At 44.0% G+C, this 71,872-nt stretch overlaps 2 protein-coding genes and 2 long non-coding RNA genes across 4 annotated transcripts; 1 reads left to right on the plus strand and 3 right to left on the minus strand.

Annotated features, from left to right (window-relative positions):
- Window positions 1-26,931: 26,931 nt before the first annotated feature.
- Window positions 26,932-29,258, plus strand: TCL1A (T cell leukemia/lymphoma 1A). The gene is made up of 3 exons (XM_032287499.1): window positions 26,932-27,095; window positions 28,628-28,795; window positions 29,211-29,258. Exons 1-3 carry the CDS (start codon window positions 26,967-26,969, stop codon window positions 29,256-29,258), a joined length of 345 nt encoding a protein of 114 aa, XP_032143390.1. The 5' UTR covers window positions 26,932-26,966.
- LOC116557803 lies at window positions 28,365-44,239 on the minus strand. Its single transcript, XR_004271705.1, has 3 exons — window positions 44,090-44,239; window positions 33,861-33,865; window positions 28,365-28,375 (listed from the first exon to the last, which is right to left on the minus strand). It is a non-coding gene; the product is annotated as an uncharacterized LOC116557803 (long non-coding RNA).
- Window positions 44,240-47,950: 3,711 nt separating this feature from the next.
- On the minus strand, window positions 47,951-49,350 carry LOC116557682. Its single transcript, XR_004271649.1, has 2 exons — window positions 49,279-49,350; window positions 47,951-48,652 (listed from the first exon to the last, which is right to left on the minus strand). It is a non-coding gene; the product is annotated as an uncharacterized LOC116557682 (long non-coding RNA).
- A 204-nt stretch (window positions 49,351-49,554) lies between these two features.
- Window positions 49,555-54,103, minus strand: TCL1B (T cell leukemia/lymphoma 1B). The gene is made up of 2 exons (XM_032287944.1): window positions 53,924-54,103; window positions 49,555-49,851 (listed from the first exon to the last, which is right to left on the minus strand). The coding sequence occupies exons 1-2, from the start codon at window positions 54,101-54,103 to the stop codon at window positions 49,555-49,557; spliced, it is 477 nt and encodes a 158-aa protein (XP_032143835.1).
- Between the last annotated feature and the right edge of the window lie 17,769 nt (window positions 54,104-71,872).

Consider the following 71,872-nt stretch of genomic DNA (forward strand, 5'->3'; position numbering starts at 1 on the left):
GCACATTAGCACCAGTTTTGTCAGAGATATTTGAACCAGAGAGACTCCATCTTGAATAGGGGCTGGGTAAAATAAGGCTGAGACCTACTGGGCTACATTCCCAGGAGGTTACCCATTCTTAGTCACAAAATAAGATAGGAGGTTGGCATAGTTATAGGTCATAAAGACCTGGCTGATAAAACAGTTTGTGATAAAGAAGCCGGCCCAAACCCACCAAAACCAAGATGGCAATGAAAGTGACCTCTGATTGTCTTCATTGCTCATTATGCACGAATTATAATACATTAGCCTGCTAAAAGACACTCCCACCAGTGCCATGATAGTTTACAAATGCCATGGCAACATCAGGAACTTATCCTATGTGGTCTAAAGCGGGGAGGAACACTCAGTTCCAAGAATTACCCACCCCTTCCCCAGAAAATTCATGAATAATCCACCCCTTGTTTAGCATATAATCAAGAAATAACTAAGTATCCTTAGTCCGGCAGCATAAGCTACTGCTCTGCCTATGGAGTAGCCATCTTTTATTCTTTTTTTTTTTTTTGCTGACTTGTTTGCTTACTAAAAGTGTAAAATTTTGGACCATTCACACTACCTGACCCAGTATTTTTTTAAAATTTATTTTCTGATTAAAAGCATAATGCATGTCCACATGTTCAATGAAGAAAATTTGAAAAATGAAAAATATATAAACATAAAAACTACATTACTCAAAATTTTACCATCAGAGGCAATATAGCATTTTGGTTGTTTTTCCCCATGCCCGTTTTGCTTTATTTAGTCTATGCATGTATACATACACTTAAAGAAATTGAGAACTTTGAGACAGCTGAGATTTTATGGTCTTATTTTTTATTTCAATAACAATAATCTTAAAATAACAGATACAATTTGAGAAATACCAACAAGGTACTATGAAATTTATACTTGTTAATAATAATATAAATGATATTAATTGACTATTTTTATTTTAAATATTGGTTTCACCTTACTCTATGGACTCGCCCTGAATTCTTTCTTGCATGAGATCCAAGAACCCTCTCTTGGGGTCTGGATTGGGATCCCTTTCTGGTAACAGTTTTGGGCAAAATGCCCCTTTGGTATCTTGTTATTTTTCTCCATCCTCCATCTGCCATCCATTATCCCAATTTGGTCGATGTTATGGAGTATCCAACCTAGTGCTTATGCATCCTTCCAATATTCATTTGGATGTATAACTTTTAAAAAAATAATTTGAGGGGTTTTGTTTGAAAAATTATATGAATGGGATTTCTTCAACAAATCTAATTCCATTTTCACTTGCTTCCTTTGACAGGTGCTTTTGCAGTCTATCCAGGTGGATCCAGTTAAATACATTTTACTACATGTAACTACTATGGTATCCTCTTCCCTCATAGAAACATACCACATTTTACTTATCCACGCCCACAGGTGCAGATTGCTTACTTTCTGTTCTCTTTGCTACATTCATTCATTTCCTGATTCACAAACATCTGTTGAGTACTTTTATCCTTCATGCAGTAATCTAGGTATTGGGGTTAAAGCAGTGGTTAAATGATACTAAATTAAACACCCTTATAGCAACTATTACTCTGGGGGATTACATCTTTGAGTGGGATTTCTGGGTCAAAGAAGGTACATATACTTAATTTCAGAGTCCTGCCAGATGGACTGGATCTCCAGAAGGGCTACATCCTTTACCGTCCTACCACCTATGCCTGCAGGTTTTTATTCTGTGCAGACTCCCCAGAATTCAGCATTAGATGACTTTTTGTTTTTCAGTGTGATGGTTTTGACATGGTATTATGTTGCTTTAATTTGCCTTTCTTTCACTAGTGTTATGTTGAACACCTCTTTTCCAAGCAATGGGGTTTCCCCATCTGAATATTCTGTATAGACTTTGTTCATTTCCTTTAGATTTTTTGTCTTTATATTGCTGGTATAAAAAAGCTCTTGGAATGCTCTGGCTGTTAATTCCTCATAGGTTTTTGGTTTTTTGAGACAGTTTTTCTCTCTATTGCCCAGGCTGGAGCGCAATGGTGTGATCTCAGCTCACTGCAAACTACACCTCTTGGTTCAAGCAATTCTCCTGCCTCAGCCTCCCAGAGAAATTTTGTACTTTTAGTAGAGATGGGGTTTCATTATGTTGACCAGGCTGGTCTTGAACTCCTGACCTCAAATGACCATCCACCTCAGTCTTCCAAAGTGCTGGGATTACAGGCATGAGCCACCGTGCCCGGCCACCTCATAGGTTCATAGGTTTTAGATACTGCAAATACATTTTCCTGTCCTGGTACTTGCCTGTCATTTTTGTTGATAGCTTTCTTCATTGAATTTAAGTATATACTTTTGGTATACTTAAGTCCATTTTTTTTTCCTATATGCTTTGTTTGTTAAGGTTTTGTTAAGGAGCTTCTTCTGTACTCCTGAGTTACAAGTATATTACATATTGTTTTACCTCTCATTTGTGCCTCTTTAAACCATTTAGAATTTTTGTTTGGGGTTTTTGTTTTGTTCTCCTCTTAAAATATTTTGAAGGATAGGAACCTAGCTTTCTTCATATAGTAAGGCAGTTTCTAAAATACTGTTTATTAAAAGGCTCATGCTTTCCTCATTAGATGATACCTTGATCTTATACCTAATCTTCATATATACTGCTATTCCTTTGATTAATTTGTCTGTTGTTGGAAAAATAGTACCCCATTTTATCATTATGGCTGTCAGAATATTTTTTTTTTTTTTTGAGACGGAGTTTCACTCTTGTTACCCAGGCTGGAGTGCAATGGCGTGATCTCGGCTCACTGCAACCTCCGCCCCCTGGGTTCAGGCAATTCTCCTGCCTCAACCTCCTCAGTAGCTGGGATTACAGGCACGCGCCACCATGCCCAGCTAATGTTTTTTTTGTATTTTTAGTAGAGACGGGGTTTCACCATGTTGACCAGGATGGTCTCGATCTCCTGACCTCGTGATCCACCCGCCTCGGCCTCCCAAAGTGCTGGGATTACAGGCTTGAGCCACCGCGCCCGGCCTGGCTGTCAGAATATTTTTAAAATGCATAAGGGACACCCTCTTTGCTCTAACTTTGCTGTTAGAAAAACTCTATTCTTCCATGAACATTTAGAATATGTCGAGTTTTTATTGTGATTGGAATCACATTGAATTTGTCAACCACTTTGGAGGAAAACTGACATCTTTACAATACCAAGTCATCACATCCATCCAGGTGAAGCACTCTCATTACCCAAGGCATCACTTGAAGGTCTTTGTTTCACAACAAGAAAATTAAGGAGCTTGAACACCAAGGGTGAGGTTGGAGCAAATGTTTAATAAGCAAAAGAAGAAAGTGTAAGAGTTAAAGAAAGAGGAAAGAAACACAAAACAGGGCTGGCAGTTAAAGATGGGTTTTCTTTAGATAAAACCTGAGGGGGGCTCCTGGCCAATTTTGGTCAGGAGTGCTTTCTCTTATAAAGAGTATATATTGGTTTTAGGGTGAGGGGGCTTATCACAGCTTGGAATGTTTATGTGTGTGGAGAAGTTTACGGTGGGGTTGGAATCTCTCTAGGAGGAGGGGGGTTTATCTTGAGGCAGACATCTTTCCAGCCTGGAGGGGGTTATCTCGGGGCTAGCATCTGTGAATGTGCCTGGTTCAGTGTATCTTATCTGTGCAGCTGAAGACATGTTTTAGGCAAAAACTCCTGTACAAGTTCCCTTATCTGACTATGCCCCCCAAAAAGTAAGGGGTGTGCTCACTGAAGCCCTCCATGTATATGTGAAACTTGCTGGTTACTCAAAAAGCATTTTTTTTGTGTGAGACCTCACTTCTTTATCTATGCTTGTAGCTTGATCTTCCCAGCTGCTCTTTTTGTTAGAAAAGAATTCTTCTGAGGCCTTGTCCTAACTATCTGTCTAACTTACTCCTTTCCTCTCTCCTCTCTTACAGGCATATGGTGGTGTCTCTCCATTTACTTGGGATTCCTCTTACATCATATCACAGATGGACTCTCACTTTGGTCACCCAGGCTGGAGTGCAGTGGTGAGATCTCAGCTCACTTCAACTTCTGCCTCCCAGGTTCAAGTGATTCTCCTGTCTTAGCCTCTCCAGTAGCTGGGATTATAAGCACGTGCCACCACACCCAGCTAATGTTTGTATTTTTAGTAGACATGGGGTTTCTCCATGTTGGCCAGGCTGCTCTTGGCCTCAAGTGATCCACCCACCTCAGCCTCCCAAAGTGCTGGGATTACAGGTGTGAGCCACCACACTTGGCCAGATCTTATACATTTTTTAACAGATTAATTCCTTGATAGTTACTAGATTTGTCTTCATTATAAATGGTATTTTATTTTCTATTACTTTTTCCTTGTTGGTTATTGCTAAGATAAACAAATACGACTGATTTTTGAATGTTGATCTTATACCTGGCAACACTTATTTCATTGCTTCCAACCCTAAATTTCTAAGACACAAATTTAGAAATAATGTGTCTCAAAGTTCCCATTAAGTACAATATCTGCTGTAAACAGACTTTAGATGGATGTTATCAATTAAAATAAATTCCTGTGTATTTCTAGTTATACTGTCATATATATCATCTCTCTCTCAGAAGATCTGTAATTTACAAAATACATTTTCTGTGTCTATAGAAAGGTTCATTGGACTTTCCTTAGTTTCTTAATCTACTATCGTTATTGTGATAAATTTTGTTGATACATTTTCCATTTAAAATTTTTGCTTTCCTTTTCATTTTTTAAACTTCTTATTGAGGTATAACTTCACATACTAACATGCACAAATCTTAAGAATACAGTTCAGTAAATTTTTACATATTCATATGCTCTTGTAACCATCACTAAGCCCAAGAGAGAAAACATTTCTAGTACTCAACCAAGCACTCTTATTTCTTCTGCCAGTAGATACCACTTCCCCCCAAATGCTTGCCGTTTTGAATTTCATATACATAAAATCACATAATATTTATTATTGTGTGTTTGGTGTCTTTAACTGAACTTTTTTTTTTTTTTTTTTTTTTTTGAGACGGAGTCTCGCTCCATCACTAGGCTGGAGTGCAATGGTACAATCTTGGCTCACTGCAACCTCCACCTTCCAAGTTCAAGCAATTCTCCTGCCTCAGCCTCCCAAGTAGTGGGGACTACATGTATGCACCACCACGCCCAGCTAATTTTTGTATTTTTAGTAGAGATGGGGTTTCACCATGTTGGCCAGGATAGTCTCAGTCTCTTGACCTCGTGATCTTCCCAACTTAGCCTCCCATAGGGCTGGGATTACAGGCATGAGCCACTGTGCCTAGCTAGCTACTGAACATTTTATCTGTGAGGATTGCTCATATTGTTGAGTGAAGCAGAATTGCTCATTTTTGTTGTTCTGTAGAATTTCATTGTACAAATAAATGACCTTTTATTCATTCTGCTGTCAACCAAATATTTGAGCTTTTCCAATTGGAGGTCATTATGAATGATGATGATGTGAACATTCTGGTATCTATCTTTTGGTGGATGGAGATATGAATTTCTGCTACATGTACATCCAGAAGTGGAATTGCTGGCTGACATGTCTTGCTTTATTAGATTCTCAAAATAGTTTTCCAAAGAGGTCGTGCTAATTAGGGCAACCTCTTTGGAAAACCACTTGGAGAATCTAATAAAGCAAGACATATCAGCCAGCAATTCCACTGCTGGATATACATGTAGCAGAAACACATTTCAGTTGTTCTATATCATTCACTTCTTTAAATTGTGGCACTGGGTGTGGTGGCTCAAACCTGTAAACCCAGCACTTTGGGAGGCTAAGGCAAGGGATTGCTGGAGCCCAGAAGTTCAAGGCCAGCCTGGGCAACACAGGGAGACTCCATCTCTATGAAAAATAAAAAAATTAGCTGGGTGTGCCGTCACACACCTGTGGTCCTAGCTACTTAGGAAGCTGAGGTGGGAGGATTGCTTGAGTCTAGAAGGTTGAAGCTGCATGAGCCATGATCACACCACTGCATTCCAGCCTAGGCAACAGAGCAAGACCATGTGTCAAAAAATATAAACAATTGTGGCTATTCTAGTGGGGGGTATGAAGAGTGGTATCTTTTGGGGTTATAATTTGCATTTTACCTAATGAATAACGATGTGAAGCATCTTTTAATAGGTGCTATGACGTTCTGTTTGTCTTCTCAAAATTCATATTGTTAAAAACCTAATCACCAACATAACAATATGAGGAGGTGGGGACTTTGGGAGGTGATTCTTCTGTGGGGTTTTACTTTATTTAATGAAAAAAAGTTTTTAATCTCAGGAAATCCAATTTACCAATGTTATTAGGGAAGAATTTAAGGTAGAGTTTAGTGACTCCTTGTGCTACCCTCCACCCCACTCTGGGCGGTCCAATGAGCTTCTGCCATTTCCCAGTATATGGTTTTTTTCTGGACATTAGTTCATCCATTCAAGTATTTCTTAAGTACCTCCTGTGTGACAAGGTCTCTCCTGGCTATGTAGAATTCAATAAAACAAAACAAAAGCTTTGCCCTTATGGAGCTTACATTCCAATAGGGAGTTAGAAAAAGCTAAGTCTGAAATCTTCAATATGAGTAATAAAATAAATCATCAAGACTGCTGAGTGGGCTGAACTGGGATTAGACATGATGAATGTAGAAAATCAGAAAGATCCTATGACCTTCTCCAGTGGCACTCAGAGGTCAGGGAAGAGATAAAGCCAGCAATAGAGGCTTGGAAATTAAAATGAGGAAAAAAAAAAAAAAACCCAGCAACTCTTTGGCTTGATTTTCTAGCAATATATTCTAATCTCCAGAGGTTATTGCCACAACTGTTCTGCTCAATTTTAACACAATATAGCAATGCCTAGACTAATCCAGTGGTCAGCTTTTTGGCACAAATACAAACTAGGAAATGAAAAAGATTTTAGTGAGGCCACTAAGCTTTAGGAAAAATGGGTGTTATCCAGCCTTTGCCATCCCTAGCCTCTCACTCAGATAAGATCATGTAAAATTAGACAACAGATTAGGAGACATCAGAAAGTGATGGCTAACAGAATGAGAAAAGAAAGTAGATAAATTTTTTGCAAAGCAAATGGAGCTAAGAAATAGAGGAGTTGAGGGAGCACAGACTTTAACTTTTAAGGGGTGAGCAGCCTGATCAGGCAATGTATTCAGACTCCTTGTGAACATTTTCCAGTCATTACATGGCATAATAACTTGACATGATAGAGCCCAGAAAAGAAGATTTATTTATATTTAGTCTACTCCCTTTATGAACTCAAGGATAGACGTGATGCCCTCTAGAGGGAGAATTCTCTGCCCCACCCCCTACTGCCAATTATATTTTTAAGTTGTCATAAATGGAGAAAAAAACTTCAATTATAATGAAAATAAACCACATGAAGTAGTTCTTAACTTTTAGAGTTTTGGACCATCTCCCTACAAAAAGAAGTCATTTATTTGCATATAAAGAAAATTTTGCACACTGATGCCTAGCTTTGAACTTCAGGCTGCAATCTCTGACTTATATGTAACACCCTCGCTTACTAGTACCTTATTTAGTACTGAGGAGTAGGGTATTGCCATAAAAATACCTGAAAATGTGAAAGTGCCATTGGAACTGGGTAACAGGCAGAAATTGAAAGAGTTTGGAGGGCTCAGAAGAAGACAGGAAGATAAGGGAAAGTTTGGAACTTATTAGAGACTGGTAAGTGGCTGTGACCAAAATGTAGATAGAAATATGGACAGTAATGGCTAGGCTGACAAGGTTTCATATGGAAATGAGAAACTTACTGGGGGCTGAAGCAAAATCCGCCCTAGCTTTGAACTTCAGGCTGCAATCTCTGACTTACATGTAATACCCTCATTTACCAGTGATAAAAAAAAATTATAATAATACTGTTACTATTTTTGTTCCACTTTGCCAAAGTTAGTGAATCAATCTTCCATGATACCCTCTCAGTTATATTTCTTAACAATAATGAGCTTAAAACCCATGTTTATAAATACGGTGTAATACTGGTTAATCTTCCTTAGCTCCACTTCATCGCTGAGTAATTTACACAGGGCTATATTTATTCATCTGCCCAGTGCACCATCCTGTGACCTCACCTACCTGGAGACACCCTGGCCTGATCTTGGCATCCTCCCATCCTCAGGCCTGTGTACCCAGGTCACAGCATGCCTCCTGCCAAAGTATACCTGAGTGCTGAATCCCTGCTTCCCACCTCCACCCAAGTTCCCCACCAATTTTCCTAATTCCAATTTCTTTATTAAATGTAAGAATAATGTCCTCCTTTATGGAGAGGCTCTGTGACATCATCTCTGTCCAGAGTGCACTTGAACAGCAGCCCTGATTGTCCAAGAGAGTTTCCAGGACTCGACAGTCACTGAAAAGCTCTCTGTGCAGCTTTTAGATGATTTAATGTCTACATATTACAGCTCATGTCTCTGCTCTTATGGGAGCCTCTTAGGCTCCGCTCAGAGCCCATCTGCTTGCATATCACACAGAATCCTAAGAAATTCATGAGTTTTTTGTTGACAAAGATTAAAAGCAAAACGTATAAGCAAAATGAAGAAAGCTGGCAAATATGGGAATATGCGCCACACTACATTGTGTGTGTCTGTGTGTGCCTGTGTATACATGTATTACATCTTTGAAATCCAGGGTGCATTTCACACATATAGTCTATAGTCAATATAGACTGGCCACGCTTCACATATTCAATAGTCACATGTGGACAGTGGCCACCTATTGGATGGCACATCTTTAGAAAGTTAGCCACATGAAGGCCTTATTTATAAGGGCTCTTAGAGGAATTACTCCATCAAGAAGCGAATCTAAGAAGGAGAAATAGATACAAGAAGTGAGTGTAGAGCGATGCCACCTGAGATAGTGGAGTAGGAAAAACCAGCCTTCATCCCCCAACAAAACAAATACTGACAGTTGTCCGCAAACCAAAGTAGCCCTGGGAGGGCTCAAGAGCCCATTAAAGAATATGCAGCAACATAGTAGAGAAAAAACAGAAAACAAAACAAACAAACAAAAAGTAACAGAGAATACCCACACAGAAAGGACTGTCTGTGAGACTGGCAGAACTGAGATGCCAGAAAATGGTTAAAAACAAAGAAGAAAGGCAGAGGCTACTGGCATCAACCATATGATAGAAGCCACCCTATCCCCAGCAGCCACGTCTCAGGATATACCACCATCTTCTGCCCCTGAGGTTAATTACAGCCATCTCCACTGCGAAAACCAAGAGAGAAAAAAACCCCTGGGTAGTGTTTTTCCCACCCAAGAAACAGATGGTGTTGGGTGGCTTCAAGACCAGAGCAATCACCTTCCCTCTTGGGTATGACCCTGACACATGAGCCACAGCTGCCCCATGAGTGCCCATATTCCAGACACCAGGCTCTGTGGCTGCACTGCACCCACAGACATCAGAGGCATAGCCACAGAACAAGCTTACACCCCAGAGCCCAGAACCAAGGCCTCTCTGCACATGTACATGTCCATGCTCCAGGCACGAGCTCAGCTGTCATAAAGAACTAGGCCCTGCCCTGACCCTGGAGCCACTGTAACTCTGACCAAGTCCATGCTCCCATTCATAGCTCTCTGACACTTCACAAGCACTCACACCTCATATATTGTCACCAATGGAGCAGCAGGGTGACTTCGTCTAGGCACCACCAGGCTCCAGAGCCTCAGTCCCTCCACACATGCCCAAGCTTCAGATCTCAGCTCTATGGCTACCCCAGGGTACCATTCATCAATACTGATGCCACTGCCCATACAATGGGCCAAGAGCTGGACCCAATACCAAAAGAGAACTCTTCATCCACAACTTCCCCAGCTGGAGAAAAAGAAGCTGGGAGGATCTTAGCAGCTATCACCAGTGAAACTCTGACAATCTTCACCACCACTGCAGACATCCACAATGTTGGCTGCTGAGGATCATTATAATCTTCAGCAACGTCAACACCTGAGCTGACAGAGCTTCACAGAGACCACACAACAGTGGCACCCTCACTGGTATCAGAACTGCTACACAGCATCCAGGAAGTGCCTTCACACCTCCAACTAGTAGAAGGTATTTCTACATCGAAATTAGCCATCAAGTCTTGAAGGGACTGATCTTAACAAATGTGCAAAATTCAGCATAAGGCAACAAGCAACATGAAAAACCAAGAATACATATCACCATGTATTAGTCCATTTGCATTGCTATAAAGGAATACCTGAGGCTGGGTAGCTTATATAAAGAAAAGGGGCCTATTTTGATTTATGGTTCTTCAGACTGTACAAGAAGCATGGCACCAGCACTCGTTTATGCCGAGGCCTCAGGAAGCTATTATTCATGGCAGAAAGCAAAGGGGCAGCAGCTATATTACTTGGCAAGAGAGGGAGTATGAGAAAGAGGGAGGTCTCATACTCTTTTAAACAACCAGATCTCACATGAACTAATAGAGCAAAAACTCACTCATTACCATAAGGTAGGCACCAAGTCATTTATGAGGGATCTGCCCCCATGATCTAAAACCTCTCTCCAGGCCCCACCTCCAACATTGTGAATCACATTTCTAAATAAGATTTGGAGGGGACAAATATCCAAAGTATGCCACACCACAAAACAAACAAAAAACCAATAATCTCCCAGTAGCTGACACAAAAGAAATAGAGACATATAAACTGCCTGACAAAGAATTCAAAGTAATTGTTATAAGGAAGCCCAGAGAATTTCAATAAAAATACATTAAAACAATTCAATTAAATCAGAAAAAAATAAATGAACAAAATAGATCAAAATCCCATACAAAATAAACAGAGATTGAAATCATATATAAAAATAAAAATTCTGGAGCTGAAGAATTTGATGAATGTAATGTGACATGCAACAGAGAGCATTAACAGCAGAATTAATAAAGCAGAAGAAGAATCTGTACATTCAAAGGCAGGTTATATGAAAGTATACAGTCATAGGAGAAAAAAGAAAAAATTTAAAAATGAAAAAAGCTTACAGAATTTATGGGCAGCATCAGGAGAACAAATACTTAAATTATGGATGACCAAGTAGAAGAAGAGAGGAACAAAAAATCAGAAAGCTTATTTGAAGAAATAAAAGCTTCTTGGGGCATAAGGGGGACCAAAGAAAATAAACAAATAAATAAAAGTTGAACATTTCTCAAATCTAGGGGAAAATATAAACATAGGGAGGTCAAAAGTCTCCAATCAAATTCAGTCCAAATAAGACTGCACCAAGCCATATTATAATCAAACTCTTAAAAATCAAAGACAAAGAGAGGATCATGAAAGCAGCAAGGAAAAAGAAGCATATCACGTAAAAGAGGGCTCTAATAAGGCTGGGGTGGTTCTTAGAAGAAACCTTACAGGCCAGGAGAAAGTGGGATGATACAGTCAACATGCTGAAGGGGGAAAAAAAAAAAAAACCTGTAAACCAAGAATACTTTACCTGACAAAACTGTCCTACAGGAAATGATAAAGACTTCTCAGAAAAGAAAAGCTGAGGGAGTTTGTCACCACTTGACATGCTTTACAAGAAGTGCTAAAGAAAATTCTCGAACCTTAAAGAAAAGGATGCTAACTAGTAACATGAAAACATACAGAAGTATAAAATTCACTGGTAAAAGTAAGTACAGAGTCAAATTCACAATACCCTAATACTGAAGTGGTGGTGTGTAAATCACTTATATCTTTAGTATGAAGGTTAAAGCCAGGCACAGTGGCTCATGCCTGTAATCCCAGGACTTTGGGAGGCTGATGTGGATGGATCACCTGAGGTCAGGAGTTCGAGATCAGCCTGGCCAATGTGAAACCCCATCTCTACTAAAAATACAAAAATTAGCCAGGTGTTATGGCACACACTTGTATTCCCAGCTACTCAGGAGGCTGAGGCAAGAAAATCGCTTGAATCCAGGAGGCGGAGGTTGCAGTGAGCTGAGATCACACCATTGCACTCCAGCCTGGGTGACAAGAGTGAAACTCCACTTCAAAAAGGGGGGAGGGCTGTTAAAAAACCAAATTAAAAATCATAACAACTACAATGATTTGTTAGGGGATATGCAATATAAAAACATGCAAATTATTACACAAACATATAAAATGTGGTTGGAGGGGCACTGGAGTAAAAGTGCAGAGGTTTTGGGGCTTAAGGTTAAGTTGTTATCAGCTTAAAATAGCTCATTATAACTATTTGATGTTTTATGTAAGCCTATGGTAACCACAAAGCAAAATTCTATAGTAGATACACAAAAGATAAAACGTTAAGAATCAAAGCATGCCACTAGAGAAAATCATCTAATCACAAAGGAAAACAGCAAGCGAGCAATAAAGGAACAAAGGATCTACAAAATAACCAGTAAACAATGAACAAAATTACAGTAGTAAGTCCTTACCTATTAATAATTACCTTGAATGTAAATGGATTAAATTCTCTAAGCAAAAGAGTGGTTGAATTGATTTAAAAAAAGAAAAAAAACAGACTCAACTACATGATACCTACAAGAGATTCACTTTGCCTTTAAGAACACACATAAATTGGGGTGCCTGGGAAAGATGGCCAAACACAAACAGCTCCAGTGCACAGCTCCCAGTGAGACAGATGCAGAAGGTGGGTGATTTCCACATTTCCAACTGAGGTACCTGGTTCATCTCTTTGGGACTGATTGGACAGTGTGGGCAGCCCAAAGAGGGCAAGCCGAAGCAGGGTGGAGTGTGGCCTCACCCAGGAATTGCAAGGGGTCAGGGAACTCCCTCTCCTAGCCAAGGGAAGCTATTAGGGACTGTTCCCTGCACTCTGGCCCAGACACTGCACTTTTCCCATGGTCTTCACAACACACAGACCAGGAGATTTCCTCCAGTACCCACACAATCACCAGGGACCTGGGTTTACAGCACAAAACTAGGCAGCCGTTTGGGCAAAAACCAAGTTAGTCATAGCAGGGTTTTTGATTTTTTTTTTTTCATACCCCAGTGGCACCTGAAACACCAGTGAGACAGAACCATTCACTCCTCTGGAAAGGAGGCTGAAGCCATGGAGTCAAGTGGTCTGGCTCAGTGTGTCCTACCCTCATGGAGACCAGCAAGCTAAGACCCAGTGGCTTGAAATCCTTGCAGCCAACAGAGCAGTCTCAGCTCGACCTGGGGTGTTCAAGCTTGGCGGAGAAAGGGGCGTCTGCCATTGCTGAGGCTCCACTAGGTGGTTTCACCCCCACAGTGTAAGCAAAGTTGCCGAGAAGTTCGAATTGGGCAGAGCCCAACACAGCTCAGCAGCTACAGGCACTGTCTCACTAGATGTCCTTGCTGGGCAGGGCATCTCTGAAAAAAGGCAGCAGCCCATCAGGGACTTATAAATAAAGCTCCCACTTTCCTGGGACAAAACACATAGGAAAAGGTGTGGTAGTGGGTACAGCTTCAGCAGACCTAAACATCCCTGCGTGGCAGCTCTAAAGACAGCAGCAGATTTCTCAACACAGTGTTCAAGCTCTGATAAGGGACAGACTGCTTCCTCAAGTGGCTCCCTTACCCCCATGTATCCTGACTGGGAGACACCTCCCAGTAGGGGCCAACAGACACCCCATACAGGAGAGTTCTGGCTGGCATCTGGTGGAGAAGCTACCACAGGAAGGAACAGGCAGCAATTTTTGCTGTTCTGCAGCCTCCACCGGTGATTCCCAGGCAAGCAGGGTCTGCAGTGGATCTCCAGCAAGCTCCAGCAGACCTGCAGCAGACAGGCCTGACTGTTAGAAAGAAAACTAACAAACAGAAAGAAATAGTTTCAACATCAACAAAAAGGACATCCACTCAGAGACCCCCTCCAAAGGTCACCGACCTCGAAGACTAAAGGAAGATAAATCCACAAAGATGGGAAAAAACCAGCACAAAAATGCTGAAAACTCCAAAAACCAGAATGCCTCTTCTTCTTTAAGGGATCACAGCTCCTTGCCAGCAAGGGAACAGAACTGGACGGAGAATAAGTTTGACAAATTGAGAGATGTAGCCTTCAGAAGGTGGGCAATAACAAACTTCTCCAAGCTAAAGGAGCATGTTCTAACCCAATGCTAGGAAGATAAGAACCTTGAAAAAAGGTTAGACAAAATGCTAACTAGAATAACCAGTTTAGAGAAAAACATAAACTACCTGATGGAGCTGAAGAACACAGCCTGAGAACTTTGTGAAACATACATAAGTTTTAATAGCTGAATCAACAAGCAGAAGGAAGGATGTCAGAGACTGAAGATCAACTCAATAAAATAAAGCAAGAAGACAAGATTAGAGAAAAAAGGGTGAAAAGCAATGAACAAAGTCTCCAAGACATATGGGATTATGTGAAAAAACCAAATCTACATTTGATCAGTACACCTGAAAGTGAAGGGGAGAATAAAACCAAGTTGGAAAACTCCTCAGGATATTATCCAGGAGAACCTTCCCAACCCAGCAAGGCAGGTCAACATTCGAATTCAGGAAATACAGAGAACACCACAAAGATACTCCTCAAGAAGAGCAATCCCAAGATACATAATCATCGGATTCACCAAGGTTAAAATGGAGGAAAAAAATGCTAAGGGCAGCCAGAGAAAAAGGTCAGGTTACCCACAAAGGGAAGCCCATCAGACTCACAGCAGATCTGCCGGCAGAAACCCTACAAGCCAGAAGAGAGTGGGGGTCAACAGACAACATTCTTAAAGAAAAGAATTTTCAACCCAGAATTTCATATCCAGCCAAACTAAGCTTCATAAATGAAGGAAAAATAAAATCCTTTATGGACAAGTAAATGCTGAGAGATTTTGTCACCACCAGACCTGTCCTACAAGAGCTCCTGAAGGAAGCACTAAACATGGAAAGGAACAACCAGTACCAGCCATTGCAAAATATACAACATTGTAAAGATCATTGATGCTAGGAAGAAACTGCATCAACTAACTAGCAAAATAACCAGCTAGCATCACAATCACAGGATCAAATTAACACATAACAATATTAACCTTAAATGTAATGGGACTAAATGCCCCAATTAAAAGACACAGACTGGCAAACTGGATAAAGAATTAAGACCCATCTGTATGCTGTATTCAGGAGACCCAACACACATGCAAAGACACACATGGGCTCAAAATAAAGGGATGGAGGGATATTTACCAAGCAAAGGGAAAGAAAAAAAAAGGCAGGGGTTGCAACCCTAGTCTCTGATAAAACAGACTTTAAACCTTCTAAGATCAAGAGAGACAAAGAACAGCATTACATAATGGTAAAGGGATCAATGCAACAAGAAGAGCTAACTATCCTAAATATATACGCACCTAATGCAGAAGCACCCAGATTCATAACACAAATTCTTAGAGACCTACAAAGAGACTTAAGACTCCCACACAATAATAGTGGGAGAGGTTAACGCCCCACTGTCAATATTAGACAGATCGAGACAGAAAATTAACAAGGATATCCAGGACTTGAACTCAGCTCTGGACCAAGCAGACCTAATAGACATCTACAGAACTCTCCACCCCAAATCAACAGAATATATATTCTTCTAAGCACTACATCGCACCTATTCTGAAACTGGCCAAGTAATTGGAAGTAAAACACTCCTCAGCAAATGCAAAAGAATGGAAATCATAACAAACAGTCTCTCAGACCACAGTGCAATCAAATTAGAACTCAGGATTAAGAAACTCACCCAAAACAGCACAACTACATGGAAACTGAACAACCTGCTCCTGAATGACTACTGGATAAATGATGAAATGAAGGCAGAAATAAAGATGTTCTTTGAAACCAGTGAGAATGAAGACACATTGTACCAGAATCTCTAGGACACATTTAAAGCAGTGTGTAGAGGGGAATTTATAGCACTAAATGCCCCAAAGAGAAAGCAGGAAAGATCTAAAATCAACACCCTAACGTCAAAATTAAAAGAACTAGAGAAGCAAGAAGCAAGAGCAAACAAATTCAAAAGCCAAAAGAAGACAAGAAATTACTAAGATCAGAGCAGAACTGAAGGAAACAGAGACACAAAAAAACCTTTCCAAAAAAAAATCAATGAACCCAGGAGCTGGTCTTTTGAAAACATCAACAAAATAGATAGACCGCTATCCAGGCTAATAAAAAAAGAGAGAGAGAAGAATCAAATAGATGCAATAAAAAATGATAAAAATGATATCACTACCCATCCCATAGAAATACAAACTACCATCAGAGAATACTATAAACACCTCTATGCAAATAAAACAGAAAATCTGGAAGAAATGAATAAATTCCTGGACACTTATGCCCACCCAAGACTAAACCAGGAAGAAGTCAAATCCCTGAATAGACCAATAACAAGGTCTGAAATTGAGGTAGCAATTAATAGCCTACCAACCAAAACAAGGTGCAAGATCAGATGGTTTTACACCTGAATTCTACCAGAGGTACAAAGAGGAGCTGGTACCACTCCTTCTGAAACTATTCCAAAAAATACAAAAAGAGGGAATCCTTCGTAACCAATTTTATGAGGCCAACATCATCCTGATACTAAAACCTGGCAGAGAAACAACTAAAAAAGAAAATCTCAAGCCATTATCCATGATGAACATCAATGCAAAAATCCTCAATACGATACTGGCAAACCGAATTCAACAGCACATCAAAAAGCTTATTCATTACAATCAAGTTGGCTTTATCCCTGGGATACAAAGCTGGTTCAACATACGCAAATCAATAAACATAATCCACCACATAAACAGAACCAAAGGCAAAAACCACATGATCATCTCAATAGATGCAGAGAAGGCCTTCAACAAAATTCAACAATGCTTCATGCTAAAAACTTTCAATAAACTAGGTATTGATGGAATGTATCTCAGAATAATAAGAGCTATCTATGACAAACCCACAGCCAATATCATGCTGAACGGGCAAAAACTGGAAGCACTGTCTTTGAAAACTGGGACAAGACAAGGATGTCTTCTCCCATCACTCCTATTCAACATAGTATTGGAAGTTCTGGCCAGGGCAATCAGGCAAGAGAAAGAAATAAAGGGTATTCAAATAGGTAAAGAGGAAGTCAAATTGTCTCTATTTGCAGATGACATGATTGTGTGTTTAGAAGACCCCATCATCTCAGCCCAAAATCTCCTTAAGCTAATAAGCAACTTCAGCAAAGTCTCAGGATATAAAATCAATGTGTAAAAACCACAAGAATTCCTATCACCAATAACAGACAAACAGAAAGCCAAATCATGAGTGAATTCCCATTTACAACTGCTACAAAGAGAATACCTAGGAATACAACTTACAAGGGATGTGAAGGACCTCTTCAAGGAGAACTACAAGCCACTGCTCAACGAAATAAGAGAGGACACAAACAGATAGAGAAACATTCCATGTTCATGGTTAGGAAGAATCAATATCGTGAAAATGGCCATACTGCCCAAAGTAATTTACCGATTCAATGCTATCCCCATCAAGCTACCAATGACCTTCTTCACAGAACTGGAAAAAATCACCTTAAACTTCATATGGAACCAAAAGAGAGCCCGCAGAGCCAAGTCAATTCTAAGCAAAAAGAACAAAGCGGGAGGCATCACACTACTGGACTTCAAACTATACTACAAGGCTACAGTAATCAAAACAGCATGGTACTGGTACCAAAACAGAGATATAGACCAATGGAACAGAACAGAAGTCTCAGAGGCAACACAACATATCTACAACCATCTGATCTTTGACAAACCAGACAAAAACAAGCACTGGGGAAAGAATTCCCTGTTCAATAAATGGTGTTGGGAAAGCTGGCTAGCCATGTGCAGAAAGCAGAAACTGGACCCCTTCTTGACACTTTACACTAAAATTAACTCCAGATGGATTAAAGACTTAAACATAAGACCTAACACCATAAAAATCCTAGAAGAAAATCTAGGCAAAACCATTCAGGACATAGGTGTAGGCAAGGACTTCATGAACAAAACACCAAAAGCATTGACAACAAAAGCCAAAATAGACAAATGGGACCTAATCAAACTCCACAGCTTCTGCACAGCAAAAGAAACAGTCATTAGAGTGAATTGGCAACCAACAGAATGGGAAAAAATTTTTGCAGTTTACCCATCTGACAAAGGGCTGATATCCAGAATTTACAAAGAACTAAAACAGATTTACAAGAAAAAAACTAACAAGCCCATTCAAAAGTGGGCAAAGGATATGAACAGACACTTTACAAAAGAAGATATACATGAGGCCAACAAACATATGAAAAAATGCTCATCATCACTGGTCATCAGAGAAATGCAAATCAAAACTACATTGAGATACCATCTCACACCAGTTAGAATGGCGACCATTAAAAAATCTGGAGACAACAGATGCTGGAGAGGATGTGGAGAAATAGGAACACTTTTGCACTGTTGGTGGGAGTGTAAATTAGTTTAACCATTGTGGAAGACAGTGTGGCAATTCCTCAAGGACCTAGAAATAGAAATTCCATTTGACCCAGCAATCCCATTACTGGGTATATATCCAGAGGATTACAAATCGTTCTACTATAAGGACACGTGCACACAAATGTTCATTGCAGCACTGTTTACAATAGCAAAGTCCTGGAACCAACCCAAATGCCCATTGATGATAGACTGGACAGGGAAAATGTGGCACATATACACCATGGAATATTATGCAGCCATCAAAGACGATGAGTTTGTGTCCTTTGTAGGGACATGGATGAACCTGGAAACCATCATTCTCAGCAAACTGACAGAAGAGCAGAAGATCAAACACCACATGTTCTCACTCATAGGTAGGTGTTGAACAATGAGAACACATGGACACAGGGAGGGGAGCACTACACACTGGGGTCAGTTGGGGGGAAATAGGGGAGGGACGGTGGGGGGTGGGGAGCTGGGGAGAGATAGCAAGGGGAGAGATGCCAGATGTAGGTGATGGGGAGGAAGGCAGCAAATCATACTGCCATGTGTGTACCTATACAACAATCTTGCATGTTCTTCACATGTACCCCAAAACCTTAAATGCAATAAAATAAATAAATGGGGGAAAAAAAAGAGCCTGCATAGCCAAGACAATTCTAAGCAAAAAAAAAAAAAAAGCTAGAGGCATCATCCTACCTGACTTCAAACTATACTACAAGGCTAAAGTAACCAAAACAGCATGGTACTGCTACCAAAACAGAGATATAGACCAATGGAACAGAACAGAGACCTCAGAAATAACACCACACACCTACAATCATCTGATCTTTGACAAACCTAACAAAAAACAAGCAATGGGGAAAGGATTCCCTATTTAATAAATGGTGTTGGGAAAACTGGCTAACCATAAGCAGAAAGCTGAAACTGGATCTCTTCCTTACACTTTACACAAAAATTAACTCCAGATGGTTTAGACCTAAAACCATAAAAACCCTAGAAGAAAATCTAGGCAATATCATTCAGGACATAGGCATGGACAAAGACTTCAAGACTCAAATACCAAAAGCAATGGCAACAAAAGCCAAAACTGAAAAATGGAATCTAATTAAAGAGCTTCTGCATAGCAAAAGAAACTATCATCAGAGTTAACAGGCGACCTACAAAATAGGAAAAAATTTTGCAGTCTACCCATCTGACGAAGGGCTAATATCCAGAGTCTATAAATAACTTAAACAAATTAACAGGAAAAAAACAAACAACCCCATCCAAAAGTGGGCAAAGGATATAAACAGACACTTCTCAAAAGGAGACATTTATGCAGCCAACAAACATATGAAAAAAAGCTCATCATCACTGGTTAGAGAAATGCAAATCAAAACCACTTTGAGATACCATCTTACACCAGTTAGGCTGGAGATCATTAAAAAGTCAGTAGACAACAGATGCTGGAGGGGGTGTGGAGAAATAGAAACACTTTTACACTGTTGGTGGGAGTGTAAATTAGTTCAACTATTGTTTCAGACAATGTGGTGATTCCTCAAGGATCTAGAACTAGAAATACCATTTGACCCAGCAATCCCATTACTGAGTATATACCCAAAGGATTATAAATCACTCTATGAGGAACACACATGCACACATGCTTATTGTGGCACTGTTCACAATAGCAAAGACTTGGAACCAACCCAACTGCCCATCAATGATACACCGGATAAAGAAAATGTGGCACATATACGCCATGGAATACTATGCAGCCATAAAAAATGATGAGTTCATGTCCTTTGCAGGGACATGGACAAAGCTGGAAACCATCATTCTCAGCAAACTGACACAATAGAAAACCACTGCATATCCTCACTCATAAGTGGGTGTTGAACAATGAGAACACATGGACACAGGGAAGAGAACATCACACACCAGGGACTGTCAGGGGGTGGAGGGCTAGGGGAGGGATAGAATTAAGAGAAATACTTTATGTAGATGATAGCGTGATGGATGCAGCCAGCCACCATGGCACGTGTGTATCTATGTAACAAACCTGCATGTTCTGCACACGTATCCCAGAACTTAAAGTACAATAAAAAAAAGAACACACATAAATTGAAAGTGGAGGGTTGGAAAAATATTTCATGCAAACAGAAACCGAAAGAGAGCAGAGATAACTATATTTACTTTAGATAAAATAGACTTTAATTCAGCAGAACATTGACTACATAAAAAAACAGACTAAGTTAAAAAGTATAAAAAAGGCAAAGGCCATTATATAATGATAAAGGAGTCAATTCATAAACAAGATAAAATAATTACAAATATACATACCCCCAACATCAGAGCACCTACATATATAATGCAAATGCTAATAGACCTGAAGAGATAGACTGCAATACAATAATAGTAAGAGAACTTAATACTTCCAGTTTCAACAATGGACACATCATCCAGACAGAAAATCAATACATAAATATTGCACTTAAGCTATACTTTAGACAAAATGGACCTAATGGATATATACAGAACATTCTATACAATATAAGCAGAATATATTCTCAAGAGCACAGAGGACCTTCTGCAAGATAGACGATGTGTTAGATTACAAAACAAGCGTTAACAAATTTAAGAGAACTGAAATCACGTCAAGTATCTTTTCCAATCACAATGGCATGAAATTAGAAGTCAGTAGGAGGAATTTTGAAAATTTACAAATATGTGGAAATTAAACAACATGCTCCTAAACAACCTGTGGTTGAAGAAGAAATTATAAGGAAAATTTAAAACTGTCTTAAAACAAATGACAGTGGAAACACAACATACCAAAGCATATGAGATACTGCAAAAGCAGTTCTAAGATGAACGTTTATAGCAATAAATGCCTACATCAAAAAAGAAGAAGGATCTTAAATTAACAACCTAACATCACACCTCCACAAACTAGAAAAAGCAGAACAAATTAGGTCCAAATTAGCAATAGAAAGGAAATAATAAAGATCAGGGCAGAAATAAACAAAATATATTAGAAAAACAGTAGAAAATATCAAGAAATTGGGAGCTGATTTTTTGAAAAGATAGGCAAAATCAACAGAGCTTTAGCTAGACTAAAAAAAGAGAAGACCCAAATAAACAAAACCAGAAATGAAAGATGAAACATTACAACTGATGTTGTAATGATACCTGACCACAGAAATACAAAGGTTCATAAGAGCCTACTATGAATAATGATGTGCCAACAAATTGGATAAACTAGAAGAAATAGATGAACTCCTAGACATAGATAACCTACTAAGACTGAATCATAGAGAAATAGAAAATCTGAACAGAGTAATAACAAGTGAGAAGATTGAATCAGTAACAAAAAGTCTCCCATTAATGAAAGGCCCCGCACCTGATGCTTCACTGTTGAATTCTGTCAAACATTTAAAGAACTAATACCAACCCTTCCTAAGTGCTCCAAAATATTGAAGAGGAAGGAATACTTCCAAATGTATTGTATAAGGCCAGAATTACCCTGATACTAAAGTCAGACAAGGACACTGCAAGAAAAAAAATATATTACAGGCCAATATCTCTGATAAATATAAATGTAAAAGTCCTCAACAAAATACTAGCAAACTGAACTAAACAGCACATTAAAAGGGGATCATTCATCTTTATCAAATGATGTTTATCCCAGGGATACAAGGATGGTTCAATATACACAAACCAATATAAGTAACATATCACATTAACAGAATAAAGGACAAAAACCATATGATCATCTCGATAGATAAAACGCATTTGACAAAATTGAATATCCTTCCATGGTAGAAACACTCAACAAGTTAGGCCTAGAAAGAATGTACCTCAATACAATGAAGGTCATATTTGACAAGCTCACAGCCAACGTCATACTGAATGGTGAAAACTTTAAGGCTTTTTCTCTAAGATCAGGAACAAGGGAAGAATAGGCCACTCCCGCTTTGTCTAATCAGTAGAGAACTGGAAACCCTAGTCAGAAATCCCAGTCAGAGCAACAGGTAAAAGAAAGAAATAAAAGGTATCCAAATGAAAAGGAAGAAGTTAAATTGTCTGTGTTTGTAGAGGACATGATCTTATATGTATAGGAAACTCCTAAAGATTCCATCCAAATGCTGTTAAAACTGATAAATGAATTTAGTAAAATTATAGGACGTAAAAATCAACATACAAAAATCAGTAACATTTCTATACACCAACCATGAACTATGTGAAAATGAAATTTTTAAAATCTCATTCACAATAGCTACAGAAAATAAAAAAAATACTTAGGAATAAATGTAACAAATGAAGTGAAAGATCTGAACACTGAAAACTACAAAATACCCGTGAAAGAAACTGAACAAGACACAAATAAATGGAACAATGAAAGCTAGATTGAAGGAATTAAAATTATTAAAATGTTCATACTACTCAAAGAAACCTACATATTCAATGCAATCCCTACCAAAATTCCAACAACATTTTTACATTAATAGAAAAAAATAATCCTAAAATTCATATGGAACCACAGAAGATCTGAATAGCCAAAGCATTTTTGAACAAAACAGAAAAACAAAGCCATAGACATCACAGCATCAGTAGGACTGTAACACCCAAGATGTAGAGTAATCCAGGATTGGGAAATGTTTCCAATACAAATGTAGGTCAACTTTAACTTGCCTCTGGCAGATGGGAGCCACAGTTGCAGCTCAAAGTGTCCAGTGCAATTCTATCACATCTTGCTCGCTTTCTAGCTCGGCAGAATCAATGTTTTGTGCATTTTGAGTAGGGGTTATGAGTTGTGTTTCTCATTTGTGTTTTGTGTGAGTATTAAAGGTAGCATGGGGGTAGTACAAGACCTCGGTTCCCAGAGGTGATATATAGGCCATTAGTATCTGCCTCACCTCCGAAGATATGAATATGTTACAAATGCAGAATCTTGAGAATCATCTCAACTCCACCAGATTAGAATCTGCAAAGAAAACCTCCATACCAACTTAAAGTTGGCAAAGCTTTAAGTAACCTAAAAATGTTAAGAAGAGAGATGATAGCTATGCAGTGGGCAGAGTAGGGTCAGTCCCTAATTTCTACTTGAAATATCCTTGTCCCAGGTTCCCCATTAATTTAGAGATACCATTTCATCCCTTATGAATAAAGGCTACAACATCTTTTTTTACCCTGAACTCACTTGATGAGCAGCCTTAATTATTTAAACCATGGCCCAGACTTAGGAATTAAAAAAAAAAAAAAAAAAGAACACTCCGGGCATAGATGCCTTAACAGCTACATATCACAGATTGTATTATACACATTAGCAAGATCTCAGACCCTTATAATTCCAGTAGGCTTAGTGCTGTGGATCCCTGACCACAAAGGATTGGAAGCAGCAAAGCAAGGCAAAGGGGAAGTAGTAAAAATGCAGTTGGGATGAAGTTTACAATGAGAACTGATGGTAGCAAGAATAGCTTTGACATGTTCATGGTTATTTAGATTTACACATCTGTGCACACATCAAAAACAGTCACTCAGATCTTAGAGAAATTGTACTCAATTCTAGCTACATATTAGAATCACCTACTTTTCTCAAGCCTCAGTCTCAGAGATTCTGATCTAATTGGTTTGGAATGGGTGCAGGTATAGTATTATAGCTTCCCAGGTGATTCTTAGTGGTTTAGGGTCAGTCATCATAGGGCCCAGAGGTCTAAACACCTGAGTAGCCGCCAAGTAGGCTCTTTCCAGCTTGTTACAATCATTGACCATCAAGGATCCCAGGTTGATTAGGACGACCTTGGTTATCAGGATTTTTTTTTTAAAGACGAAAATACTCTATATATTAGAGGTGATTTTGACAGAAAATAAGATAGCCTAGAACTAAATGATATATAAACACCAATATAAGTCCTGTGTCATAGTTGGAGAAATCTAGAAGGCACTGGTGGGAAGAATCAAACACCCACCCCCATCTCTCCCTCCTGACCCTCCCCCCATAGCCCAAAATGTAACATGCCCATGAATCACCTGGGGGTCTCATTCCAATACAGATTCTGACTCAGTAGGTCTCAGGGGGAGGCTTCAGATTCCGCCATTCTGATGAGCTCCAGGTGATGCTACTGCAGCTGGTTCAGGGACCACACTGGGAATCAAGGTCATCCTGATGGTCTTGACTACCCCTCAACCCATTCTTTGGAACCCAAACAAGAAAAATGGCTTCCAAGAATTCCACTGGGGTCCTTGATCCAGAGCTACCGTACCCAAAACTACAGGCTTTCCTGAACTAACGTCATAGATTTTGTTCATCTCTTTTGTTAACTGTTCCCTCCTCCCACTAGGCAATGTTATAGGAGGACTGGGGACTACTGAGTTAGAAACGGGCTTACAGCACATGTAGTTCGCCCCATTCGTTACAAAAGTATGGCACTGAGGCCAAGTTGGCGAAGGATCTGCCAAGTTCACAGGTGATCATGGCAAAGGCAAAACTAGATCTAAGTCAGGACATGAACGCATCCGTTAAGGATTCTGTCAAAATGATTGCTTCCTGTAGCTTTCTGTGTGAAACGTCCATTTGCTTATCCTCAGGGAAATCACAGACTATTAAGACTCAGAAAGGAAACAATTTGAAAACTAGGCTGATGGCCTTTATAGCCCTTCGTCGGGGCAGATAACATACCGCAGAAGCTGAGAGACAGCTCTGAGACTATGCAGCAGCTACTGCTTCCCCTCTTGCGGAACGTTCACGAAAAAAAGCTCAAGGGCTCTGTAAGTTGCCCAGTGAACTCCACAGTCATTTTACTTCATTTTCTTTTCTTGGAACCCTTTCTCAAATAATTTTTAAAATCCCACACAATAATATATATATTCTTGCTCAATATTAAGAAGCCCTCATGCAAAATTGAATAGTTTTTACAAAAGAAGGAAAAAGAAATTCTATTCCCAGAACATTCTGCTTTCCCAGACACAAGGATCCAATTCTTGCTCCATTGTTTGTAGCCTTCTGGATCCTAGGGCCACGGATGGGGCTGGGTCAGTGGCCACATTGGCTCCTGGGGACCCCTTCCCTGGCCACAAAAGTCCATCTCAGCAGCACTATTTAAACTGGACTTGTTATTTCTTACCTCAGAGCTCTGGCCTGGGATGAGACGTCCCCAACAGAGCTGGTTAGCAACGTTTTCATCTTACTCTGTGGCTATCTGGGTCTGAAGTCAAGAGCCATTCACAGGAAAATCAGCCTGAAACCTGTAAGTTTGCATATTAAATATGAACACCACTAAGGGCTACAGTGGAAAAAAGCTTTGCTGGGCTCAAGGACCCTCACTCCACCCCAACTTCCCTCTGCTCTTCTCTTCTGTGTTCCTGGTAAATCCCGTTATATCTCAACTACCTTAGGCCACCTCAGCCCCTTCTTGGGAATTAGGTTGTCTGGACAGGCAAAAAGGCAGATACCCAGCTGCCAGGTGAATCAGGCGTCCTCATCAGATCTCTTGATATCCACTTTTGTGACACTTCAGAGAATCACAAATTATTTTATTAATGCCTGGCCAGAGAGATGGGAAAGAGCTAGAACGTGAGGCGTGGAACTCCATCCCGTGGTGATGTTTGAGCCAGGCTGGAGCTGGCCTCACGTGTGTCTCATTGTGCTGACTTTCTTAATTGCCTCAGTGGGAATTCGTTACAGCAAAATAAAGTGAAATTGTTTTCCTTATTGCTTCTAATTTACAGAGATGGTTTTGATCATATAAACAAGGAACTTTTGAAATCCACTGATCTTAGGGTGGAAGGAGGGGTTTCTTTTTAAGTATTCATTTTGAACTATGCTTTCACTAGTAAATTCAAAGCCCAAAGGGAAACACCCATGTTTCTCCACCACATTTTGTAATACCTGTTAGATGTCCACAGCATCACCGACCCATGGAACACGCATGCTTTGTGTATGGAAGACGAAGGGGGAGCGTCAAGAGTTGCACTTTGCCAAGAAATGTACTCCGACGCTCAAAGGCCCAGGCTGGGACCGATCCAGGGAAGCTTGGAAAGCCCAGACCTAGCTGAGGCCCGCGCGGGTCTCTTCTGCTCCCAGAAAATGTGGAAGGGGTCCCGGCCCTGGGCATCCTGGTGCCAACTGTGAGTTCCCAGCAGAGTGCCCAGAGTCCGGGTCCGGCAGCGGAGGGGAGCAGCGGGGCCTCCCAGAAGAAGAAAGGGCCACCGTCACCCCAGGTGCCTCTCTAGCAGCGGAGGCCGGCGGTCGGGGTCGCCGTGGGCCTGCTGGGGCCAGGTCTGCGTTCCCAGGCGCTGCCACCTTTCCAGGGAGCAAGTCAGGCCGGGACGTAGCGCCTGCGTGGGACCCTCACTCGCCACCACGACCCCCACGAGCCCCGCCCCATCCTGCCCTACGCCCTGCGCCCAGGTCGTCGTCCCGCCCCGGAGCCCCGCCCCAAGGCCGTCCTCCCGCCCCGCCGCTGGGTGGCGACCGCAGGCTGCCTGGCTATAAAGCGTGGCCCCACATCCCAGGGACCAGCGAGCTACCTGGAGAGGCTCTGGCTCTGGCTTCTTAGAGGGTCCGAGGGAGCCATGGTCGAGCAGCAGTTACGCACGGACTCGATCACTGACCACCCGGACCGCCTGTGGATCTGGCAGACGCTCGTGTATTTGGATGAGAACCAGTGCACCTGGCTGCCCTTAGTCATGGAGGTACAGCCCGCTTTGGAGCGGATGGTGGGGCAGCAGGGGCAGCCGCGGGAGCTTGGGAGGCCCCAGGACGGGCGAGGCCTAGAAAAGCACCCACTGTGGGGCGGGGAGGCTCCCCACAGATGAAGCCACTTTGAGCTGGGCTCTGGAGGATGAACAGTTCACCAGGCCGGGAAGAAGGGTGGGAGAACCACAAAGGAATGTCGACCAAAGGATGGGACCCAGTGCCTGTGAGTGTGACTATAATGTTGACTACAGCAGGACGTTTCTGGGCTTCGGGGTCCTAATCCTTAAAACGGGTATCTCTAAAGTAAGTGACTCATTCATGTGGCCAAACATCGGAATCATCTTAGGTGGGTCCCAGAAATCTGTATTTTAAAAAGAACCCTCAACAGCTTCGGGCCATGGCAACCATGAACATAGCCCTAGAGTGTGAGGTATTTCCTATTTCCTCTGTGCTTTATTAAGAAGAACAAATTTAACGAGTACAAGCGCCGGTATTGAATCAGTATTGGCGCGGTTTCATATGTGATACTTTAAGATGCGTCTTTAGTTCATGTTAGGTTTTTATTAAAGTAATGTAACTCTTTTACAAGTATTTGAATTTACTCAATGCAAGAGTCAAAAAATATTCAAACTCTTTCCAAACATACACTGAAGAAAGCATACAGATTTAAAAATATGTTAGAACATACATGTAATACAGTAGCAAATAAGAGTTATTGAGTGTTGACTGTGTCTCTACAGATGGGAAACTGAAGCACAAAAACGTAATTTGCCCAAGGTAGAACTGCTAGTAGGTAATGGGGCTGGAATTCTAGGCTCTTCAACCACCAAAATTTGCACTTCTGTTGGCATTTAAATTTTTTAAATATACATTTTTCTTCAAAAATCATGTCAAATGTTTACTTAAGTCAAAATTTGAAAAATAATTTGAAGATTTCAGTGAATATCTTTTTTAAAATGTCTGCTTGAGAAATCTCTTCTTCAATGTGACACCAAAATCACGAATCTAGATAGTTTTTCACATAATCATGTTAAATGCCACACAAAAAGTAACCCACTAGCAAACTATGGGGCAGGGTTTGCCTCACACACTTGAAAAAGCCAGCATTCTTTTTCTCTTTTTTTCTTTCGTCTTTTTTTTTTTTTTTTTTTGGTAGAGACAGGATCTTGCTCTGTCACCCAGGCTAGTCTCAAACTCCTGGCCTCAAGTGATCCTCCTGCCTCAGCCTTCCAAAGCACTGGGATTACAAGTGTGAGTCACTGCAACTCAGCAGAAAAAAGTGTGCCTTTCATGGCCCTTGCTAGGTGGCTAGACACGTGTGCATGCTGGTGGTTCTGGCCCAGCCAGAGTCCCTGTGAGGATCATGCATGGCCTAAGGAAGTCAGCTTCAGGGGACAGTGATGACCAGCATTTCACACTAGGACCCTTCCCCAGCTGGGTGCGTGGCTGGCAGGAAGGACTCCGGTTTTCTGTGCCTGGAGGAGCCCTGGCAAGTGGACCCTGAAGGTATGCCCTGTCCTTTTCTTCTCCTCAGAAGGCGGATAAATTACGGGTGCTCTTTCGTCAGGAAGTCACCGTCCTGGGGAAGCCTATGACCCCCACCCAGATAGGCCGAAGCCCGCTGCCTCTCATGTGGCAGCTCTACCCTGATGGACGATACCGATCCTCAGACTCCAGTTTCTGGCGCATAGTGTACCACGTCAAGGCGAGTGTGTTTCTCCCAGGGATCTATCGGGCGATCTTGGGTTTCCCCTCCTCAGTGCCTGGCCTCAGTGGTTTATCTTCCCTCCATCCCAGTGCCAAAAGCATTAAAAAATGGGGGAAATGTACAACTGCGGATTTCTAAAGGATTTTAACAGAGAGAAGATGGATCCTCTGAGGTCTCTAACAGAACCCTCCCTCTACTCCCTGCCAGCCCCCAGCCTGGCCGCAGGAAGCCCCCTTTGGTGGGCAGTCACAAGCTGAAGGCTACAGGGAGGAGGGCAGTCTCCAAGAGCCCCCGAAATCCTCACACTCGGCTTTCCACTGTTATTCCCAGCTAGGGAAGGCACAGGAGTGAGGAATGGAGGGAGAGAAGGGCTCTGGCTCATCAGTGCCCTCTCTCTCTCTCTGCCTCTCAGATTGAAGGTGTGAAGAACATGCTTCTCGAGCAGCTGCCAGCTGACTAAGTGTGGCATGGTGAGTTCCACTGGGGCCTGACCCCTCTTAGTCCACAGCGGCTGTATCAGAAGGAAAGACCACCCCTTCTCCGTGAGGGCAGTGCTAACCCCTCCCCAACTGTTGCCTTCTGAGGGTCCTGGGATGGGAGAGGCTTCCTAGAGGCACTCATGTCTCTCCCTTACCTCTTTGGGACCCAGGAGCTTCGCAGATGCATACGGCCCCCTTAGCGCAGCTGCACACATCTGTACAGTGCTCACAAGTTTCAGCCAGCGCTTTCATTGTCAGTTGCTTTCTTAAATTACATCAACCGAGCCAGATATTAGATGGTGTTACTGCATTTTGAGGAAGTGGTCTTCTGACCATAAGCCCTCTGTCCTGTTTAGAATTTGCCTTGGCTCAGACAGAAGGCCTCTGGGGCCATCACTGACCACCAGGCTTCCCACTCAGACTTGCTCCCGCAGCACCGCCCCTCACCCCTACCTGGTCCTTTCCTTCACCCTTGACTCTGTCTTCTCTTGTCCTTTCCCAGGTCTTGCAGCACCCATCTCCTTTCACCCCAGGGCCTGCGCCTGGCCAGTCCACAATGGGGATGTTCGTGTTTCTATTCACCTTCGTTTCCTATGCCGGTGTCGTCTTCTCCACCATGCTGGGGTCTGGGAGAGAACAGACAGACAGAGGATGAGCTCTACCCAGGGCCTGCTGGACCTGCCTGTGGCTCACTGTGCACCCATCAGCACTACCACTCCTGCCAGGGAGGACTCCAGTTGGTAGAGCTTCCTCCAGGTGCCCAGTATACCTGTGCCTTGGCTTTTCTCAGCTGGCTGATGGTCTTTGGCCTCTTTCTGTCCCTTCTGTCCCTCACGGCACTAGTGCTTCATGTCGCACACCCATTCAGCTCCCTAACTTCTGAGAACACAGCCGATTCACCTGAGCAAGGCCTCTGAGACCCTGGGCCAGTGGTCTCGCGTGGGGCTGTGCCTGCACACAAATACATCTGCAAACCCTGCCTGCCAACAGGGGTTCAGGGGCAGCTCAAGGAAAGGCCTGAAAGGAGCCCATATCTGTGCTCAGGACTCAGAAGCCTTTGGGTCAATGGTCCACAGCCTGGGACGCAGCATCAGGCCAGGCCGCTGAGCCCCGTGGACAAACCCCCAGAACCCTTGGCTGCCTACCTGGGAAAGGGATGGACGTTGGGTTTCCCCACTTTTATAGATGACCACACACCTGGGTGTTGTTACTAGGCTGTATGTGGCATGAATACTTTTTGTAATAATCGATTGATTAAATGCAAGATGATTTCTCTAACTTTGTGCTGAATCAGTATCTATCCTTGGCTTAGATTCTGGTGGAGAGAAGTGAGAATAGGTAGCCACCAAACAAGAAATAAATATTCATGGATTTACTTCTTTTACTTTGGAGATAAGGGACTACAGTTTTTTCGTCCATGTAATCCAACACTTAAAACCCCAGCGCTCTTGGAGGCGTATGTTGAGAACCACTAGAGTAAGCAACCTCAAAAACGTTGTCAGCAATTCTTGGCATTCAAGAGCCCTTCCAATCCGCCTCCTCGTGGTTCTGCCCTCCGCATCCTCCTCATTCCCATGCGCCCTTGCCCCCGCCAGCTCTGCCTCCTCCTCACCCAGGCAGTCACCAGGCTCTGTCCTTGCCCGGATACTTCTATCCTTTCTGCTTCAATCCCAGCAGGAGCCCCTCCTGCCTGAAACTGTCCCTGAGCACTCAGGCCCCAGGCAGATTCCCCTCCCCACATCCCCTGACCTGCAGTCACAGCAGAGCCCGCCCTGTGACCTCCTCTTACTCCCTTCCCAAGACCCGCTGCCACTCCCTAGATGGTAGCTGGACCTCGGATATTACCGGGGGATGCCTTCCGGAGAGTGGAATCCATCCTGGGTAGAATCCTGGCCCTCCCACTTGTGTCTCTAGTCCACAGCTTTCTCGTCACAGAGATGAACTTAGAGGGTCCTTCTGAGAATTCAGTGGGACATATAACTCAAGTGCTTTAAGAGAATTGTGTAAGGAAAACACTATTTCTCCCACTTTATAGTGTCTGAACCCAGGTTTCTTAACCAGCACTAGACAGAGAAGAAACACTGGCGCCCAGCGTGCCAGGGTGTGTGTCTCTTGTTGTAAACCCGTCACCCAGCACGGCGCATGGCAGCCTGGGATTTCGGTCTGTGGGAGCAATTACTGTACAGATGCCTCTCAGCAGGGCCAAAACATGGAGAGTCAGAGCAGTGGCACCACAGGAGGTCAGGCAGCCGCCTCATTTTAGGAATAGGAACATGGAGACCCAGAAAGAGGAAAGCTCGTGTGCAAGATTCTTTTGTTTACCGAATATTTAACCATCACCATGAGCAGCGCCAGGAGCTGGGATGCAGCCTTAGTTCTGGAAAAAGATGAAACGGTGCAAAATCCCAAAAGAAAATAGAACAAAGTAACAGGGTAGGGAGTTCGAATGGCTGGTAAGGAAATTCCTGTCTGAGAAGGTGGCATTTAAGATTGAGCCTTGAGGCCAGGCGCTGTGGCTCATGCCTGGCCAGCACTTTGGGAGGCCAAGGCGGGTAGATCACGAGGTCATCAGTTCAAGACCAGCCTGGCCAACATCCTGAAACCCCGTCTCTACTCCAACTACAAAAAGTTAGCTGGGAGTGGTGGCGGGCGCCTGTAATCCCAGCTCCTCTGGAGGCTAAGGCAGGAGAATCACTTGAACCTGGGAGGCAGAGGTTGCAGTGACTGGAGATTGCACCACTGCACTCCAGCCTGGGCAACAGTGACAGACTCAATCTCAAAAAAAAAAAAAAGATTGAGCCTTGAAAAAGAGGGAGCTAGATTCTAAGGAAGAGGTAATGGCAAACGCTGTGAAGATTTAATTTGCTGTGGAAATTACAAACATAGCAAAAGGATCACTTCTCACTAAAAGAAATATTGTTTTGTAAGAAAAATGTCCCTAATAAATTAACTAAATGCAATGCAGAATCTCAGTTTTCCATAAGACTGACTAGGGTTTTGGCTGGAATGGTTGGGCAGACAATGGGGCTGGAATGGTTAGACGTCCTATTTATCAGGATGAGGGAGGCATAGGTTTGGCCAAGGGTGGGGGATATCTCAGGAGTTCTGTGTTAGTGTGTTACACATGAGTTACTTAGGATACCCCAGTTGAATTGCTGATAGTCTGTTGATTGAATATGGATCTAGAACTCAGCTCAGGTCCAGAACAATACATTGAAGAGTCTTTAAAATGATCATTAAAGCCAGGGGCTTGACTGAGATCACTTATGGGGAGATGGTGGTCTCTTTGTTTTATTTATTTATTATTATTTTTTGTTTTGAGACAAGGTCTTGCCATGTTGCCCAGGCTGATCTCAGACTCTCAAGCTCAAGTGATCCTCCTGCCTCAGCCTCCCTCCCAAGTAGCCAGGATTACAGGTACAAGTCACCAATGCTTAGTGATGGAGATGTCTGAAACCAAGAGAAGAAAGTGTTTTAAGGAGGATGTGGGCAGCTGAGGAACTCGCTGTTGAGAGACTGCGTAGAGGGAAGGAAGGAATGTGGCCATTGGAGTTGGTACGTGGAGAGCGATGGGGACCTTGCCAGGCAGTGTCAATGCTGTGATGGGGCAGAGCCCTGCTGGTGTGGCAGGAGAGGAGGGGTGTTGAGGAGAGCCAGCCCTGCTGTTAGCCCTGTTGTAAGGAAAATTGGAAAAGTGAGGTGCTGAGTATGTTCCAAGTAGGAAATAATGGAGCCTGGGCATGCATGCTCCAAGAAAGGGTTGGTGGAAAGTGACCACCTGATGGGGCAGAACAGAGGGCCCAATCCCAGGAACAATCCTAGATGACTGAGGAATCTAGAAGGCACAAACTGGAGGCACAGACGCACGTGCCAGCATCCGACAGAGCAGTGCCAGCAGCTGATCTATGTTATGCTAATCTTTTTAAAAATTTTCCCTACACAAAGTTGTTTTGCCAATGTATTTTAAATACTTCATAATTTTTCCCTTACATACTTTTTTTCTGAGACGGAGTTTCACTCTTGTTGTGCAGGCTGGAGCGCAATGGCATGATCTTAGCTCACTGCAACCTCTGCCTCCCAGGTTTGGGTGATTCTCCCACCTCAGCCTCCCAAGTAGCTGGGACTACAGGCTTCTGCAACCACGCCTGGCTAATTTTTGGATTTTTAGTAGAGACAGGGTTTCATCATGTTGGTCAGGCTAGTCTCGAACTCCCGACCTCAGATGATCTGCCTGCCTCAGCTTCCGAAAGTGCTGGGATTACAGGAGTGAGCCATTGTCCCCAGCCTCCCTCTACATATTTTATTCCATATATATTTATTTATATTTTCTTTAATTTCTTTGAATAACATGTTGCAGTTTTCAGAGTATAGGTTTTACATTTCTCTTGTTAAATTGATTCCTAAGTTTATTCTTTTTTTATTATGCTAAAAAAAACATCTAATTAGCCTGGTGTGGTGGTATGTACCTGTAGTGCCAGCTACTTGTGGAGCTGAGGGGGGAAGGATTGCTGAGCCTGGGAAGTCAAGGCTGCAGTGAGCCGTGTTTGTGCCACTGTACTCCAGCCTGGGTGACAGAGCAAGACCCTGTCTCAAACAAACAACAAAAAAAGCAAACAAAAAACCTAACATGAAATCTGCCCTCATAACAGACTTTTAAGTGTTCATATAATTGTTAATTATATGAACATTATTGTACAGTAGATCTCTAGAACTTTTTCCTCTTGCATGAGAAAGAAAACCACCACTCTTCTTTCTGCTTCTATGAGTTTTCCAACTTCAGCTTCCTCACATTAGTAGGAATCACACAGTATCTGTCCTTCTGTGGCTGATTTATTTCACTTACTGTGATGCCCTCAAGGCTCATCCATTTGGCTAGATTTCCTTCTTTTCTAAGGCTGCATAAAGTTTCATTGTATGTATAGACCACGATTTCCTCATCCATCAGTGGATAGGAGGTGGTTTCTACCTCTTTGCTATTATGGATGGTGCTGCAATGAATGTGGGCAAGCAATATCAATTCAAGATTCTGTTTCCTAATTCTTTTGGATAAATATCCATAAGTTGGATTGCCGAGCCATATGGTAGTTCTATTTTTAATTTTTTGAAGATCCTTCATACTGGTTTCTGTAACAGTTAAACATTTTACATTCCTACCAACTGTGCACAAGGGTTTGCCACATCCTTACCAGCATTTGTTGTTGTCTGTTTTTTTTTTATAACGTCCATCCTCACAAGTATGATGTGATACTTATTTTACTTATTCTGTTTCAATCTGGATGATTTTTCTTTTGTCTTCTTGCCTAATTACCCTAGCTAGAACCTCCAGAACTGTGTTGAGTAGAAATAGTGAGAGTGGGCTGGGCATGGTGGCTTACGCCTCTAATTCCAGCACTCTGGGAGGCTGAAGTAGGCAGATCACCTGAGGTCATGAGTTCAAGACCAGGCTGGCCAACATGGTGAAACTCCCATCTCTACAAAAATTAGCTGGGCGTGGTGGTGGGCGCCTGTAATCGTAGCTACTCAGGAGGCTGAGGTAGGAGAAACTCTTGAACCTAGGAGGTGGAAGTTGCAGTGAGCCAAGATTATGCCACTGTACTCCAGCCTGGGTGACAGAGCAAGGCTCCATCTCAAAAAAAGAAAGAAAGAGAGTGGATATCCTTGCCTTGGTCCTGATCTTAGGGGGAAAGTTTCATCTTTCACCCTTAAGTCTGATATTAGCTATGGCTTCTTCATAAATGTCCTTTATCATGTTGAAGAAGTTCCCTTCTATTCTCAGTTTATTGAGTGTTTTTATCACCCAGAGATGTTAGATTTTGTCAGATGCTTTTTCTGCATCTGTTGAGATGATCATCTACTGGAATGTTGGGTTTTGTCCTTTATTTTATTGATATGGTGTATTACACTTTTTTTTGTATGTTGAACCACTTTGCATTTCTGAGATGAATTCTGCTTGATCCTAGTGTATAATCTTTTTTATATGTTGCTGGATTTGGTTTGCTAGTATTTTGTTAAGGGTTTTTATATCTGTGTTCATAAGAAGTATTAGTCTGTAGTTTTCTCTTGTGATGTCTTTGTCTGATTTTAGTATCATATATAAGTTTTTAATACTACAAATTTTATTTTTTAATTTAAAAATATTATTAGACACAGGGTTTCACCATGTTACTCAGGCTAGTTTTGAACTCTTGGATTCAGGTGATCCTTCTGCCTCTGTCTTTCAAAGCCTGGGCAAAATGTTGAGACCTCATCTCTAAAATAAATAAATAAATAGATAAAAAGCCTGGGCGCAGTGGCTTATACCTATAGTCTCAACATTTTGGGAGGTCAAGGCAGGTGGATCATTTTAAGTCAGGAGTTCGAGACCAGCCTGGCCAACATGATGAAACCCCATCTCTACTTAAAATACAAAAATTAGCCAGGCATGGTGGCACACACCTCTAATCCCAACTACTCAGGAGGCTGAAGTGGGAGAATTGCTTTAGCCAGGGAGGTGGAGGTTGCAGTGAGCTAAGATCATACCACTAGCCTGGGCAATAGAGTGAGACCATGTTTCAATCAATCAATCAGTCAATCAATAGTAAAACTAAATAAGTAATACATAATACAAAGTAAAATTAATAAAATAATAAAAATAAATATATCAGGCCATGTAAATTATGCCTATGTATCAAATGCACACGGATATGCTCAATTTTCATGATTCTCCCATGTGCATTTGAAAAGGAGGCATTTCTCTCAACTAAGTTCAGAGATGTAAATCTCTGTTTTATTAATAATATGGCTTAGGTTTTCTGTGTTCTCAGTCATTGTTTTTGTTCATTTGTTCTATCTCATCCTGAAAAAAATATACTAATGTTTCCTATTGGTATATTCTCCTTTAATCTGGTAGTTGACGTTTCATAAAGTTGTTGCTGTGCTACCGGCCACATAAGTGTTGATTGTTATATCTTGTGTAGCCTTTGGCTCAATGATCTATCCTTTCTTTCAGTGGTTTCTGGCTAGTGTTCTACCTTGACATACATGAAGATCGTGAACTGTGTCTATCTGTTTGTATTAATTTGCATTTGTCTGGCATATCTGTGCCTAGCATCTTATTTAAATCTTTCTGAATCTCTTTGTTTTAGGCATGTTCATTCATATGTGTGTGCATGTATATGAAAAGGTTGGATTTTGATGCATTTTTTCAATTGGTGAATGAAACTCATTTCAGGTACTGATGATATATCTGATGTACTGGTCTTAGTATTGCTGTATGTTTGTCTTTATATACATATAAAATTTTCTCTATATGCTCTGCTTTCTACATTCCTTTTTAGCATTTTTCTTGGCATTGCATTTTCATTTCATATCTTTACACTTATATCTTAGGGTAGTTTCCTCAGTGCTTGTTTTCTTTCCTTTCTTTTACTTTTTTTTTTTTTTTTTTTTTTGAGACAGGGTCTTGCTCTGTCTCTGTTGCTCTGTTGCTCAGGCTGGAGTGCGGTGGTATGATCTCAGCTCACTGCAACCTCCACTTCCCAGGCTCAAGCAATCCTCCCACCTCAGCCTCCCGAGTACCTGGGACTACAGATGTTTGTCACCATGCTTAGGTAATTTTTAAATTTTTTTGTAGAAATGAGGTCTCACTATATTGTCCAGGCTGGTCTTGAACTCCTGGGCTCAAGCAATCCTCTCACCTCAGCCTCCCAAAGTGCCGGAATTACAGGCATGAGCCATTGCACCTGACCAGCCTTTCCTAAAAAAATACTATTTACTCTAGCATTGTCTAAAGAACGCTCTATAATACTGGACATGTTCTGTATCTATGTTGCCCAGTGTGGTAGCTACTAGCTACTGTGGCTATGGAGCACTTGAAATATGGCTAGTATAATTGAGAACTTAATTTTAAATTGTATTCAATGTTAATTGAATTTTAATAGCCACATGTGACTGGGGTCCACCTGTTGGGTGGTGCAGGTCTTTTGGTTCCCTACTGCAAGCAAAATTGAAATGACTAACATTTCCTTCCCCAACCCCTCTCCCTCTCCAACACATCTAAATTAATATTAAATGCTAAGTAATATCTCCAAGGAAGCCATCCAGCTTACTTTCTGTATACTCTCCATTTTTTCCCCATTTTTGATAACTGAAATATACCTTTATTATCAGACAATGTAACAAACACATAGGATTTCTCACACTCCTGCGCCTTATTTAGGATTAGGGTTAGGGTTAGACATTTCTCACCACTAGTCCTAATGGAAAGCTTCCTAAATACTTCTTGATTGTCTGAAGGTCACAGCTTAGTGGATTACTCAGGAAGTGCTCACAGGAACATTATTTCTGGATTCCTTCCTCTTCACTGAGGTTTGTCTGTGGCCTTTCTTCTTGAAGGCATTTGACTCAAGAATTTAAAAATCTCAAAGTGAGGAGGGTGTTATATTTCCTTTCTTGGTATTTGCACTATGTTACTCCATTTACTTCTCTGTGGTTTTAACTTAAGTATTCTGTGAAGATCTAATCCCAGGTAAGTTCCTTGGTCATTTTGCCTTATGCCAAAGGGATTTCTGTTCCATAACATACAATAATTTTAAGACTGTGTCTTGGAGGTCACTGTTCTTGTTCACATGTTCTAGGCACATCATGGTCCCTTCAGATACATAGGTTCATGTCATCTTTTTTGTCTTCAGGAATTTTTTTTTAATAGTTTCTACCCACTGCCTTACTTTCCTCTTTGTGGGGGTTTGGCGGTGAGACTTCTATTATGGATATGTTGCATCTTCGTTGCCTATTATATCCATCACTTTGTCTTCAATTCTTTTCGTCTTTTTATTCTACTGATTTTTTTCTCCTACTTTACTTACTCAGTTTTTCTTTGATATCTTGGCTGGTCTGCTGGACTTTGTGAGAATTGGGAGATTGGAAAACAATGCCTCTGTCAGCATCTTGCCCTGAATCTTATTGTATTTTAAAGTTACTTTGTTACTGTCACTGTATTTTGCTTACAAAACAACTTTATTTACAAAGGGGAAATGCCTGCAGAAATAAACTAATTCTCAGAGATTCTAACTTTTTTGTATGTCAAATGAGTTAACTTGAACTAGTCTAGTGAATTTATTGTCAGTGAACCTCCTATGGCAAATAGAACTTAGAAATTTAAGTGAGAAATTTTCCAAGAAAATGCTCTCACAAATACTTTACTATAATGATCATTTATAGTTTTGAGGTGAAAATTCTATAGCTCTTGAAACTGCTAAACACATTTTAATAATATGGGAGAGCTCTTTGTACTAGTCAATACTAAAACTTATAAATTCATTATTGGTACCTGGTGCAGCAGTGTGGGACTTACTTACACAGCAGGTTCATTGGTTAAGATGACAATTACTCAGGCCCCTGGACTTAGAAGGCCCCCAAAAGGCTGAAATCCAGTAAACACGGCCAGGGCTATTCTGACTTGGTGGTGCCTCTCCTCAGCACTGGCCTTATCAGCTCACTAAGCAAGGACAGTAAGAAGTCAGGGCCGCTTTACCATCTTATCGGCTGGGGTGTCTCATTTCTACTCATCCCCACAACTTGGAGGTCATCAGTAACCACAGTGAAGCTTCAATTTAGAAGGGACTCATACATATTTAGCCTATTTTCTATCAATAGACTATGATCATAGGGTTTTTGTTTTCTTCGTTTTGTTTTGTTTTGAGATGGAGTCTCACTCTGTTGCCGAGGTTGCAGTGCAGTGGGGTGATCACAGCTCACTGCAACCTCCGCCTCTCGGGTTCAAGAGATTCACCTGCCTCAGCCTCCTGAGTAGCTGAGATTACAGGCGTGCACCATCACACCGGGCTAATTTTTGTATTTTTAGTAGAGATGGGGTTTCACCATGTTGGTCAGACTGGTCTCAAACTCCTGACCTTGTGATCCACCTGCCTTGGCCTCATAAAGTGCTGGGATTACAGGAGGGAGGGTCAAGCTAAATTAAGTCTGAAAGGGTGGAATGCCCCGTCTGACAGATAGATACAGGGGGCACAGGGCATTTCACAATGAACCAGATGGGATGATTGCCCCCTGTATCTACATGTTGGACGGGGTACTCCATCTTTTTAGGCTTAATTTAGCTTGACCCTCCCTCCCATCATAGCTTTCACAGTCTCTCCAAGGATTTCACTGGGGTTTCACACTTCTCCCCATCACCCTTCACTTTGAGCTCTAACATCCACCAATTTGGTGTGGTTTATGGATGATCCTATTCCTGTTCCATGCACGTCACCCTGCCCTACACTGAGCAGTACTCTGATTCTTTCCCCACAGGGCTGCAGGTGACAGCCTTTGGGGATACCCTGGGGGTTAAGTTTGAGGGTTTAGGGAGGGGGAGGGGTTAACATTCAGACTACAGCTCTAAGTGGGCTATTAGTAAGTCTTGTTTTGAATAAGTCCCTGAGGGATTGTTACAGTATTACCACCGCCCCAATAAAGCTGTACCACTCACATCTTTCTGGAGGCCTCTCTGCCTCACAGAACGCACCCTCCTCCTCCCTTCACGTAGGTAATCCTTGAAACACCAACATTCTTGCTGTATTATGCAGAGCAACCTGGTTGTCTAACTTGAGGCTATCTTCTCTGGATTTAACACCTGTCAGTGTTGTTCCTGGAACCAAGCCAGATCATATAGGAGAGAAGGAAATTTATTGCTGTAACTGGATACAGGGAGAAGGCTGGAGATAATTCCACCAGACCAATGAAAAGTGTTACAATTTTCTTAGTGCTTATATAGATTGGGGTTATGTGCCTATGTGCAGTATAGCATTCACCTAAGTCTATAGGTAACTAATTTTGTTTCAACTAGAAGTTCAGAGTCCCCCTCCCAAAAAAAAAAAAATGCTTGCTAAGTCTGATTAAGCCGTGTGGGCCCCAGTATCTTCAAGGCCTGTCTACTGTGATACCAGAGTGATTATTTTTCTCTTACCTCTTTTACAGCTTGGTCCAGAGAGCTGCCTTAGACTCTCCAACAAATCTATTCAAACAGCTGCCTCTGTTACCTTGACTAGTCTCTGATTTTGTCTATTCAAGGTAGGCCCTGGCACTAGGAAGGTAAGGCTGGCTCCATTATTTTGGTTTGCTCCAGCAAGGGAGAAGCCTGTGCAAGGATCCTACTGACCATGTTTCATTTCTAGCTTGATGCCTGGGCACCGAGTTCCCCAGGGCTCACTATGTGCTCAGTGTTAAGGCAGCTCTGTGGAAGTGGCTCCGTGTGACCAGGGTGCTATGCCGTGTGGAAGTGGCTCCGTGTAACTGGGGTGCTATCCTGGCCTGCCTGTCGACTGTCATGCAGGCCTGTCTGTGTGACCGTCAGGGAGAACTGGCCTGCCACAATGTGACTTGCTAAATAAAAGACTATTCCGAAAAGAAATTATGTCTCTCCTAGGAGGCAAAGCTGCTGTCGTCAATTATAAGTTTTCAATTTTCTTTCTTGCTTGCATACCGTTCAGGGAATGTTTGAGTTGAGAAAGGAGGAAGAATGGGGAAAAAGCTTCCATGAACAGGACCTGTTAAGGAATACTCTCTGGAAAGTGGGTGGGATTTAGGCCTGTGGGGGAAAGTTCTTGAGTGCTCCAGGAGTGGGCAAAGGCCAGGAGACTGGACTGAGACTGGTCCAGGACTAAGAGCAAGCCTGCTTGGCCAAGAAAGAGGCATTCTAAGAACCTACCTATAGGAGGCATTATTACAATGATGCCTTTTTTTTTAACAGGAGGGAATACAGGCTTCGAGAGATTATGCACAAGCTCTAAGTTACATCTCTAGTAAACAGAAGCTCTGGATTCAAACACGGCCACGCTCGAGTCTATACTCTTAGTCACCATGCTATACTGTACAGACTGAGAGAGGAAAACATGCTTGGATGGAATCCCAGCTCAGTTACTTTCTCAGACTCACAGGTGAAGTGTTACACTTCTCAGAGCCTCAGTTCCTCGCCTGTGCTAAGAGAGGTGTATTAAAACCTACCTTATAATGAAACGGCCTTTGCAGAATTATAGGTAATAAGCGAACTCTAACAAGACCGACTCCATCTTGCTTCCAAACTCATAGGCTAAACTGGTTTTTTCGCTGCTTCTAGTGAGAAGGCCAAGATAACCGTGATAGTAATTCAGTTTATAGCTAAACTTTCAGGCCAGAAAAACTGACCCCCCTCCACGTTTAGAGACTGAAGTCGTATTCCTAAGTCAAGCTTAGAATCATGGTAGAAGCTTGAACTTTGCCAAAGAATGGTAAAGTAGACCAAGAGATGCCACCTAATCCTAAAACCATTGCCCGCCCTCCTGGGAACACAGGTGCAAGAAAACAGTTTTAGATGCCCCATGACGTCATCCCCAGTGACTTAATTGTTTCAGTTCCCCACACCTATGCCTCCTAATTCTAAGGGAGATGGGTTTGAGAAATTTCTCCCTCTTCTCACCCAGCTGCCCTGCAACACCCACTGTAGTTGTACTTTTTCAGGGCAGCGGGCAAAATGAACCCATTGGGCTGTGATGAGAAGGTTGCTGTTAGTTTTAAAGCAGGTAACAGAGGAAAAGTACCCGGCATAGCGGGTTCCAGAAATGTCAATATTCCTCCTTCCTGATATTGTCCGTATTTAGTGAAAAGTGTCATGAATAGTGTTCTTAAGAGGAAAAAATTAAAACCTTTCCTAAGACTATTTTACTTTGAGAAAAGATCATAAAAAGCACTGAAGGACAAACCAAATGTCGATGTCTTGTCCTTTCATTTTTATTCACATGATTTAAGCAGGAGGGAAAGAACTACTACTGGTCTGCAACTAAAGAGATCAACAGTGTTGCAAGAATAACACAATTTGCTCTATTTTTTAAAAAATCAAACAATTGGCTTGAGAGGCTCACCTTAAAAAACATGACATATAATCACAAATAATTAGGTCGATTTTTGCTCCAAGTTACAACTGCCTTTTTTCAACATCTCCACTTTCTTTGGCAACTGTTCAACAGGGTGACAAGCACCCCCCACCTACATTTGCTTCCAGCTAAGAATGAATGCATCCAGGTGCTCATGCCACAGTAGGAAAAACTAAGCTTGAAATAAAACTGTTTCATTAGCTTTGTAATTCCTTGTAACAAAAGTCTTTGAATATATAAGGAAAAGAGTAAGATGTGTATATTGTGCATTTTTCTCCTCAAATTGCTAATCCTTTTGTAAAGATAGATTTGTAAATATTATATTCTAAATTTTGTTAATCGGTTTCTTGATATTTTTAAAATGAACATCACCACCTTTGTTACAAGAAGCTCAGGGTAATGTGCCCAGCAGTTGGCAATGTGGGGCTGAAGGTGTGTAATGTCATGTGGAGTCACGAAGCTGGGGTTTTATTGACGCCTAACCACCTACAATCTTGTCCCAGGACAAACTCTTGCCAGCCCCACTTGGCACGTAAGGTCAAGATAATAAATTCTGGATATTTTTTTAGGAGGCCAGCGTGACAAGCACATACTTGTCACCCCTGGCTTCCTAAAAAACGTGTAATGTAATGGTTACACTAAGCAAAAAACACCAGCCCCTCAGAGTCCTTTACTGGAAAGTACAGGTAACAGTGTGTGGTATGCCTTGATTGAGGAATGAAAGATCTGAGGAAACTTGGTTCTGGTTTTAGTACACCAGAATTACTTTTCAATTTTAGAAAACCAAGGAGGTTAGAGAAAGTAGAGAGGAATTAGGGGATGCTTTTTTATGGGTTCATTTATACGAAGAAGAGAACTAGCCATAAATATTTGATAAGATACATCCTGTCTTAAACTTGAATTATAATATGAGTAACACTTAAGGGAATTTAGTAAATAAGGAAAGCTAAAAAAAAGAAAGGCAGTTGGTCCAAAAAGTGATCCCAGTGGACTAGCTAGGACAATGTGTGATTAACAGACATTATCTCCTTTAGGCCTTACGAAGAAGTAAGTACTCTTGTTTCCCCCAAGTTCCTGGTGAAGAAACAGGCTCTGAGACTAGAAGTTACTTGCCCCAAGTTAGTAAGTGGTGTGGTCTGGACGTTGCCAGAATCTGCCGTTTCTCCCTTCTGGCGTTCGTTTATTCCACTCAATCTTTGGGCCTGAGCTGGGTGCAAGGGGTACACATTCTAGCCCAGAAGGAACTCCTATGATAGAAAGAAACCCAGCGCAGTGATCAGGAACACAGGAAGGGCTTAGCGTGGGCCAGCTGGGTAAGGCCCCTCTGAGAATTCCTGTTTGAGGTCACTTTTTCAGCCAAGCATAAGGCAATGACATCATACGTTTGATGGACTGAAACAGCCAGCTTGGATCCAGGATCAAGTTACTAGAGAAACTTGATAGAATTGTTGAGCACATCTGGCCTTTTGAGGTTTACAGGCAGGAATTCAAAGTGGAAATTGTCAGCCTATTTTTACTATTATTTTGTCTATCGATATTTTTCTCTCAGGTTTAGAAAATAAGAAAGCAAAGTACGTTCCACAAAATGTGGCATTTCACCTGGCAAATGATACAGAAGAGCGGGGCAGACAGTCTCTCATGTGTATGAAGGAGTTTTGGGAACATAGAATCTAAGCTGGTGAAAGATGAATGTTTAGATATTCAGGAAAGAAGTCCTTTGTCGGTGTTTCTCCACATACTTATCTGTGTTTTTGCCATGTTGTTTTGTACTTTATTTTGTTGTTGTAGGAAATAATAAAAGGTTCCTCTTCAAAGCTTTCCTCTTGGTTCATTACAAATAGTTTCTTCCAAGGTTAATGTACTTGAAAGCTTTTGCTAATAATCCGAAAGTAGCTGTTAGTCGTCATAAAGATGTAAGTGCCTCCCACATTCTTAGTTTTTCCACTTTAACCTAGGTATTTGCCCTGACATGCCTGAACAAGCCCAGGCAAGCCTTAGGTCATAGCTTATTCCCCTTCCTTATTTGGAAATGTTATCGCTTCTCTAAGCATTCCTCAAGTGACTTCCTCTTTTCCTTTGTTCTCCTCTGCCTTTACCTGTTCAGAAAGTTTCCAAGTTTTTAGCCAATCGGGTCACACATACAATGTGAGGTCCCATTGTTCTGGCCAATGGAAACTGGACACAGCAGCAGGGCGATTGCATCAGGTTATGGCAGTTATAAATGTCCCCGTCTCCTTGTTCAGGTGTGCGCTCGTGGCAAGACTGCCGGTGAGTTGCACCCTTCCTGCAGGAAGTAAACTAGCCTTGCTGAGTGATCCATTGTCTCCGTGTGGGTTTTTCCCGACGTTATAAGCCTGTTTCCAACATTGTTCCTGCTAGGCAGAAATTTTTAATCACTGTCACATGTATTGCTTTTTTTTTCTGAGACTGAGTCGCTCTGTTGCCCAGGCTGGAGGGCAGTGGTGTGATCTTGGCTCACTGCAACCTCGGCCTCCCAGGTTCAAGAAATTCTCCTGCCTCAGCCTCCTGAGTAGCTGGAACTACAGGTGCGTACCACCATACCCCGCTAATTTTTATATTTTTAGTAGAGACAGGGTTTCTCCACGTTAGTCAGAATGGTCTCAATCTGCTGGCCTCATGATCTGCCCGCCTCAGCCTCCCAAAGGGCTGGGATTACAGGCGTGACACAGGTATTGTTTTTCTTTAGTGTATTCCGGTTTATGTTTTTGTTTTTTTTGTTTTGTTTTGTTTTTGTTTTTGTTTTTGTTTGAGACGGAGTTTCACTCTTGTTACCCAGGCTGGAGTGCAATGGCGCAATCTCGGCTCACCGCAACCTCCACCTCCCGGGTTCAGGCAATTCTCCTGCCTCAGCCTCCTGAGTAGCTGGGATTACAGGCACACACCACCATGCCCAGCTAATTTTTTGTATTTTTAGTAGAGACGGGGTTTCACCATGTTGACCAGGATGGTCTCGATCTCTTGACCTCGTGATCCACCCGCCTCGGCCTCCCAAAGTGCTGGGATTACAGGCTTGAGCCACCGCGCCCGGCCTAGGTTTTTCTTAATAAGGGCTTCTCTGCTCCACAATAACAAATTTTCTTCATGTTTTTGTCTATCCATTAATCTATCTGGAATTTACTCTCATATGAGAAATGAAGTAGTGATCCAACTTTCTTATGCAAATGGCTAGCCAGTTGTCACCATACTACAATGTTTAGTGACTAACGTATCCTTTGGTAGTGCTTTCAAATGCCACCTTGATTGTGTAAGGAAGGCAAAATTTGACCTCTTACCCTCTTAACATTTTTGGCTGGGCTAGAGAATTGACATAACACAGATTAATAGGAGAAAAGCATGTTGATTTAATATAACTTTTATGTGACACAGGAGCCCTTATAAGGAAATGAAGACCCAAAGAAACAGTTAAACACTATTATTTGGACAAAGAGTAGTACATTGTGAAAATGTGAAAAGGCAAGGGGCCTTAGGCTAGGGGGGTTCCTTGTGGTTAAAGGAGAAAGGTTCATTTATGAGGTTAGTGTGTACAGAATTCTCTCGGCCTCAACTGCCAGCCCTGGCGATGAGTGTTACTTTCATCAGAGGGAGGACATCTTCCACATTTGGGTTTCTCTCACTTTCAGGGAGAAAAAGGAGATGTCAGAGTACCCTTTGTGCATCTGTTGTTTATCAAGGGCCATTAGCACAAAATAATAATTATGCCAAAGTGCCATGTTCTACCAGCCTTCACTCATGTACTAAATCCCCACTTGCGTTTTCAGCTGTCCCCTCACCCCCATTCCGTTCCACTGCTCTGATGCCTGCATCTGCCTGACCACTGCCGGAATTAGTTCCTGCAGCTCTTCATTGCTTGCTGATCTCTGCTAACCCTACTCCACCCTCACAGCTCTCCTTGTTCAGATTCTTCTCAACTTTTCTCACATCTTAGAGCTTCTATTTTTTATTTTTTTGAGACAGGGTAGTGGTGTGATCTCGGCTTACTGCAATTTCCACCTCCCAGGCTCAGGTGATTCTCCTGTCTCAGCCTCCTGAGTAGCTAGATTAAAGCTACTACCTCCTGGCTAATTTTTGTATTTTTAGTAAAGACGGCTTCACCATGTGGGCCAGGCTGGTCTCAAACTCCTGACCTCCAATGATCCACCCACCTTGGTCTTCCAAAGTGCTGGGATTACAGGCGTGAGCCACCACGCCAGGCCCTTTAGAATTTTATATGGCTGTTCTGTTTATTATTTATTCTATGATCTCTCCCAACTGTCCCGTGAAGGATGAGGAAATCGCACCCTTGTGCTTCCTCTCTCCTCCCATCCGTCTTTGGTTTTCTTATGAGTCTTATTTCTTCTGGTTTTCCTTTTAAATAATATGTTCCCAGCCCTGTTACTTGATCTTTCAACTGTATTTTCTGAACTTCCTTCCATGGGAAAACCTATGTACTTTACTTCCATCCTCTCTCTCCTCCCCTTCCCAATGTTTGGAAACACTGTTGTTATTTTTCTATTTCCTGGAGGTCAGGAGGGTGGGACTAAAAGTTCCAACCCTGCAATCACATGGTAGGTTGAAAGGGGTTCATTATGAATAACAAAAGATGCTCCTCACTCCTATCACTTGGAAAGGTTTCAGGAGCTCTATGCCAGGACCTGGGGATGGAAACCAAATCTGTATGTCTTATCGTGTCACAATGTTACAGAAACTTCAGCAAAAGCAGACTGGGCCAGAGCCGCTGGGGCCCAGGCAATGTGAAAGAGCCCACTACTGAAGCGGCTACTTTGTCTCTGGTATATACCCTGGGGCTCATTGTCTTGCCGGGAAAACAGGACAGGACACACATGAGGAGTTTAAGAGCAGAGGTTTAATAGGTAGACGAGAAAGACAAACAGCTTCTTCTATGCAGGAAGGGATCTCCAAGTAGAAAGGACAGTTGGTGGAGAATGCATGAGTTTCAAGGTACAGTTTGAGGAGGCGGTGACTGATTGACACAGGGCTCACAGACTGGTTCGATCAGAGGTTTCAGGCCTGCGTTGGGGGTCCCGGGACACGTCCTCTGCAGACAAGGGGGCACTGCTGCAGTCCTAATATTTTGTCATACAGAAATGCTTCACTGGAAAAAGTCTGTCTTACACTGTCTTTTGCTTACCGCTGTGTCTTATTTGCTTTCTTGTGCCCCACGTTCACGAACACATTTCCCCTAACTTTCTGTGAATACTTTCACAGATTCATTTTGTAAGGTGGGGACCTCAGCCCATGGGTCATTTCTTCTTGTAAATGGAGGGGGAAAATCCCCTCTCCTTGCCGCCACTGCACGGCCACCCTGACCTGCACTGTGTCGTTCTCTTCTTCCTGGTCACAGTGGCGGCACTGCTCAGTGCCCTGGCCCCTGCCCCATCCCTCTCTGCTCAAGGACTCTGCTCCTTTGTCACGTCTTCCGTCCCGCACATGGACCCTTCTCCCTTGTGCCCGCATCACTGCATCTCCCGCACCGACATGCTGTTCACCGTCTCACTTTGGAAGCTCTCCCTTGCTCCCAGTTCTCCCGTGACCACCACGGGCTTTCCTGCCCTTTTACATCAAGGCTTCGCCCAGAGCTCGCATAAGCCTCCTCCCCTTCCTTACCTCCCACCAGCGTCCTGCTGCTGAATGGACCAATCACAATTTCCTTCCCAGTGTGGAAAAACATGAAACGGATCGTTAAAATGTTACCTTAACATTTCGGTGCCAGCAGCTGCATTTTTATGCTAGAAAGAGGTCAAAGAGAGGCTCCAATTCAGCACAAAAGCGGACAGTGAGTGATAAAGTTTAATTAACCCGTTCTGGGAGGTCACCTTCATGGACTAGCATCCCTTCTGCGAGCTGAAGGACTGAACAAGCAGAAGTAAAGGCCAAACCCATCCCTCCATGCTCCCCACTGTGCAGATGGACTCACTGAGGCTCCGGCGTACATTGCTTACTCAGCACTGGATCTATTTCGGGCCAAAGTGTCAGCAGGACTGATACCCACAGGGCATCCGAGTCCACATCAAAACCAGGCTTCCTCTGTGGCATCTCTTAAACCAAGTTCCTGCCTGCTGACAGTGGGTTTCCAATCGTGGGCTGCCATGGCGGTGCCAGAGGCCTGGCTGGGCACACATCCGGTGGGTGTGGAGTGGAGGAGATTGGGGAGCGGCCTCTAGAAGATCAGCACGAGGGGCACAGAGGGGAAAGAGAACCCACGGCTTGCAGCCAGCAAGGGAAACGGGCTCAGCACACAGACGGGGCCCCTAGTAAAGCCCATCCAGGCCAGCTGCCCTAAGTGCAGATTGGAGTGGGACAGAACGGGGCTGACAACTGAGGAAAATGAGGGAAGCTGAGTGTGCAGGACCCCGCTGCCTCCTGCCTGCAAAGAGGCCATGCTGAGTGTGCAAATGGTGAGCAGGTACATGAAGATCCTCACTGAGGGGCCCAGGGAGATACCAGGCCAGAGGACGCAGGGCCAGCAGGGCCTGGGAGAAGACCAAAGGAGACAGTCAGTGAACTACGGCGGAGCCTGGCACCCCAAGCTGCTGGGGTCAAAGGCAAGGCCAGTGCCAGCCCCTCCAATGGACCAGGCCCTGCCTGGCTTGCTCCAGCTGCTGCCCATCTGAGAGGAGCCCTCTGTGGGTCAGTGCTGGGTCCTCCGAGGCCACCATCACATGGCCATGCTTAAATCTAGGTGGCCTCCGAGGCCACCTCAGTGCCATGCTTAAATCTAGGGATCTGAGATCACTAAATGTGAGCCGGAACACTGCTATTTCCTGGCTCTACGGTCTTGAGGGAATCATTCTCAACCCCAGAGTCTCAGCCTTCTCATCTGTGAAATGGGACATTAACATGTACACCTCACAGAATTCTCACAAGGATTAAACGATGAGTCGTATTCGATAAGATCCCATGCTTTAGGAACTTATGATGAGGGCCCACCCATGGTGGCCAATCACATCCAAGGGGCTGGGGGAGCAGAGGTGACAGGCGGCTATGTAAGAAAAACTCAGGAAACAGCAGGGAGGAGGAGACCACGCCGTCTTTCGAAAGAGGAGAGGTCTCGCTTTTGTCTGATCCCTGCACTGAGAGGCACAGGGACCCAACATACCAGCCGCTCCCAACGTCAGTGATTCCTCTCTGGTTCATATGTTAGGACCAGCTGCTCGATGGAGTCGATCTGCAGGAAAGGAGCAGCCATCAGAACCCGTGGGAGATGCTGTTCCAGCCGGCCTTGACAGCCGCCCATGCAGGTTGGCAGCAGCGAGAGGCAGGTGGGAACTCTGGCTTGCGGATGTCTCTAGCTCAGGGAAGGCAACCCTCCCTCCCTCACCCACCCTACCCTCGTCCCACATGGGAACTCGTGCACCGACGCACCCTCACACACTCAAGCCTGCTGGAAGGAAGAGGAGAGACAAGAACCCTGAGGGGGCCGGGGTGCAGAAGAGGGAGGGCCATGGCAGTCACCAGGGCACCACCTGTCGCTCTCCCCCTGGAACCACCACACACTTGCCTGGCCGTGGTTCACTATTTCCCAGAAACTGGAATCCGATGCTCGGTACTTGTTCCCGGGGTAGAGCTGCCACACGGGGGGCAGCCGGGAGAAGGGCATCTGGCTGGGGGACAGCGGATCCTGGCGGTGCACTGCCATCTGCCACAAGTGCACTGTGATGCTGGGTTCATACTGAAGGGACCAGAGAAGAGGCCACAGATCAGGGATAGGGTTCCCTGCCAACGAGGCTGCACACAAACATGGCAGGCCTAGATGCCCCAGCCCGGCCAGGGGGCTGCCAGGGTCAGAGGTCAATGTTTTCAGAATTCCAGACCCAGAGCCTTGGCACTGGTGCCTGTGGCTTCATCTAGGATGGCTGGGGCTCTTCTGGCCCCCTCTGACCTGCACCCCGCCTCACCTCACTCCAACCCCCAAATTTAGCCACTGTTGCCAACCTGTCAACAACCTTAGGTTAAAGCTGAGCATTCTCCTGGGGCTCCATCTCCACCACTGCGTAATTTTTTAAATCTCCTTTTTAAAAACAAGATATCCATGGACTCCCGAATCCGAGGGTGATAATTTCCCCCCCAAAATATACTGCAGCTCTGATCATGACCTTCACATACTTATAGTAAATATACAAAATAAGGCCAGGTGCAGTGGCTTATGCCTGTAATCCCAACACTTTGGGAGACCGAGGCAGGAGGGCTGCTTGAAGCCAGGAGTTCAAGAACAGCCCCAGCAACAGAATGAAACTGTCTCTACAAAAAAATAAAAAATTAGCTGAGCATGGTGACATGTGCCTATAGTCCCAGCTTCCGGGAAGCTAAGGTGGGATGATCTCTTGAACCTGGAAGGTAGAGCTGTTGTGAACTATGATCACAACACTGCGCTTCAGCCTGGAAGACAGAGCGAGACCTTGTCTCAAAATAAATTAATAGTACGCCAGGTGCGATGGCTCACGTCTGGAATCCCAGTACTTTGGGAGGCCAAGGCGGGAGGATCACAATGTCAAGAGATTGAGACCATCCTGGCCAACATGGTAAAACCCCATCTCTACTAAAAATACAAAAATTAGCTGGGCGTGGTGGTGCGCGCCTGTAGTCCCAGCTACTTGGGAGGCTGAGGCAGGAGAATCGCTTGAACCCAGGAGGCAGAGGTTGCAGTAAGGGAAGATCGCACCACTGCACTCCAGCCTGGGTGACAGGGACTCCATCTAAAAAAAAATAGATAATTAAAAATAACAAAATTAGGCCGATACTGGAAGTTAGAAAGGTGAAAGGAAAAGGAAAACCAAAGCTTCCTACGTTACGCAACAAAATGGAAAGTCTTTTATACAATTTTCTAAGTATTTGTCTTCAGTGATAAAACATCTTTTTGAATTAAGAATATTAGCGCTTTATCAATCAGACATGTTGTGAATAATTTTTCTCAGTTTGCTGCCCTTTTTTATAGACTGCTTTTGCAAAGAAAAATATTTTAAATTATACGGCAAAATTTCTCCGTCTCTTTGGATTCTGACTTTAGATCAGAGATCAGAAAACTAAGTCTAGCTTGCCATCTGCTTTTGCAAATAAACCTTTATTGTGACTATACTAAGGCCCTTCCCTCAGCCCTTTACCATTGCCTTTAGCTGCTTTTGTACTGCAATAGCAGAGCTGAGTAGTTGCAAGAGGATAGCTCTCAAAGTGGAAAGTGTGACCGTCAGACCCTTCACAGAAAAAGTCGGCTGATCTTTGCATTAGAGGTGCCCAGGAAGCATAATTTTCCACCCTGAGATGTTTATCTACTTTTAAGAAAGAGGGAAAAAAATACTATGTAGCTCCCTTAATCCCACCCATGGCTAAGTTATTTGAAGAATCCATTCTATTTCCACTGAATCTTTTTTTTTTTTTTTTTAGACAGAGTCTCACCCTGTTGCCCAGGCTGGAGTGCAGTGGTGCGATGGCAGCTCACTGCAGCCTCTGCCTCCCAGGTCCTCAGCCCCCTGAATAACTGGGATTACAGGCATGTGCCACCATGCCCAGCTAACTTTTGTATTTTTTAAGTACAGGGTTTCACCATGTTGGTCAGGCTGATCTCGAACCCCTAACCTCATGATCTGCCTGCCTCAGCCTCCCAAAGTGCTGGGATGACAGGCATGAGCCACCGAACTCAGTCGAATCATTGAAAAAAAAAATTTTTTTAAGAGTACAGTTCAGTGGCAGTAAGTGCATTCACATGTGCAAGCATCAGCACTATCCAACTCCAGAACTTTTTACCCTGCCAAACTGAGACTCCATACCTGTCATTAACATTAACTCCCCATCCCTCACTCCCTCCAGCCCCTGGCAGCCACCATTCTGCTTTATCTATGAACTAGACCACTCTGAGTACTTCATACAAGAGAATCTGTCCTGTGACTGGCACGTTTCATTTAGTATAATGTCTCCATGTTCCATCCATGTGTCGGGCTTTCCTTTTTAAGTATGAATACTTGACGGTTTGTGTTTTGTTTACCCATTCATCTATCAATGGACACTTAGCTGCCTCCACCTGTTGGCTAGCATGAACGTTACGGCTGTGAACGTGGGTGTATGAATACATGTTTAAGGTCCTGCTTCAAATTCTTTTGTGTATATGCCCAGAAGTGGTATTGCTGGATTGTGCAATAATTCATTTTTTTTTAGGAAGCCTCATGCTGACTTCCGTAGTGGCTGTACCGTTTTACATTTCCCTCCATTACCTCTTTTTCAGGCTTTTTAAAAACTTAAAATATTTGCTCCAGAATTTTTGCATCCTTTATTTAGTGTAGGTACAGAAAAGCCTTTCCATGTTCTGTAAGGATATTTTTTGAAACAACCTATTTGAAGACTTCTTAGGAAATGTGTTATATTGTTTCAAATGTCAGTGAATTGGCTGGGTGCGGTGGCTCACTCCTGTAATCCTAGCACTTTGGGAGGCCGAGGCGGGCAGATCATTTGAGGTCAGGAATTCGAAATCAGCCTGGCCGACATGATTATTCCTTGTTTCTACTAAAAACAAAAAAATTAGCTGAGTGTGGTGGTGCACACCTGTAATCCCAGCTACCCAGGAGGCTGAGGGATGAGAATTGCTTGAGCCTGGAAGGCGGAGGTTGCAGTGAGCAGAGATCACGCCACTGCACTTTTGCCCGGGCAATGAAGCAAGACTTCGTCTCAAACAAACGAACAAATCAACAACAACAACAAAGGCAGTAAATTGTTTATGATGACCTAAATGTTATTTTAAATATCCGTATAAGCTTTTACTATAGTACACTAAGGCACAATCAGCTCCTCATTTCCGTGGGTACTGCACCCATGAATCCAACCAACCTCAGATTAAAAATACTTTGGGGGAGAAAAGAAATTCCACCAACTTCAAGAGGCAGAACTTGAAGTGATGTGTAGGCATTGCATTAGGTGTTATTAGTAATCTAATTTGAAATATAGGAGAGGATGTGCTGAGGTTACACGTAATTACCACCCGGGCCATTTTCCATCAGGGACTCGAGCATCCACAGATGTTCCTGGAATCAATCTCCCTCACACACCGGAGATAAACACTGTATTTAGTTTATCCCCCAAAGACCAGCTGTGATCTAAAACCCTCATCTTCAGCTGTTTCCTGAGTCATTTTCATTATCACCTGGAGAGCTTTTTTAAAGTAAAGAATCCAGGACTTCACCCAAGTCTCCCGAATTAATTTCCAGAGGCGATTCCAGGATCTGTTATCTGTCAAAGGCTTCCCCAGGCCATGAGCCACGTCTGTCACTGGCTTGCCACAGACATACTCTCATTTTGCAGATTAGGAATCTGAAACCAATGTCGCATTCATCCTACTGGCCCACCTGCTGCCTCCAATTTGCAATGCTTTTGCATATACTACCCCTGCCTCCTTTCCGGACCTGGAGAACTCCTACTCATCCCACAAACCCCAACTCAAGTGCTGCCCCATTTGTGAATCTTCGCAGCATGCACTGAGAATGGCACTAAGCCCTGAGCTACCTTAGCCTCAGCTTCACCCCGCAGAACCACATTATTTCACCTGGATAAGCTTGTGCCTGTGGTCCCTTTATTGCGTGGGGGCAGGGGGGGGGAGAGGCGGGTTCCTGGGGCCAGGACTGGGTATGGACATTGCTGTGCTCCTAGACCTGCACAGAAGTGAGTTTTCCAGCGTGGGTGATAATGGTCCTCTCTGATCCCTGCACTGGCAGGGTCAGTGCGCAGCCCTCCCACAGCCTCCCTTCAGGACCAGGACTCACTGTGCTGCTCTGGGAGGCGCTGCCCTGGGAGCTTGAGAGCCTGGCCCATTCTCTTTGCGATGGACTGAACTTCACGACTACGGTCACCCAGTTCCTCCCCGACTCGTCCTCATAGATGCCAGGCCTTTGGATCCACAGACGGGCGGGGGGCTCCCCTGGATGCAGACAAGCTTCGGCCATAGCAAGTCCGCACCCGGGGCTGGCCTCAAGGCGCACATGTGGACCTTTTCCAGGTGCGCAACCTCCTTAAGAGGAGCAGCTCCGGCGTGGGTGGGGCCGGTTGTGGGCAGGGCCGGCAGTGGGGGCAGGATCAGTGCGGGGAGGAGAGGGGAGGAGGGAGGAGGAGGAGGAGGAGGAGGAGGAGGAGGGGGAGGAGGGGGAGGAGGGGGAAAACAAGCAACCCGCAGCAGGGGCTAGGCAGGGGCGAGGTCAAAGAACTGGGTCTCCTGGAGGGGCAGAGCCTGGACTGTGAGCTGCTGGGGGCAAAATGTGGCTCGCAGGGATAGAGCTGCCCAGGCTTCACTCCAGGCTTCTGCAAGGAATTTGGCTTCTAAGATCGATTCCACCTCCTTTCCACTGGTCCTAGTTCCTCGGCAGCCTCCTCTCTGAGCACCCCTGCCCAATTTTCTAGCAGGTAATTCCCCTCCTTTGCTCCTGGCAATCCCCCTGCCAACCGCCCTGCCCCAGATCCTGAGCTGGCATGCACGACCCTGGTCTCTCCCACCCCTGTGGTCATTCCTTTAACAAGACTCGGTGTCAGGGACTCTTCTTTGAGCTAAAGCTTAGAGGCGGTCCAGCGCTGTAAACTCCGTGGATTCTTGCCCCTGGAGATATCTGGTGAAGGCGCATCCTGCACAAATCAAGCTCCTTCTCCTTACAAAATAAGCCAGTGCATTATCAGCATCTGAGATCAGGATCAGATAAAGCCGACAAAAACAAGGCTATGGGAGGGCACGAGGCCACCTTGCCAGCCCATCCTTGGCCGTGAGGCCCAGAGTGCTCACTTGGCCTGGTTGCCTTATTGGTTCCACTTTGTCAAGAGGCCACAGAAGCTCAAGAACATAGCAAGAAGCAGGTCCCTTCTATAAGCACCCTGGGCTGCTTCTAAATGCACCATGAATAGGAGCCTTTTCCTTTTGAAAACCACAAGCATGATTCTTGTAGTTCAAGTGAAAATTAGTGTTGAGATGATGGCATTCCCCTGGGGAGATGTGAAAATGAGCTCTGGGCAGTCCTGATCCAGCGTAAGTGGCAGGTAGGATAACCACTTTTGAAGAACTCACTGGGCAGCTTCTGTGGAAGTCTGAGCCTTGTTTTCGTAACAATTCCACCTCCTTCCCCAGTGCTTTCCAAGGAACCAACACTTGGGGTGGGAATGCAGTGGGCCAGGAAGACAAGGGACATCCCACTCTCATATAATGTGATCCATACATGGAATCACATACGTGTATCACCTTTGCCATATTCTGTTGGTGAGAGGTAGGTCCTACTCTTACTCAAGGTTATGAATACCAGGAAGCAGGGATCATGGAGAACCCTGGTCTCCTGGGCCCCCTGAAGCCTGTTTGCTATAAGTACCTACCCTGTGGGACTCCACTGAGGATCAGATGAGGCTGTGAGTAAAGTGTTAAACCCTGACACATAGCGAATACTTGAAATACGCTGGTCAAGTCGTGTTCTCAGACTTGTTCCCTCTCCCAGGCAGACTCCATCAGTCCTACCCTTGCAACTACTGTTTCTTTCACTTCCTATTGCAAATATATACATATTGGTATTCTCAGCCTCGCTCCCTAATGGGCACGGGTGTGGCTGTCAGTGGGCTGGTGGTAAAGATTGCTTAATATGTGGGGAGCCCCTATGCCATGTCAGGCATTTTTCATAGGGTATCTCATTGACACCTCCCAACAACTCCATAAACTGTCACCCCCATTTCATGGAGGAAGTATCAGAGGCTTGAGTGGCTTAGTAACCTGAACGAAGTGGGTAGCAGAGGGATTCGGACCCCGCTGTTCCTGGCTCTAATTTGGCTTATTTCATGAAAGAGGCGGAACCTGAGTAGGGAGATCCGTAGTGGCCACTGTGGAAATGGTGGTAGGGTCTGAGGGCGGAGACTGAGCACACCTCCCCATGAGTGGGTGGTCAGAAGGTAAGCAGAGGTCTCCAGAGGCAGAAAGTACTAACTACCAGTCTCACCTATCACCCTCTTTGGCCAGGTCTCCCACCCCTCATCCCTTGGACCTGCATTGAAAAAAGCCCCAGAGCTGCAGGCGGGAACAGTTTGGTCCCTGGTCCTTCAGCTGGCCTTTGTCCATGTCGTGTCTGAGATAAGGCTATGTTTTCTGGCCAAGTTGTCCATCTCTGGCACCTGTGACCTGAAGGATTTACTCTCCTGGAGAGATGTCACCAACGTCTTTGAGAAGCACTTTGATCTCACCGGAATTGCTCCCAGGATTGCCTGATACTGACAGTGCACTCATGCCTGGGCTCAATGCTCTCCTCCTCCAGCAGAGGGAGTCCTTCACAAGCCCCAAGCCCCCAGGATATGGCGGCTGGACAGCCTCTTGCCGGGAGGATTCCAGACCACAAATAAGGGGGCACACTGTGCGGGGCTTGGGAGGCTGCTAAGAGTCACTAATACCTCTGCACATTTCTGTTCAGCTCCTCCTGGGTACTGGGCCAAAATGGCAGGGCAGGCAAGATGCCAAGGGCAGATAGCCTAGATGGTGTGTGGTACAGATGTAATTGGCAAAATTATCTCACTGAGGAAGCAGCATGAGTAGATCTGGAGGAGAGGTAATTCAGGGTGTGTCTGGAGATCAGGAATAATGAGGATTACCCAGGCTAATATGATAAAGAATAAGAATACGGTGGCGGGGGGGTGGTCAGGGGGTGGCGCTGATGCTCCATTGTCAGGATCAAACACGCCAGTCCCAGCAGCTGGTTTTGAGGAAGAACAATGAGTGTTTGAGACAAGGAGTGACGTAAGTATGCACTTAATGTTTGAACTAATGATAAAACCATAGAGTGGCTTAGTAATCAAAGATCATGACTACTAGAGAAAGACTGGATGGAGAGTGTACAGATAATAATAAAAATGAGAACGTCCAAGTTCCAGCTCTGCTTATTTCAGACAGGGAGCAGAACAGACTTGCAAAGTAGTGAAAGAAACTCAACCCAATCATGGAACTAAAGAATGGGGGTTTAGGAAAGTTTTGCTTATTCTGAGGTGAAAATGTACACTATTTTCTTCTAAAGGTTTTATTTAGATTAATATTCCATGTTGATATCCAGTTAACTTAATGCCATTTATTTTAAAAACTAGCCTTTCTCTACTGTACTGTATTATCACGTCTGTCATAAATCTGGGAACATTTCTGTATGAGTCTGTTTCTGAACATTTTCTGTTCCATTAGTCTGTTCGTCTCTCCTTGTGTTGACACCACATTGCTAATTACTACAGCTTTCAAATAGGTCTTGATGTAGTCAGATTCCGTTTCTCCGGAGAACCCTAATACAGCTATTCTCTTCTCTTTACATGTCCATATGAATTTTAAAATCAGCTTGTTAATCCTCCCCGCCTCCAAAAGCCTGCTGAGATTGATTGGGATTGTGCTGAATCTGTAGGTCTATTTAAAGAGATTTAACATCCCCACCATATTAAACCTTACAATCCAAAGCAATTGCATAGTGTGTCCTTCCATAATATGGGTTGTCTTCAATTGTTCTGATTTCATTAAATTAACTCTTATTGGATTGATGCTATTTTAAATGTTATTTTAAATTCTGTATTATGTCTGTTGCTGTTATAAAAAATGCAACTGGTTTGTGTACATTGACACCACATCCAAAACCTAGATTAATTCACTTAGCTCTAATAGTTTACCCATTATTTGAGAAAATGTCTTAGCCATTATATCTTCAGCTATTCCTATCTCACCCTTGCTTTCCTGCTCTTTCAGTGACTCCAGTCAGACACTGTCAGACACTTCAAACTGTGCCCATGCTTCCTATGCTTTGTTCTGTTTTGTTTCCTTTTTCCTTCTCTGAGCTTCAATTTTGATGTTTTCTATTGGTTTATCTTCCATTTCACTAATGCTGACATCTGCTGTATCCAATCTGCTCTCAAACAATTGATTGCTTGGTGCAAATCTTATGTTTATTAGTTCTGGAATGCCCATTTGATGCTTTTTTTTAATAGATTAAAACTTTCCCAATCCAAACCTCAAGAGATGGTTCTTGGACCTCATGCAAGAATTTGGGGCAAGGCCATCGGGTAAAGCTAAAGCAAGTTAATTATTAAGAAAGTAAAATAATAAAGTGGCCACTCCGTAGGCAGAGCAGGCTGGTTGGCTATTTTCATGGTTATTTCTTGATTATATGCTAAACAAGGGGTGGATTATTCATGAGTTTTCCATGAAAGGGGTGGACAATTGGAACTGAGGGCTCCTCCCCCTTTTAGACATGTAGGGTAACTTCCTGACATGTCCGTGGTATTTGTAAACTGTTACGGTGCTGGTAGAAGTATCTTTTATCATGCTCATGTATTATAATTCATGTATAATGAGCAGTGAGGACGACCAGAGGTCACTTTTGTCACCATCTTGGTTTTGGCGTGTTTTGACTGGCTTTTTTACTGCAACTATTTTATCAGCAAGGTCTTTGCAACCTGTATCTTGCGCCTACCTCCTGTTTCATCCTGTGACTTAGAATGCCTAAGCCCATGGGAATGCAGCCCAGTAGGTCTCAGCCTTATTTTACTCAGCCCCTATTCAAAATGGAGTCCCTCTGGTTCAAACGCCTCTGAAAGCAGCATTGGCCTGTTGCACACAACTTCATCTCACCCTAAGGGAGGGAGGGCTTTCTTTTTTTTTTTTTTAAGGTAGAAGGAATTAAGATATGTCTTTGTGCTGATGGAATTGATGCAGGAGAGAATGACTACAGGCAAGGTATAAACTTAAGGCAAGCACAGTGGCGAGGGCACGGGGTGACTTGGCTTGGAGGAAGGAGGGGCGTTTGTTCTAGTATAACTGAAAGGAACACGGAGAATCGGCTCAGATACAAGTAAGGGCAAGAAGAGGAAATTCCCTTCCTCCACCTTTCACAACATGAAATTACAAATCGTTATTTTGTAATTTTCTAAGACCTAACCTTGGAAAATAAACATATGAAAATATTAAGAACATGTTTATGACCTTGGATAGGGATGACCTTCTCAGAGATGGTGCACAAAGCAAAAGTATGACACATATATGACATAAGAAGTATAAAAGACTTCTTATGACAATACATGAATTTTTAAAAGTGACCAGCGTAAGAGAAGATGGTAACAATATAGAGCAAAGGATATGTAATGAACTCTTACAGATCAGCAAGTAAAAGGGACAGCCCATTGGAAAAATAGGGAACAGCTAGAATTCACAGAAAATGAGATGAAAATGGCCAGTTGCTATATGAGAAGATGCTCAGTCTTACAAGTAATCAGGAAAATGCAAATTTTAGAAATGAGATACATTTTTTAAATCTACAGTAGTGCCGGACAAAAGCACTTGACAATATCACATTTTGGCAAGTGATGTCCTTTGCCTGACTGACCAGGCCCCTTCTTCACAAGGAACTGGTGCGGGGGAGCCAGGCTCTTCCCCCCGTGGTCACCCGGGCCAGTCAGTTTCCACAAAACGAGCACACCAGGCTGCACAGGCCAATACAAGTTTCTTTACTGAAAGGTGGGTTTCTTTCAAAAGGACAATGTTGATGCAAGACAGACAACTGGTAGAGTTTGAGATTTTTGCAAGACAAAACATCTAGTAACTTCAGTATTCACCAGGAGAAACTCCCCCGTGGCGTGTCCCTCCAGCCCTTTATCCTGCCTGCCTTCAGGATCACTCCGTGTCTCATAGGTACTCATTTTTTAGGTCTCCTTGGATAGATTCTGTCCTGCCCACAGGTGAGCCCTTCCCATGCCAAGTTTTCATCTAACCCTCAGTCTGGAGCAGATGCAGGCTTCAGCCAGGTGGGAGCTGCTGGGGTTGGCGGGGGGTGGGGGTGCTGCCTAGCCTTGGATGCTTGGGTAAGGGGAGGCGGGGTAAAGTTCAGATGATGGGCTCCAGTATGTTGGCCAAGGATGAGCCTGGCTTCTCTCATTCAAGTTTCCTCATTGGCAAGAACTGTGAAACTGCCAGTTCTTTTATTAATAGATCTATAAAGTTGGCACTTCTCCCAAGGACAGAACTTTTTCCCCCATAGGAGAAGATAGTCTAAAACCAAATTGAGGAAACATCACTTTCTCCATTAGCACAGGCTCATCTTGCCCTTGCAAACTTTGGTCTCCTTATTGTCAGAGGGTTTTCAATTTCTCCCCGGCTCCATTGAGAAGGGGGTGGGGAGAGATGCATTTATCTTTCATAGCTGAGCTTCGTTGGAAGAGGACCAAGGGCTAAATTCATTCAGCCCAGCCATTCTTTCTCCTTCCCCATACAAATGGAGAAAGAAGCTTCCCACAATGCCATAGGATTTTCCATTTGCAAATGAGTCAGGAAGCCAGGGGCGCCCAGCATCCAGCCTAGGGCAGGAACGCTTGCCTCCCTTTCAGTCAGAATAATTGTCTCCCACCTTTTATTCAGACTTCTGTTATCACATCAGTCTCTGACTTGGCCTACAGCATGTAGGTTTATATTGCCTGGATCCTATTTCAGGCTTTCTATCTGTCTGTCCTAGATTCTGGCTCCCAAACAAAAAGGGGGCCTGGAATATTTAAAAGTGAAATGGGAGAGTTCCCTGACCCCCATCCCATGACGTGTGGCAGAGGCGTGGCTCTTATGTTCAGCCGCCACATGTTCAAACCCCTTACACGGGGAAGCATGCAGACAGGCAGGTGCAGCAGTCAGGGCAAGTGCTTTTTGGGCTCTGGCCCCATGGTAGCATCTATGGGTGGGTGTCTGCAACTCCCAGACCCCAAATGGGCACATGTTACAGTGTTCTGTTAGCCTTGCTATCCATGGATGACTTAAGTGTTAGACCCTTTTGGTACCTAGGTCTTTGTCCAGCGTCCAGAGAGAATCAGGTCACACTCAGACTTGAAGGATGAATGCAGGGGTTTTACTGAGTGGTGGAGGTGCCTCTCAGCAGGATGGATGGGGAGCTGGAAGGGGAATGGAGTGGGAAGGTGATCTTCCCCTGGAGTTTGGCCACCCCGTGGCGAATCTCCTCTCCAACCACCCCCAGCCAAATCCCTCTCAATGTTCAGACACTCCTTCTCTTCTCTCTTCTGTGCCATTCTGCCATTCTTCTGCCCTTCTGTTTGTCTCATCTGCTTCTGGAGCCTGGGGTCTGGGATTTATACGGTATAGGATGGGGGACATGACAGGCCAAAAGGCAACTTTGGGGCATGAAAACAGGAATGCCTGTTCCCATTTAGGGCTGTGGATTTCAAGGTTTAAGGGTAGGGCCTTTGCCAGGCAACTGCCCTATTCTACCCAGTATTTCCCTGTCTCCTGCCTGTATCAAAAGCATATAGGGTTTGCTGGTGAACAGCCCCAAATCCAAACGTTAGTTCTACCTCTTACTAGTTGTGTGACTTTGACCTTATATCTTAACCTTTTTTAACTTCCTATTCCTCACTTGTAACACAAAGATGCCTTCTACCTTACTACGTTGTTGTAAGAAATGGTAATCACATTTGTAAAGCCCCTGGCACACAGGAGATCATCAATGTTAATTTATCAGCTGGGGGACAGAGACCTTTTCTTATTCATCTCCATGTCCTCAGCATCAAACCAGTGCCAGAAATATTAGAAGGACCCAGAGAGTACTTGTTGGATTGAAATATCCATTAGTCAAATTGTTTCCTGGGTCAAAACAGTTCTAGCCAAATTCAACATGAACCCAGAGGTGTGCTGAAAATATAACTCATTCTGAGACTCCCTTCCTGCCAACTCCTCATAGAAAATGTACTCAGGAATGGAAGTGTTCACGGCAAAACAAAGGCCGTAGGTATTGAGAGTCTGCAGTGAAATAGAGAGGTCTGAGGGGTCAGGAGAAACAAAGCATCAGCCAGCACAGATGGTCCCCTGGGGTCTTTGTAATTATCATGTCTTCTTTTGCAGGTCTGCTGTGTGACTGGTCTATTTAGGTTAGCAGAGTTGCCGAGGTGAGAGGTGCACTCTGATTGGCCATGAAGGCGGCCCTGTGTGCCTGGAGCTTTTCCTGATTGTGGTACAAAGCTTCATCATGCAGTGCATGAAGACTCACCTGCATCTTCCCTCTGCTGCCTCTCCCTCTGGCTCTTTGGGCTGTGGCTTTAAATGGTTCTTCATTTAATCCATCAGAATGACCCAGAAGGAAGGAATTGTTTGTAAGTGGGTCACTCCCTCAAGCGTTGTGGCAGCCTTCTTATGATGAAGAAATTGGGTCTTCGCAAATAGTAAGTATCTAACCAAAGGCTGGGGTGAGGGGAGAGAGGCCCGCATGTGTTATGAGCTCCCCATGGAAACTGTTCTGTGTTCCTCCCCTCATTTCAGAGATGAAGAGCCAAGGCTCTGAAAGCAATCATCAGGCTAGGCATGGTGGCTCACACCTGTAATCCCAGCACTTTGGAGAGCTGAAGTGGGTGGATCACTAGAGCCCAGGAGTTCGAGACCAGCCTGGGCAACATGGCAAAATCCCATCTCTACAAAAGATGAAAAATTAGCCAGGTGCCATGGTACATGCCTTATAGTCCCAGCTACTCAGGAGGCTGAAGTGGGATGATCTCTTGAGTTCGGGAGGTTGAGGCTGCAGTGAGCCATGATCATGCCACTGCATTCTAGCCTAGGAGATAAAATGAGACCTTATCTCAAAAATAAAAAAAATAAAAAAATAACCATCACTTAGCCGAGATCACAGAGGTAGTTAGTGGAGGAGCTAGAATCTGACCTTTAGCATGTTTGATTCCAAAGTCCAAACTCTCTTCCACTACACAACAGGTGCTTGGTAGACACTGCAAACTCTGTTCACTGATTGACAGAAGTCAGGCTGGTATTCATGAGCTGAGCACATATGCCCCAGTAACTCAGCAAGCCTCTCCAGTTAGATTGCCAAATACTAATCACTCATCTAATTCACACAGGGTACCTGGGGCCCAGCTCCAAGCTACTCCATAACAACAGAGGACACCATCTTATTTATACTCAGGCCCTGTGAGATCCAACTTACCTAGGAGATATTCTGGGGATGAAGTGGAGGGGGCCTCACTGCGCAACTCTAATAGATAGAGTGCCTGATTTGCAAGGCCATGCTGCTTGAATATCTAAGGTCCCAGGGATGCAGGCCAACCTTCCTGGCTTTCTGAGGTTGACAGAGAAAGTAACCCAACTGTCCCTCCTCTCTGTACATACAGATATTACAAGGACCCTCCCATCCTTAGAAACAAGCTTGCCCACCACCATCTTTTCATGATGAAAGTCAATGTAGTATGAAGGTTAAAAACAGATCCTGGGCCAGGCGCGGTGGCTCATGTCTATAATCCCAGCACTTTGGGAGGCCAAAGTGGGTGGATCACAAGGTCAGGAGAATGAGACCATCCTGGCTAACACAGGGAAACCCTGTCACTACTAAGAATACAAAAATTAGCCAGGCATGGTGGCGGGCGCCTGTAGTCCCAGCTACTCAGGAGGCTGAGACAGGAGAATCGCTTGAACCCAGGAGGTGGAGGTTACAGTGAGCCAAGATCACACCATTGCACTCCAGCCTGGGTGACAGAGCAAGACTCCATTTCAAAAATAAAATAAAATATAAATAAAAACACAGATTCTGGAACCCGACTGCCTGGCTTCAAATCCCAGCTCTGGTATTTACTAGCCATGTGAATTCCAGGATGTAACTGACCTGTCAAAAGGTATAATGAAAAGACTACATACTTCGTATAATTGTAAGGATTAAATGAACTGAAATATGCTGTTTTTAGAACAGTGTCTGGAACACAGTAAGTGCCTTAGGTATTGTTATTATTGAGTATCATGCTAGCTCTCCAGCCTTCCCTTTAAAGCCAGACTTCTCAGAATAGGCTACAGGCACTAACCCTCAAGCCTGATACCTAGTACAGACCATCTCATAATCTTGTTTCTGCCAACCTACCCCCAGCCTCCACTGAAACTGCTCTCTTAAAGGGCCCCCGGGGCCTCCTTCCTGAAGGTGATGGATGATGAGTTTCTTTAGCAGAAGCTATCCCAGTAACTTTGCCACCTGTCACACTGCAGCCCTTCCCACCTTCTCAACCCTCTGGTTTTCCTTTGGTTTCCATGCTTTGACGGTGACAATTCTCACTTTTTGACATATTAAAGTTTAAAATGTTAGGTGGGACTAAAATTAACCATCATCCATCTCCTAAAAGCTTTCCTGCTAAACTTCTTTTTCTCTTTTAAACAGGGTCTCACGCTGTCAACCAGGCTGGAGTACAGTGGTGCTATCACGGCTCACCGCAGCCTCGACCTCCTGGTCTCAAGCGATCCGCCCACCTCTGCCTCCAGAGTGGCTGTGACTACAAGTGCATGCCACTGCACATGGCCCCTGCCAGACTTCTGATAACAACATGTATTTTTCCCCACCATTCACCTTTCTAACCAGAGAGCTCTGGTAAATGAGGCTTCACTGAACACACAGAACCCAAGATATGACTGTTTAACAGCCATCTATCTTTATCCATCAGACTGGATTCCCTAGTGTCCAGAGAAAACGTTGTTCCCATTTTCATTATGCTACAGGGACCTACTATGGAAGATGGGCAGGCAGAGGAGCAAGGCAGAAGCAATAAACAGCCACCAAATATACGCAGACGTGCAATGTACAGCCAAGTCCATGGTCCTGTAAACTGCTGGATTCATCACCCATCACTCCTCCTTCCCAGTGTCTAGAATCATTCACCCCCCTGCAGCCTCAGCCCTGAACCAGCCCTGAGTCCAATTCTACCCTGATTTAGAGAAGGGGAGTGGATTAGGCTGGGTACCGTGGCTCATGCCTATAATCCAAGCACTTTGGGAGGCCAAGGCAGGCAGATCACCTGAGGTCAGGAGTTTGAGACCAGCCTGACCAACATGGAGAAACCCAGTCTCTACTAAAAGTACAAAAAATTAGCTGATCATGGTGGAGCATGCCTGTAGGCCCAGCTACTCAGGAGGCTGAGGCAGGAGAATCGCTTGAACCCGGGAGATGGAGGTTGCAGTGAGCCAAAATCATGCCATTGCACTCCAGCCTGGGCAGCAAGAGCAAAACTCCATCTCAAAAAGATAAAAAAAGAAAAAAAGAAGGGGAGCAGATTAAACACTTATTACCTCTGAGAATTCAGCAACTCTAGCCTGTCTGCTGTCCAATACTAGTGTTCAGAGTCCACACTTTGAAACCAGGGTTCGAGTCCCTATACCCCAGTCCTTCCATCAAAGATTTGCCTTAGTACCAACACTTCAGGGAGCATCTTCTGCCCCCAACCACCAATATACAGACACCCCTACACACCATGCACACATACACGTACACACACACACACACACACACACGCTCATCCTTCCCAAACACCGGAGGCCTGCATCTGACCCAGGGCTGTGCCTCAGGCCTTGAGCCCTGATCTCTCTGATGCTGGATGGATAGACAGGAACCATGTCTTCTTGATGTTTACAGTAGGCTTGGCACATACTAGGTGCCTGATAAATGGCGGAAGAACTGAATTCCTGCTGCCTCATGCCTGCTGCAAGAAAAGTCATCAAGAACAGCGTAAAGAGTCATCCCTGGGGATGAGACAGCCAAGCCAGGATCTGGGTTCTGACACCACGTTCAGGATGGTGAACACATTGCTGAGCCCCTTTGCACCTCCGTTTCCTCAAGGCTGTGAGGATTAGCAATGACATGTGGAAATGTGTGCTGTAAAAACGCCTGCCTGGGTTTGATCTTGAGGAATAGTGGTATGAAAACAGAGTGTTACAACTCCCCTCCCCTTTGAGAGGGAAGAGAAATCAGAAATAGAACTTTTTCTTTAGGAAAAGAATCACTTGTAATGAAAAGAAACTATGAAGAAATCACCGTACCTTTGCTTATCCAGTGCAAAAATGCTGTCTCTGCACTGAATTATTGGTAGGGCCGTCTGGGTTATAAAGTGTGATGGGCAAAAATCAAAGGTCTCAACTCAGATCTTTCCTCTGAGTTTTCACCCTCCCTACACTTCACTTCCTGATGTTCAGGGTCCGGAAATGAAAGCAATTTCTCAGCTGTGCACTCTATCTTAGCCTCTTTATAAAATAGAAATCAGGCTGGGAGTGGTGGCTCACACCTGTAGTCTCAGTGATTTGGGAGGCCAAGGCAGGAGGACTGCCTGAGCTCGGGAGTTTGAGACCTGCCTGTGCAGCATAGCGGGATCCCATCTCTACAAAAAAATAAAAATAAAGAATAAAATATAAATCAGAACCCTATATTCTGTGCAGACTTCTAGCTTTGTGAAGCACATTTTATATTACTGCATGAAGCCATAAAATTTGGCAAGTGTAGGAGATTGCTGAGTGTTACACATTTAATCACTCGAGATATACATGTCAGAATTTGTTCTTGTTTGAGATTTTTTTAAATGTTCTCTCCCTCTACCCTCCTCCTCCTCTGGGCGTTCCCCAGCACTGTGAGTAACTCTAGGTGCCTTTAGTGTTTGAGGGGGCAGCCTTTCCTGTTGAGTCTCCCTGTTGGAGGGACGTGTAACTAGTTTCTGTTGATAAAAGTGATTTGGACAATTTCAGAAACTAAAATTCATCTAAAAAAATAGTAGCGACGGTTCTTGCTGTCGTTAGCTGATCCTCACATACCAGCTGTCCTCAGACAGTCCTTAGCAAGTCACCCACTTGCTAAGATACCAAATTTACCTCTTTGAGGGGTCTCCCTCCTTCTACCTTCTGTCACCTGACTTTCATTTCTTTAATAAATATTTCTCGGGCTCCTGCTGTGTGCTGGCCTGGTCCTAGCCGCAGCAGAGCCAGAGGCGAGTGGGACCGGCACGTCCCTCCCTGCTTCATCCATGTCCTTTCTGGCAGGGGGGCAGATGACAAACGAACCCAACTGATGGTATTCTAGAAGGCAATAAAAGTGTTATGGGAAAATCAGGCCCTGTAATGGGCTGGCGTGATGGATGAGTACCATGTCAGACTATAGTGCCAAGGAACACCCCCTCAGAAGAGGATATTTGAGCAGAGAGAGCCAGCTGCATGGTCTGGCAGAGGGGGCACAGATTCCCAGGAGACAGAAACAGTGTGAGGGTCCCCAAAGCAGAACAAGCCTGGGGTGTCTGAGAAACAAAGTCTGATAAGAGGAGGGGAGGGGATCTTAGATGGGGTCAGGAGGTGGGGACAGGCGGCAGGTCACACAGGGCTGTGGGCCAAGGTTTCATTCCAAGGGCTGAGGGACCAAGGAGAGTGGATTAAAAGGATCCGTCTTGTGGCCCTGCAGAGTAGGCACTGCAGGGTTTGAGAGCAGAAGCCAAGGCCACTCAGGAGGCTGTTGTGAAAGTCCTAGTAAGGGACGAGGTGGCGTGGACTGGAATGGCGGAGAGAGGTGTTGAGAAGGCACTGGAGGCAGGATCCATTTCGGAGCTGACAGGACTGGATAGTGGGCTGAGGTGGGTGTGAGGAAAAGAGAGGAAGGAAAATTGGCGCTCTGCCTCCCCAGCACCTGCTTCACCAGCCTTCCTGACCAGCCAAGACCCCAGCCCAGCTCCCACCTCCACCAAAGCACCATCCTGATTTCCCCCCTCACAGTCTACGTATTCCGGAGCCCCCTCCCCTCCCACCTGCACTCTCACCACCCCAGCTTCTGTTCCAACCCCAGGAAGGAAGAGGGAGAAATGTACATGACTCAAATCTGCAATGGCAGCTGCTCTTGGCCCAGCGTGAATGTGTCTGGGATGTAAATCTGTTGTCTCTCTGGATAAAACAGGAAACAATTACTCATGCAGATGAAAAACTTTTATTCCCCTCCTTGACAGCTAACATCTCAAGGAGCCTTTACTATGTCAGTCCTCAGCTGAGAAAGAAGCAAATACTTGCCATCTGTAGTCTGTGGGATAATGTGAGGCAGCTCCTGGTTTAATAAGGAGCTTCTGATTTCTGGCAGGACCGCGGGGATACATGGCAGGGGGAGGAGGAAGGCAAAGAACAGCGAGAGAGGTTCTAGGGAAGCGCATCTAAGAATTGCAGGGGAAAAGCTGTTTCAAAGTCAGGGGATGTGGGATACGCCACTGGTTTAGCTACTGAGATGGTACGGGGGCTCCTGGGAGAGATGAGCCCTTAGGCCCTGGGCAGGAGATAGGGACCAGCACTGGAATTTATGGCCCTGGGTTCCAAGCTGGGGCTTGTTATTTCATTTAATCATTCAACAAATCCTCATTGAGCATCCATAATGTGCCAAGCCCTATGTAGATTTTACTTTAGGTACTGGCAGGGGTGGGAGGGGATTGACAAGTAAACAGAAAAATTACGATGCAAAGGAAGCATTAGGAGAAACCAGTACAGATTTGGATGCTGCTAATAAGAGCCCAGAGAAATTGCATCTAAGCAGAGGCCTTAGGATGAGATGGGTAAAGGCAGAGGAGATGGAATTCCAGGCAGAGTGAACAGCATATGCAAAGGCAGAAAGACAGGAGGTGCTCAGCGGGGCCAGGGAGTTGCTAAGAGCTCAGTGCAGTTGCAAAGTAGATTGTAAAGCGTGGAAGACAGCGTCTAAAATGGCTTTCAAGTTCTTCACCTCCTGCAGTTTATCCTTTGCACAGTCCCCTCTCCTTGAATGTAGCTATGACCTGTGCCTTGCTTCTAACCTGTAGGAAACAGGACAAAGGCAACGTGATATGTGGTTCTACATGCTTATGTAGCTATATTACATGAGATATGCTGGCCATTTTGCTGGCATCTCTTACTTCTTTGCTGGCTTCTAATAAGCCAGGAGCCAGCTGGGAAACCCCACGTGGCAAGAAATGAGAGCAGCCTCTAGGAGCTGCGAATGGCCTCCAACCAGCAGCCAGAGAAAGCAAGGCTCTCAATGATACGAGCACAAGGAAATGAACCCTGCAAGTTCAGACGAACAATCGTCTAAGCTTAGGAGGCATCCTTGTCTGGTCAGGTATTCAGATGAGACTGCAGCCATGGCATGCACCTTGATTTCAACCTTGTGAGACCCTAAGCAGAGGACCATGCCCTGACTCCTGAGCCACAGAAGGCATGCGGTCATAGATGCGTATTGTTTTAAGCTGCTAGGATTGTGTTGCTTTGTTCCACAGCAATGGATAACAGACAAGAGAGGAGAGTGGAGTGAGAAGAGGGTCAGGTGGTGGGTGGCCTTGCAAGCCACAGAAGGAAATTTGGACTGACAAGCTCACTGACCTGGGATAAGTCGGTTATTTTTGTAGGGCCTCGGTAAATTGGACTACATGATCTCAGAGATAAAGCATGGATATCACCAGCTAGAGTTCAGTGGGCCTGCCATCAACTAAATGAAGTTCCAGAGCACACGAGAGATAATTTCTTTGTACCCACTTTGGAAAGAATGTGGTGACCCCAGAAGTCAGCAGCTCTCACCAATTCGCCAGGTCTATCTAACTTCATTTTCTTCTTTGAGGGCAAAGACTTTAAGCAAGCAAGAAGAAACTTGCTTAAAACTGGGGACAACAAACCACAACACTCAATGCTGGAAGCCTCCCTCTTTCCTTTCCACTTCAGAATTTTTTAGGTCTAAATAAGGTAATAAAGAATGTAGCGTAAGACTTGTATTTCCCCCTACCATATCACAACTACAAATCCACCATTATGTATTCTTACGACTTATTTCATGCAAACAAAGCTATGTGCTTGTTGAGTGTCTAATCAACATAGTGGTATGCTTTGAGAGGCCTCCTAGGAAAGGACACTAACCTAAAAAAAATTCTCCCTACGTTTATTGTCTCTCCACTATAACTGCATTCTTTGGGGTCTTAGACATTTGCAATCTTCTACCGCATTGTTTCCCGGACAATAATGTACACAGAAATTGCCTGTGAATGGTGCTAGAATGCAGAACCAGATCCGGTAGGTCTGGGAGGGCCTTGAGATTCCGCATTTCTAACAATTCCTGGGTGAGACCAACGCAGCCAACCTGGGAAGTTACGCTTTCAGTGGCAAGAATGATATTCTCAATTCAACTACATAGTGACTGAAATCACCTGGAAGCTTTAAAAACACCCAGTGCTTATGTAGCATCTCAGACCAAGCAAAACAGGATAGCTAGTGGTAGGGCCCAGGCATCAGGACTTTTTAAAGCTCCTGGGCGATTCCAATGGGTAGCTGAGCCTGAGAACTATGCCTGACTAAGCCCTGGGGTAACCTCCAACACCAGGGTAAGCAGGTAACACCTTTAGGACTTCTCAAACTTTATATGCCCAGGGTGACCAGGAGCTCACTAACACTGCAACTCTTGGGGCACCACCATGCAGAGATTCTAAATACCCTGGATTAGGATCAGGTGTGTGCTGGTTTTTAAAGCACCAAGTGATTCTCATACAGGTGGTCCTTTGAGAACCCGCTGTCTTGATGTCCTCAAGGAAAATGCTCAGTAAACACCAAATTAATAGTTAACTTATTTTTCAACTGAAAAAGCTTAGTAACCCAGCCATATGATTATCCACTAACTCCAAAGTTATCAACTAGTGCTTAGCTAGTTACCTGCTTATACACACCAGAATTCTAGCTCAGCTCCAGCAAAGATTAATCAATAGCTAGCAAAGAGAAATACAGACAAATGGACGAGAGCCAGAGAACACCAGAGACCAGGGTGAGGCTGATGAGGAAGCCAGAGCTGCAGCCGGACAGCCAGCAGCCTCTTTCCAAACCTGTTCCTCCATTGCATCATCACTCAGGTTACTCTTTTCTTCGCGGCTTTCCTGGCTCACTTGAATCAATTTATAAGTGACGCCATACAGCTCTCTGCCTCTTCCAGCCCCAGCGGGGTCTTCATCCCTACCCAGAGGAGACTGGGGAGTGAGGGAGGCTGCTTAGAACACGCCCGTGGAAAGAAGTCAAATTGAATTCATCAGAATTCCCTGCTTGATGCTGGAGTGAAGCAGATACATTCCATTCCACTCGACCCATTTTGTAGATGGGGAAGTGAGGCTTAGAAAACATGTCCCTTGAGCCTTGTTTTTAATGATGACAAAGAGACAGCTGTGTGGAGCACAAAGGGCCTTGAACCAGAGATGCAGAGATCTGGACTTTACTTGTACCTCTGCCGTGGGCGCCCTGGGCGACTGCAGACAACCCACTTATTCTCTAAGTTTAGGAGAAAATCAGAAATTGCTGATTCATCACTTACTCGGCAAACATTTCTGGAGCTTCTTTGATGTGCCAGGCCTGGGGATAGCTATTGAAATACCTGGGCTTCAAACTGTAGCCAGACCACATCATGGGAGCTGGGTTTGGTTCTGCGGCCACGTGCCCACCTGGCTTTCGGTCATGTTTCTCACTCACCGAGTCTCGTTCACATATGTGTAAATGAGAGAAAAGGAGGTCTGTTTTTCAGGCTGCTGTGGAGATTCGATGGTAACGTGGCACAGCCTGCAGAAGGCTCTCAAACTGTAGACAACATTGGTCAATGGACTGCTGCAAAGAACCAGCAAGAGGCAGGACACTCAGTAGACCAGGGTCCACTCTGGAAACACCTTGTCCAAGCCACAAACCTCTGGACGCTTAGTAGGTGGGCTTAATTCGAAACATTTGTGGTCATCCTTCAGGATGTCACTTGTAATTCCCTGATCTGTAAAGAGTTGAACTTACACGCTCACACTTCATAGCTTCAATCTAACATCTCAGGTACCCCATAAATACATACATCTACTGTGCACCCACAAAAATTATAAATAAAAAACTTTGTTTTTATGATACAAAAAATAGCTTGAATCTAGTCAAAACTATAGACAAAATAATGAGT

This window comes from Sapajus apella, unplaced genomic scaffold (genome assembly GCF_009761245.1).
Source record: "Sapajus apella isolate SASKATOON/1434 unplaced genomic scaffold, GSC_monkey_1.0 scaffold20, whole genome shotgun sequence".
Lineage (NCBI taxonomy): Eukaryota > Metazoa > Chordata > Mammalia > Primates > Cebidae > Sapajus > Sapajus apella.

Excerpts from the sequence above, each read along its gene's own strand:
- TCL1A (XM_032287499.1), top strand. The coding sequence starts at position 26,967 with ATGGTCGAGCAGCAGTTACGCACGGACTCGATCACTGACCACCCGGAC. Across the intron at positions 27,096-28,627 it reads TAGTCATGGAGGTACAGCCC|GCGGATAAATTACGGGTGCT; the intron begins GCTTTGGAGCGG and ends TCTCCTCAGAAG. Across the intron at positions 28,796-29,210 it reads GCATAGTGTACCACGTCAAG|ATTGAAGGTGTGAAGAACAT; the intron begins GCGAGTGTGTTT and ends TCTGCCTCTCAG.
- TCL1B (XM_032287944.1), bottom strand. The coding sequence starts at position 54,103 with ATGGCCGAAGCTTGTCTGCATCCAGGGGAGCCCCCCGCCCGTCTGTGG. Across the intron at positions 49,852-53,923 it reads GCGCCTCCCAGAGCAGCACA|TATGAACCCAGCATCACAGT; the intron begins GTGAGTCCTGGT and ends TGGTCCCTTCAG.